Source organism: Myxocyprinus asiaticus, chromosome 30 (assembly GCF_019703515.2).
Source record: "Myxocyprinus asiaticus isolate MX2 ecotype Aquarium Trade chromosome 30, UBuf_Myxa_2, whole genome shotgun sequence".
Lineage (NCBI taxonomy): Eukaryota > Metazoa > Chordata > Actinopteri > Cypriniformes > Catostomidae > Myxocyprinus > Myxocyprinus asiaticus.
Genome location: NC_059373.1, coordinates 19,424,498 through 19,485,445, shown reverse-complemented (window position 1 = coordinate 19,485,445; position 60,948 = coordinate 19,424,498). Strand labels below are relative to the sequence as shown.

Below are 60,948 nucleotides of genomic sequence, written 5' to 3'. Positions count from 1 at the left end.
GTCCGACTGGAGATTAACGTTCAGTTGTAGAACTAATTGATGTTTTGCTAAATTTGGGGATTTTTATATGGATAGGAAAACATTTGAACAGAACATTAGAACATCGAAACAAGTTTTTTTCTTTTCTTTTCTATTGTTCGATATTTTTAAACTCGTTTCAAAGCCCAAAGAGGAATCAGTTTTCAATTTCTGAAAGGATTTACACAAGAAAATGAAGCCACGGATTCTAATGACCTTCTTGACGTTAATTGGTTCATGTGAGTATAAACTAGTAGTCTAACATTCTATATTGTCAGAAAAAACATGTTGTAGAAACATCAGTTGTTTTTATTTACCATTCACTTATTGTTGCGTTGCCAGCTGTGTGCACTTTTTGATTTTTTTGCAACTGTTTACTTTGCTATATTTTATCATATATATAATATGATGATAGTTTTCTTTTTTTTTTTTTTTTAAAGAGAGGCATAATTAATCAAAACCTTCCACTTTTATAAGAAAATCATTATTATCTAAAGCTAAAGGGATAAAATAGCCTACATACAGCCATAACAGTCTCAGCTATCCTGCAATTTAGATTAAATCAATCCATGCTTCACCAGATCAAACCCAATATCAAAAGTCAAGTTTACAGATTATATAGGCCTATTTAAATGCCCTATTTTTTTTGGTGTTAAACATTCAGCATGCTGTCTAATTGCACTTGCTGGAATAAATGATGTTCTCAGTAGTTCATTAAAATAAGAGGGTATAAGGGCAAAACTAATTCAAATATTAAATTTCATATAAATTTAAATATTAACCTTTTTTTGTCCTGAGTTACAACAGACACTGTTGTTGTAAAGTTTGTTATTCCAGATGCAGGACCAGTTTTTAGATGTTTGATCGTAGACGTTAAAAGTTTATGAAAGTGATCTAAGATGTTAAGCTGCCTTCTTCCAGCTTTTGAATTTTTTTTATTTCTTGCATGTGATTCATTAGTATTCACAAAGTATTGCCCATATAATAAGGAACTGATTAACTTTTAATTGGAACATTTTAATTGGAACATTTATGAACACACATGAAATGGGCATTATGGTGAACAGAATACAATTATGCAGCAGTTTAGTATATATTTTAAAGCAGTTAATTGCATTTACATTTTTAGGTTGTAAAATAGCCAACAATTGTAAGATTATTCAACTCTGGGGGCATTGTCTTAGTCCTTTTCTTGAAAGAAAGAAAAACAGAAATGTAGAATCAAATGAATCTTTATGATAATAGCATGGCTTTTCACCGAAGTAGATCTGTCTGATCTGAAAATTTTTGTGCATTCCTTCTTTACTTTATTGCCTCTAAAACCATGAAAGGCATTTCAAAGCATAACATACAGTAAAAGCAATACAAATCGATAGTGTATAACAATCATATATTATACAATAAAAATTCCCTGCACCAAATCCTTAGATCTTATTATTATAATAATACTGAATTATGGTATTATAAGAAGAGCTACATCACATCTGTGCTGCTCCTATAATAATATAAAGAGATTAAATTACTAGACTGGACATTGGATCAAAATAGTTTATTTTCAAACCAGAGGTTATGCCATGAGATTAGATCATGTGTATTATTCTCTACAAATCTCCTGTGGAATAATAAATAAACATGGTAGGAAAGTTGAACAGAAGGAGATGGTGACTCACAGGGAGGAGGGGGGACAGATGACCTTATAGACAGAGGGACTGTGGTGACCTTGGACGGTATTAACCTTTGGGGTCCCCCTCCTGGACAGCAGAGCAGTCCAAAGTGGGTGGAGCAAAAAGAGAGCCATGAAGACAAAAGTGGCCACCTCTCCCTACCCCCTTTGACCTGACCCTAACACCCTCATCTCCATAACACTGGTCCAGCCTTATTAGGAGGCAGGGGTAATTTTTTTTAAAAAGTCTTAAAGCGGTGCATGGCTTTGTGTGTGTGTGCATACCGGAATATGTTTATGCTAGGGTAATCCCTCCACAGCTGGCCATGACAGTGTCCACAAACTCCTTATCTCTGGCAAGTTCTCACTTGCATCTCCCATAGACATTTAGATCCGGTTAATTCTGACAAGAACCCCATCCAGCTAATTCACATAAGCATTAAATTGGTGAGTCAGGCCAGTACACTCTAAGGCTGCAGTGGGTGGGCGATGTCCCTATAGCTGCAGGACTGAGGGTAATACACCAGGCCTCTCCCCTGCTGAAGGTACAATTATGAAGTTGAGTCAAATCACAGCACAGATCTGTGGAACTAATCTACACAAACCTCCTTCCTGTTGAGAAACTTGTGGGAAATTTGACCCAAAAGAAATGGAAACTGAAGCAGATTTTGAATAGTTTGAAAACGAGCTACATTTATTTTCTCATTTGCTTGCTTGAAGTTCTTTAGGGGAGGTGACACTAAATCAAAAAGGTTGCTTGAAAATCCTATCCAGTTTGATGGCTAGGAAACCTCTCCCAATCTTTAATATGCAGGAGAACATGGAGAATGTTAAAGGCAAATGTTTGAGAAAACCCTATGATTTATAGATAGATAGATAGATAGATAGATAGATAGATAGATAGACAGATAGATAGATAGATTGATAGAATTAAAAACGTATATGCTGTAGCAAAGGGACATTTTAACCCTTGGTTACTCCATTAATGAGATTGCCTTAAAGGAAAGCCTGGTCCCCCTTCTGGTCCTTATCACAATAATTAAAGACCTGAGGCCATGTGATGGGGTGTTCTCCCTCTCCAACTGGAGCATATTGCTTATTGATTTTACCTAAAGGTTTCATGTTTGGCTAAGACTTTTCATGAAGAGGCTGTTGACCTACAGACATGATTTAATTAACAGAAACATACATAGTTTTGCAAAGCAATATATATATTATTATTATACATACAGTATATATAAAAGCATGCTTAAAGAAAAATCACATGATTTTTGATCCTGAAAAGAAGAGGATGAATTAAAAGCAGAACACAAAAAACAGCTAGTTGTCTAGTGGTACATACTAATTGGCATCCTGAACTGGGCTTATGATTTAATGAGGAGGGTGGAGTGAACTGCAGGGGGTTGTTTCCTCTCTTGACTGGAAATGTAAGTGTGTTTGCATGACTTTGAACTTGGCATATGCTACCTAATGGCAATCAATGTTTAAACAAAAGACAACTTTGCCTCAAACGATTGACACAATAGACTGTTTGTGCAGGCAGCTTGTGGTAGTTGTAGTCAGGAAGAGTTTAACTCCCATTATGGAGTCAAAAGAAGCCCACCGGAGCAGCATGATCCCCCCTTTCCTCCCAGCTCTTTACAATTCCTCCCTCAAGTTTGCATTCAGCTATTGTTTACATTAGATCTCCTGCTGTTACCATTGATATAATGGAAGAAAAAGAGAGTGAGAAGTATTTACAATTGCTCATATGCATTTGAAATTTCTTTAAAAAGGTTTATATCACATTTTCAAAATGGCAGCCCAGTTTCAGTCATGCTAAAATCATCTGCACAATAGGGACAGCCATATATAAATTATAATGAGCTTTCTTATAATAGAGATGAGCCTTTAATACAGGCTTATGATACACTGTGTTTTTCTTAAACTTAAGGCAGATATAGTTTCAATACAGGATGCTTTAGTTTGGATTGAATGTATTTTACTACTTTCCATTTCAGTATTAAATGAATAGTTCACCCAAATTTAAAAATTCTGTCATCTTTTACCCTCATGCGGTTCCAAACCTGTATACAATAAAGTAAATAGTTTGTTATTCCGCCTAACATAAGTGAGAAAAACAAACAGGTTTGGAATAACATGAGGGTGAATAAATTATTGATTTTTTTAAAAATATATTCAAATATTACTACCATGAACATACATTTATACATTCATACTCAGTTTGACTATGCCTTCTTATTGAAAGTACTGCAATGATGTTCATGGAATTGCCTACTTAGCATATTTAGAATGAAGTCTGGCCACAACAATAGTTTGTGAAGTTCAGGTCCAACCTTGGACTGGAGACAATGGACAGAATTGGGGGCAGGGACTGTGTGTGACTGGACACAGGCTCTCTGCCGTACGCCCCACCTTGCTCATCCACCCTTCACCAACTCTCTCATTACCCTTTAGGGACTGAGGTCACAGCCCAAGTGGTGGGGATGGGTGGCGGTCTCCTGCTGCTCACAACACCCTCCACAATCCCCCAAAACCCATTTCTGTCCCTCACTCATCTGAATGATCAGAATTATCCCCAGACTCGAGCTCTTAATCACACTTCTGTTGGGGTCTCAACAGAAGGTTGGAATTGGTTATTAGCATATTAAGACTAATCTCTGACTGTTATGGTGAATACATCTTGCCCATCAACAAAAGCCTTGTAATTAACAAACCCTTTGCACAATTACCACTATTGAGGTAACAATGGGGATCTTAGTCTCCTAATAACCTTGAAGTATAAGGATGAACCTTTCTAATGGGTCAAGATCACAGAACACATACTGTAGTTTGCCATTGTGAGGTAGGCAAAAATAGAATTTTTCATATTAATACATATCTAATTGCTTGCGGAGAATGTTTATGGTAGATCCTGACCATTTACATCCCACTAGCATACAGTATATACCTTTCTGCCTTTATGGGCTTTAGGAAGCCAACATTATTATATTTCTGTTGCCTAAGTTCAGGTTATATTGTCAGTATCTCTGAATCCAGCTTGTATGACATAACCCTCTTTCCCCTGAGACTTTTGAATTTCATTAACACTTTGGATGGAAGAGTAAGCAAGGGAAGGGTCAGATGTAAGCTAGCCCTCATAAAAATGGAAAAGGACGAGACAGACTCTTCACATCTACATCTGCTCAATGTGTACAATAGGAGAATCCCAGATACACCGATCAGACACAACATTTAAACCACATGCCTAAACCACCTGCCTAATCAAATTTTATTTTTGACTTGAATCAAACCCATCCATTTAGATGTAACCACATGAATCAGATTTTTTAGGTTAACACTTTTTCAGTGTCTTTAGAGAGCTCTTCGTTTTTCATCTACACCTTATTAATTGAAACTACAATTTAGAGCTAAACCAGTTGATGCTGTTTTAGGTCCCCCTCGTGCTGCCAAAACAGCGCCAACCCGCATCTCAGAATAGCATTCTGAAATTGTGGCAGTTATGTGGATGTAAATGCCTTGTTGATGAGAGAGGTCAACAGAGAATGGCCAGACTGGTTCGAATTGACAAAGTCTACAGTAACTCAGATAACTGCTCTGTACAATTGTGGTGAGAAGAATATCATCTCAGAATTCTATTCTGAGATGCGAGTTGGCGCTGTTTTGGCGGCACGATGGGGACCTAAAACAGCATCAACTGGTTTAGCTCTAAATTGTAGTTTCAATTAATAAGGTGTAGATGAAAAACGAAGAGCTCTCTAAAGACACTGAAAAAGTGTTAACCTAAAAAATCTGATTCATGTGGTTACATCTAAATGGATTGGTTTGATTCAAGTCAAAAATAAAATTTTATATCACATAATCAACCTGAATACGTTAGGTTGCACCAACTAAACTAAGTTTAAGGTTTAGCAGCAAGTAGGTAACCACTTTTAACAGTGCAGAAATTGTAGTATTTAAGACTAAGGCACCATTTGCCATGCTTTGCATTTGACTTAGCAAAAATAACTTATGACTATCATGCTATGGCTGTCGTTATCAAGTGCAAGGGGATGCAGAAGATCCCAGTGGTCAGAAATGAGCATGTTTAGCAAGCAGAGGAATAGAAGTGCATATTGAAATAGGAGTTACATTGCATCTACATAACAGATGCTATAGATACTTCGCATCTCATCTAGTGCAAGTTCAAGAGTAGACTTGTGCTTTTTAACATAACAGCTGCCAGAGACACTGGCCATCTCCAAAGGTCTCCAAAGTTCTGGGCTTCTCCATATGAAAAGCCCAGAAGATGTGTGGAATGGCCATGTAGCAAGAGTTGACAATGAGCGAGGACTGGGGTGAGCCAGTGGCATGGGAAAGTCACCCTGGAATCAGACTGAATGGAAAATGTGACCGGCTGGGTGTTTGGAATGGTGGGGGTTTGTATAAGTGGCGGGCAGATGGTCCAGACTGAGAGAGGTGCAGAAGGCTCCTGGTGGTTGCCGGGAGGTTTTTTTTGGTAAAGGGTGTCGTCACAGTGCTATTGTTATCAGGGTGGGTTTACTCAAAAGAGGGTCTTTCAACTTGACCCCATAACTCACCCTAATTCTCCATCCCTTCTACTCTGGCTTTGTCAGAGACCTCTATGGTTCAGTGGTTGCATTGCGTTTGTCTCTATTGTGATGGTCAGGTTTGGTTTGGTGGTAATGAGTAAATAGGCAGAAATGCTTAGATGGTAAAGCTCACAATGACATCAGTCCAGAAAATAACACAAATGCAGTTTGTTTGGGTTTTTTGGAAAGTTTGTCCTCAGGCCTGCTGTGTTGAGGTGTCAATTTCAATGGCTATATTCCTTTTATTTAACTTAACATTAACTCTGGATATGTTCCACAAATTTTAACAACCAACTAAATGTTGCATATAAAACCATAACTATTTTAAGAGAAGTAGCTAAAACAGTTAAGCATGTTAAGTTTAACTTTATCACTATTGTGTATGTAGTCTGTTTCAGTAGGTACTCATAGCCATTATCTTTATTCTGCATTGTAAACCATTTATATGTCTTTAAGTTTAGGGTCTGTCTTAGCTTTGTTCCAACCACTCTCTCTTTCACTTTTAGGTTTGTGTAGTGGCTCTGAGCTGGCTTTCCTTACAGAACCCAGTGATGTGATTGCAGTACGGGACAGACCTCTGATGTTGGACTGCAGGGTGGAAGGCGAAGGCCCCATCACAGTGACGTGGCATAGAAACGGAGCACCAGTTCTTCCAGGGATAGGCAGCCGGGCAAAGATCCTATCCAATGGCACACTACTGATTCGCAGCTTCCAAAAGAGACGGGATGGAGATGCTACTGATGCCGGAGAGTACTACTGCGCAGCACAGAATCACTATGGCATGCTGGTCAGCCGCAAGGCCCGTGTGCAGCTTGCATGTGAGTGACAGAGCAAAACATAGGCCAAACATGGCCAACTAATCAAATGAACAGACTCATTACTACACTTAAAGGGATAGTTCACCCAAAAAATGATACATTATTTACCTACCTTCCTTGATTCACTTTTAGTGATCACTCATTTATATATGCAAGAAATACAGCAACAATACAACAACATAGTGGAGATATTTCCACTTTGTTCCCCTGCTTTTGCTGTATCCTAGCCCATCTTCCTCTTCCTCTCCCTCTGGTCCTATAAAAGCAGTAGGGTGGGTGATAATCCAGTAGAATTATGGTTGTTGCTACATGCTTCCCAGAAGGTACTGAGTTACCATGGCAATGCACTCTCATTTAGAGCTACTTCTAACACCCCTTTATTGATTATAAGAATGACCAGGTTATTTAGACCATAATGTTCTTAGCAACTCATCTAACATCCCCAATGGTAATCAACATTTGAGTTGACAATATCACTCATATTAAAGTTTTACAAGGTTTTAGAGATATAGTAAAGGGATAGTTTATTTAGTAGATAATAGTGTATTAGCTTACAGCTATGGTGTTTTAAAATACACTTTGATCAGTATCATATCAACACTTGAAAAGAAAAAGAAAAAAAAAAATGTTGGACACTCTTGGATCATTTGTCATTAGCATTATTTTGAAATATGATGCCAAATGGCTTAGCTCCTCACATAATACCATTTGAAATAGATATCTGGCTGAGAAAATAATATTAATAATAACAACAGCTTAAACCAGTTTAAAATGATTTGCTGGTCTTTTCTGGGTTCAGCTGGTCTACCTGGTCTCCCATCTTGGCCAAGCTAGTTTTCTGTGGGTTTAGCTGGTTTTCCAGTGAGTCTCCCACCCTGACCAGCTGACAAGTCCTCCAAACACCTCTAAAACCAGCAAACCAGACCTGCTTGAACAGTTTTTTTTTTTTCAGCAGGGTTAGATCTTTACTAAACTATACAGATGAAAATTTTAAATTATAAATTAAGTTATAAATTAGCATTAACCAAGATTAATAACTGCTGTAAAATTATTTTTAATTGATTGTTCATGTTAACTAATGTAGCTAACTGATGTTAATAAAAACAACCTTATTGTAAAGTGTTACCGAATATTTACCAGTAATAATGAATGTTATACCACATGTAATTCAATTGATTATCAATGGATTCTCTTCTCAGATTTGAACAAAGCTTTGATTTGTGGCTGGACCCCTCCTTCAATTTATTTAAATACATTTAAATATATTTATTTACATGTACAATCAGAAGTTTACATACACTTAGGTTGAAGTCATTAAAACTTATTTTTTAACCACTCCACAGATTTAATATTAGCAAACTATAGTTTTGGCAAGTCGTTTAGGACATCTACTTTGTGCATGACACAAGTAATTTTTTCAACAATTGTTTACAGAAAGATTATTTCACTTTTAATTGACTATATCACAATTCCAGTGGGTCAGAAGTTTACATACACTAAGTTAACTATGCCTTTAAGCAGCTTGGAAAATTCCAGAAAATCATGTCAAACTTTTAGATAATTAACCAATTAGCTTCTGATAGGAGGTGTACTGAATTGGAGGTGTACCTGTGGATGTATTTTAAGGCCTACCTTCAAACTCAGTGCCTCTTTTTTTGACATCATGGGAAAATCAAAAGAAATAATAAATAATATAAAATTGTGGACCTCCCCAAGTCTGGTTCATCCTTGGGAGCAATTTCCAAATGCCTGAAGGTACAATGTTCATAATAGTATGCAAGTATTAACCCCATGGGACCACACAGCCATCTTACCGCTCAGGAAGGAGATGCCATCTGTCTCCTAGAGATGAATGTAGTTTGGTGAAAAAAGTGCAAATTAATCCCAGAACAACAACAATGGACCTTGTGAAGATGCTGGAGGAAACAGGTAGATAAGTATCTATATCCACAGTAAAACGGGTCCTACTGTATATCGACACAACCTGAAAGGCTGCTCAGCAAGGAAGAAGCCACTGCTCCAAAACCACCATAAAAAAGCCAGACTACAGTTTGCAAGTGCACATGGGTACAAAGATCTTACTTTTTGGAGAAATGTCCTCTGGTCTAATGAAACAAAAATGTAACTGTTTGGCCATAACGACCATTTTATGTTTGGAGGAAAAAGGGTGAGGCTTGCAAGCCGAAGAACACCATCCCAACCGTGAAGCATGGGGGTGGCAGCATCATGTTGTGGGGGTGCTTTGCTGCAGGAGGGACTGGTGCACTTCACAAAATAGATGGCATCATGAGGAAGGAAAATTATGTGGATATATTGAAGCAACATCTCAAGACATCAGCCAGCAAGTTAAAGCTTGGTCGCAAATGGGTCTCCCAAATGGACACTAAACCCAAACATACCTCCAAAGTTGTGGAAAAATAGCTTAAGGACAACAAAGTCAAGGTATTGGAGTGACCATCACAAAGCCCTGACTTCAATTTGATAGAAAATTTGTGGGCAGAACTGAAAAAGTGTGTGCGAGCAAGGAGGCCTACAAACCTGACACAGTTACACCAGTTCTGTGTGGAGGAATGGGCCAAAATTCAAGCATCTTATTGTGAGAAGCTTGTGGAAGGCTACACAAAGCATTTTACCCAAGTTAAACAATTTAAAGGAAATGCTAACAAATACTAACAAAGTGTATGTAAACTTCTGCCCCACTGGGAATGTGATGAAAGAAATAAAAGCTGAAATAAATCATTCTCTCTACTATTATTCTGACATTTCACATTCTTAAAATAAAGTAGTTATCCTAACTGACCTAAGACAGGGAATGTTTTCTACGATTAAATGTCAGGAATTGTAATAAACTGAGTATAAATGTACAGTATTTGGCTAAGGTGTATGTAAACTTCTGACTTCAACTGTACCTATTATACTTCACCTCCTGTCTATTTGTCCAACAGCGCTCCCTAAATTCCACACTCACCCAGAGTCAATGTCAGTAGATGAGGGAGGTGTTGCACGTTTCCAATGCCAGGTCAATGGTATTCCTGAGGCCAACATCACTTGGGAGAAGGACCGTCTTGTGCTTGGAACATTTGACGAAAGGTAATCCATTAAATCTCCTCTTAACTCAATTAATCTACTCCCTTATAATTTCACAAACTCTCCCTCTAAAATCATACACAATCATTTTACTCTTTCTCCCCAGGTACACACTCCTCCCAATGGGTATTCTGCAGATTACAGGAGTTAAGAAAACAGATGCTGGGGTTTATCGCTGTGTGGCCACCAACATAGCCAACAACCGCTATAGCCATGAAGCATATCTCAGCGTTATTGGTCAGTACCCCTCATTTTACCCTACATGCATTAAACAAACACACAAGACTGCATCAACACAACCTTACACCTTATATATCCAATACATTCATAACATACTAAATTATGTTTGTATTGATGGTATGGTTTGGTGGCGGACTCAACCAGCACATTGATTATCTGAAATGTCATGATGTCAGATGTCATCCTTATATTAGTGATCTGTAATTTAGCGCCAGACTTCTGATTTCTTTATTTGCCTTTCTCCTCTCAGGAGGTGCCCCTCGCACCTACAAGGAGCCAGTCATCCTGTCTGGCCCGCAGAACCTCACAATCACCGTTCATCAGACCGCCATCCTAGAGTGTATCGCCACAGGAAACCCTCGGCCAATTGTGTCTTGGAGTAGACTTGGTAAGAATCCTCATACTGACAGTTAAAATGATAGTTCACCCAAAAAAGAACATTCTGTCATTGTTTACTCACCCTCATCTTGTTCCAAACCCACATTATTTTTCTGTGGAACATAAAAGGCGATATTCTGCAGAATTGTAGCCTCAACCACCATATATTGTGCTTTCCTTGTATGGAACAAAGATGCAATGAAAGTCAAGGGTGATTGAGGCTAACATGGTCATTTTTTATTTTGAGGTAAACTATCCCTTTAAACTGTCACTCTAAGCCATTCTAGGCAACACTGAGTTTATAGCACAATAACTTTAAATGCAACTACAAACAGATGATGAAACAACATTTAGAATTGTTCTGAACCTCTCAAATTGTATTTCTTGTCCATTTGTATCAGATGGCAGATCTATTGGAGTGGAGGGCATTCAGGTGCTTGGCACAGGGAACCTGATGATCTCGGATGTCTCCCTTCATCACTCTGGAGTGTATGTGTGTGCTGCCAACCGGCCTGGTACCAGGATGAGGCGTACCGCACTGGGCAGGCTTGTAGTGCAAGGTAAGCTTCCTTGATTTCTTTTAAAATCCAGAGATACAAATATTTTTGATGAATTGTTTCTTACTGATCTGCAACTCATGTCTCTCAACTACCCTTATATTTTCTCATGGCTTCTCATCTTGGCATATATCTGTCCTGTTGTGTCAAGCGGTAGAAAAAGTTCGGTTTCTCTTGATATGTTGAATCAGAAAAAGGATATTTAGGCTTCAATAAATGGTCCAATCCCACTCTGAATAAGTGCTGACCTGCAGTTGTTATCCCAAGTTATCTATTTCAACTTGATCTAACACATAAGTTATTTTCATTGGGGTAGCTTAATTTATAGGTAACTGTAGTCACATTTCTGAATTAAATTAAATCATTTAATTAGATGTTCCCACATGAAGCAATTTTTTCTTTTTTTTTTATTGAATATGAGACAGTAGCTGACCCTACACTGATAAATCACTGTTTAATTGTTGTTACATAAGTTCACAAGGCACCACTATTAAAATTATTTTATTGTTTACAAACTTCACTAAGCGTAGCAGAGAAAAATGACTTTATGGAAAAAAATTACTTATATGTGCGTATACACTGATCAGCCACAACTTTAAAACTACCTGCCTAATATTGTGTAGGTCCCCCTCGTGTCGACAAAACAGCACCAACCAGCATCTATTCTTCTCACCACAATTGTAAAGAGCGGTTATCTGAGTTACCGTAGACTTTGTCATTTCGAACCAGTCTGGCCATTCTTCGTTGACCTCTCTCATCAGCAAGGCATATCTATCTGCAGAACTGGCACCAACGATCATGCCACGCTCCAAATCACTGAGATCAAAATTTTTCCCAATTTGATGGTTGATGTGAACATTAATTGAAGCTTCTGACCCGTATCTGCATGATTTTATGTACTGCACTATTGCCACACAACTGGCTGATTAGATAATTGCATGGATGATTGTTGGTGCCAGATGGGCTGGTTTGTGTATTTCTGTAACTGCTGATCTCCTGGGATTTTCACACACAACAGTCTCTAGTATTTACTCAGAATGGTGCCAAAAACAAAAAACATCCATCTGCGGATGGAAACGCCTTGTTGATGAGTGAGGTCAACAGAGAATGGCCAAACTGGTTTGAACTGACAAAGTCTACGGTAACTCAGATAACTGCTCTGTACAATTGTGGTGAGAAGAATAGCATCTCAGAATGCTATTCTGAGAAGTGGGTTGGTGCTGTTTTGGTGGCACAAGGGGGACCTACACAATATTAGGCAGGTGGTTTTAATGTTGTGGCTGATCGGTGTATATCTCTGTTTGTAAGTTTGTGTTTTTTATTTTTTATTTTTTTTTGTGTGTGCATACAGTTTATGTGTGTATGAAGGTAAGGAATGTTAGTCTTGGCATATATGATGACAATGACCAGACATCAACCTGAATTGGATATGAACATGGCCCCAGAAAGCTGACTGGTCAGCCCAGAAAGAGAAGTCAATATTCAAGCCCTCCCATCTCTCACCTTTGGCCCTTCCCTACAGAGGAGCTGGCTTTTTCTCACTCTGTACTGGGTCAGATGCTGTGACACCCTGACTGTCATTATAGTAATCAAGCCCTGCTGGTGCTGTCCAGCTGGGGCTGATGGTGCAGAGTAATAGCGAGGGTAATGGAGTCAGCTGTTAGGCGATATCCCCCTTTCAACACCCCAGTGACACAGCTCATCCATCACACTGCTACTGTCCATACATTCAGCCTGATCTTATATCCCTGATGTATACATAAATGCTCCTTTCATTGTCTGTCTTCAAAGTAGTGGCTCATTGGGAGTCTTTAAGAAGGAACAACATGAGCACAAATGGGTAAATTAGACATAAGCCCACTAGAACCAAAAAAACAATTTTAAATAAATAATTTAATAGTAACATTCAATTAAAAAGAAAGTAAAGCTTCTTCTTAATCAGAGCACTAAAACTAACTAAAACTAACATCATCACCAAGATATAAGCTTACCCAGTAAATGTGATGACTAGGAGTCTACAAAAATGACTAAAAAATAGCCATATAATTTAAACACACTGCTATATTAAATCCTCTTGGGAAAGTGTAAATTATCCTCATGTCTTTTTGCTTTATGCTGCTGTTCATTTGTTAAATTGTTGTCGGCTTTACACCCAGGTTTGGTTTCTCTATGTATGTCCCAAAAGCCCAGCTTCAGCCTGATCAATCAATATTCACCCTTATCAGTCTTTTACAACAGGATTGGCAGTGAAGCCATTTGGGGGAGGTAATCTTGAATGTATTGATTCATTTATTGATCTACTTTTTGTGTAAAATAGGAACAAAGGGATTAGTCTGGGTTATTTATCCAAAAGAGAAACTAGCTGGCCAAAAACATTCACAACAAACCCTGAAAAAGCCTGCCTAGATCATTAGGTAAGCATCATTAGGTAAATCAAGTGAAGCAAAGTAAAATTTAGCTTTAAAAACAGGTAGAATAATGTGACACAAAAATGTGCAAGTAAATGTTTCATTGCTGTTTTAGACATTTGAAATCACTATTCAAATGGTTTTGTTAGTAAATTCTACAGAAGAAGCTGGGATTTTGATATTTTAGTCTTGATTCATGAGAACATTGTAAACTTCTGTTCTATTGAATCACATTTATGTGATCTCCCTGTCACAAAAGTAAAAAGGCCTAAAAATATTCCTAGTCAAGTTCAAAGCTGAGAGGTGTGTTTACGGTCTTCCAAGCTGGACTGCTCTTTTTGAATGTGAGGTCTGTGCTTTCACACAGTCTTTGAGCCATGGCTTTGAGCTAAAAGGTTTGGTCTGGACAGATGCTGAGCCAGGAAGTGGACAATAGAGAACAAAAGCAAGACAGACAGGCAAAGGGCAGCAGAAAGACAGAATTTTTCCTATCCTGTGTGTATGTTTTGGGAGGGGTGAGGTCTCCCCTCTCACCTCTAACCTCTCATCTCTCACCTTTAACATTGGCCTAGGAAGCTCTTAGGCGAATGGTCGAAGAGAGGGAGCTGAGGGGACGGAGTCTCCACTGACAGACAGGTGATGAAGAGGTGAGGGAGGGGCAGGCAGAATGGATGGTCTTCAAATGAGGAAGGGTGACGGTCCTTTATAACCCCTCCCCTGCTGTTTCCATAGCATTATGAGGGCAGTTGTTCTCATCACAGCTGGTGGTCAGAGGCAGCGGGTGACATAGTTCAAAGGGGTGGGGGGACTATGAAGGGATAACAGTTGAGGGGACCCCTTTCCATGTTCACACCCTTTATTTTCATATGAAAAATAAAAGGATAGGGGAATCATTAAGAAAGCTTTAAGATGCAGATCTCATAGATACTGATGCAGCAGAAGTACCTTATGTTAAATAGAAAAGTATCTTTCACCGATCTTAAAGGGGGTTGGCTTACATAGCACAGCAGGGTGCAGAAATATCTCAGAAATATAATGTTTTCTTTAATATAAGTCATTATATGTGACTTGAAGTAGACATTTAGTAGTTGCTTTCTATAAAAATAGTGAATTGCAATAGAATACTTTATGTAACTCTTAAAAATTACTTTTGTTGGTGTAACCTAATGAAGTCAGATTGGTTCAGTTATATTCAATAATATTTGGACTTGAGGAGAACCCAATAATTTAGATGTTACCACATGAAGCAGGCTTTTTTCGGTTACCTCACAATTTTTTTTTTATTGGTATTTTTTTACTTTTTAAACTTTTTTGTGTAATGCAACAGTCTCATGACAACTTGTAATTATTTGTACGAGATGGTGACATAGCAAGATATTGTACAACTTGGTTTGGACAAAAAGGTCCTTTTTACACTTATTTCCTTAGACATCAATAAATCAACATCAAACTATTGAATTTCAAATCGATACAACACAGGCAGCAAAATTAAATAGCCTCATATCAACACTTTATTAAAAAAATGTCTGTGAACAAATTTGGTCACATTTTTATGCAATACAAATAACTGATTTATGGCAATAAACTGTAATGCACTTCCATTGTCCTGTTCCAAACCTGTATGTTTTACTTTCTTTTGTGGAACACAAGTTATTTTCCTATTAAAATCATGATTAGGTTTAGGGTTTGGGTAAAAAGTGACTTAATGGTTAGGTTTGGGTTAGGGGTTAAAATGAGGAAAAAATGCAATTACATTGTTCGTCCCATTTTTCTTTATGGAAGTAAAAGTCGTACGTTTTTGTAAAAGACAATACATACGATTTCTTATGATTTCACCATCTCGTACTATTATAACAACTTGTCATAAGACCAGGCTGAGTTACTTGACAAAAAATTTTTTTTTACATTGAGTAAAGACTGTAAGTCTCATTTTGTTATCCCCTTCAAAATGAATGAAGTGGTAAATATGAAAAGTAGCACAAATCAGGAGCCAAGCATTTTACTCAATATTAATTAATTGATTACTTAAGTCACACAACATAATTAAATGAATAAAGAATAGCCACCTGATCAAATCCAAGTTCAGATCTGAGACCCAACTAAAAGAATAACTGATCAATACATGTGATGGATTGGATAATATGTGGATGTTGAAGCTAACTGTAGTTAGATCACAGCTGGTGAGTAGAAAACAGCCCCCCAAAGATCTGCTGCTTTTTACTTAATTTTACTCTGAGATTGTGTTTCCTTCCTGTCTGCAGACAGGGGAAACTGTATGTGGTGAAATCCAATTAAGTTATTTGAAGATATGCACAATGTATGTGTGTTTATGTGTGTGTGTGTGTGTGTGTGTGTGTGTGTGTGTGTGTGTTCTATTCATAGCAGCCTTTTAACTGAGCTATATACCTTTAAGAATTCAGTACAACATGCAAAGCAAATTGTGCAACAGTTAAAAAGGAAACATTAATTAATATAACTAAGACATCACTACACTAAAAAAAAAATGTAACCCACAAAATGTGCTTCATGTTGTAACATCTTAATTACCTAAATTTACATCTAAATTATTATTTTATATACTGTAACTGAATCATCATGAATACATTCGGTTACACCAATAAAGCTAATTTTAATTGTTAGATAAGATGGAAATATATCAGTAAGGTGACAATTTAGCAGGTTATCACATATCATGCTAAAATGTGAAAATATATACAGGTGCATCTCAATAAATTAGAATGTCGTGGAAAAGTTCATTTATTTCAGTAATTCAACTCAAATTGTCAAACTCGTGTATTAAATAAATTCAGTGCACACAGACTGAAGTAGTTTAAGTCTTTGGTTCTTTTAATTGTGATGATTTTGGCTCACATTTAACAAAAACCCACCAATTCACTATCTCAAAAAATTAGAATACATCATAAGACCAATAAAAAAAACATTTTTAGTGAATTGTTGGCCTTCTGGAAAGTATGTTCATTTACTGTATATGTACTCAATACTTGGTAGGGGCTCCTTTTGCTTTAATTACTGCCTCAATTCGGCGTGGCATGGAGGTGATCAGTTTGTGGCACTGCTGAGGTGGTATGGAAGCCCAGGTTTCTTTGACAGTGGCCTTCAGCTCATCTGCATTTTTTGGTCTCTCGTTTCTCATTTTCCTCTTGACAATATCCCATAGATTCTCTATGGGGTTCCGGTCTGGTGAGTTTGCTGGCCAGTCAAGCACACCAACACCATGGTCATTTAACCAACTTTTGGTGCTTTTGGCAGTGTGGGCAGGTGCCAAATCCTGCTGGAAAATGAAATCAGCATCTTTAAAAAGCTAGTCAGCAGAAGGAAGCATGAAGTGCTCCAAGATTTCTTGGTAAATGGGTGCAGTGACTTTGGTTTTCAAAAAACATAATGGACCAACACCAGCAGAAGACATTGCACCCCAAATCATCACAGACTGTGGAAACTTAACACTGGACTTCAAGCAACTTGGGCTATGAGCTTCTCCACCCTTCCTCCAGACTCTAGGACCTTGGTTTCCAAATGAAATACAAAACTTGCTCTCATCTGAAAAGAGGACTTTGGACCACTGGGCAACAGTCCAGTTCTTCTTCTCCTTAGCCCAGGTAAGATGCCTCTGACGTTGTCTGTGGTTCAGGAGTGGCTTAACAAGAGGAATATACGACAACTGTAGCCAAATTCCTTGACATGTCTGTGTGTGGTGGCTCTTGATGCCTTGACCCCAGCCTCAGTCCATTCCTTGTGAAGTTCACCCAAATTCTTGAATCGATTTTGCTTGACAATCCTCATAAGGCTGCGGTTCTCTCGGTTGGTTGTGCATCTTTTTCTTCCACACTTTTTCCTTCCACTCAACTTTCTGTTAACATGCTTGGATACAGCACTCTGTGAACAGCCAGCTTCTTTGGCAATGAATGTTTGTGGCTAACCCTCCTTGTGAAGGGTGTCAATGATTGTCTTCTGGACAACTGTCAGATCAGCAGTCTTCCCCATGATTGTGTAGCCTAGTGAACCAAACTGAGAAACCATTTTGAAGGCTCAGGAAACCTTTGCAGGTGTTTTGAGTTGATTAGCTGATTGGCATGTCACCATATTCTAATTTTTTGAGATAGTGAATTGGTGGGTTTTTGTTAAATGTGAGCCAAAATCATCACAATTAAAAGAACCAAAGACTTAAACTACTTCAGTCTGTGTGCATTGAATTTATTTAATACACGAGTTTCACAATTTGAGTTGAATTACTGAAATAAATGAACTTTTCCACGACATTCTAATTTATTGAGATGCACCTGTATACTATTACTGTGAAAAGTTTCCAAAAGCTGCTTTCAAAAGCATGTGCATGACTTTCATGGTTATACATTAACCTTGCATATACACTGGTAAAAAGTGTAGTCAGGTTAATTCAGTACTATTTAGTTACTTCAAACCAGGTAATATAGAAGTTATGACATCAATCAAGCAAATATTTAGCTTTCCTGATAGTTTTTTCCCTTTTTTTTTTTTCTTTTTCTTTTATTGTGCAGTTACATGGTAAATCCCATACTTTTGGAGGCTAATGTTAAATAATGTCAAAACTAATGTTAAACATCAACTGAAGAAAGTTATTACAGTACAATGTAGTGGAACAGTGCTATATCAGCCAGAGAGATGCACCATGTTTTGGTTCCCTCTCAGAGGCAGCATTTATTTAGTTCCTCTCCTCAGTTTAAAGCATTTCAATTCAAGGATGTCTATGCATCTTTTATACACAAACAGTTCTACTCAGGTTCAAGTGTGAAGTGCATCTCGGGAGAGGAGAGAGCGACAATGATGTGGCTGATAAATGACACCCCCTCCTCACACACACAGGCACACACACTGTGTACCGTTTATTCAGGGTTACGTCTGGCATTCTGAAGTGACCTCTGTCCTATTGTGCCTTGCTATAGTTTCATTATACACATACCCTTCCAGCCACTCCCACTTTCACTCTGACCCTAATGACTGAGCTGCACAGTGTTTTTAAAGGCTGCATGTTTCATTTCAGGTCTATGAGCATCTATATGATTAATTTTGTGTTTTTATAGTGGTATTTGATGTTTTGTTATGGTATTATAACCTCACATCATGAGTCTTTTGGTTTCCTTTTAAATGGAACCTGTTTTGAAAATCCAATATTTAACATAAGTCGTGACAACCTGAAAATGAGGATAATAACTCAGATAAGTCAGGTTGATTTAGTCAAATTAAATAATAATTTTGGACTTGAATAAAACCAGTTAATTTAGAAGTAACCACATTTTAGATTATTTGACAAAATATTTTGTACAGTGCATCAATAAATGGGCCTAAGTTCAGAATAGCATACTACCATACTGTTTTTACTATTGCTGCAGTAGATATAAATAAGTGGTAGTATGCTATTCTGAATGTAGCCATAATTGTTTACTTATAATACCAAAAGTCTGTTGTATCTAATGTTTTAGCAATCTGATATAGCTCATGAAGTGGAATCTGGAGTTATAAATAATGATTTCTCATCTCTTTATTGACATTGTCAAGACACAATGATGAAAAGCACAACAATGAGCTGTGAAACACAATTAGTTTCTCCATGGCTCATATTGATCTTTCAAATCTATATTTTTGTGCAACGGTTCTAAAACTTTTAAGGGGGAAGCAGTGCTTTTTTAAAGATCCGTGCCTGCATTGATTAATAGCTCTCTATTGAAATAGGGCTCCCTTTGACCTATGACCTTCTACACCTCTTCAGACCACATCGGACCCTCTTCCCATAGAGAAGGGGCTCTTTTGGGGGTGTTTGGTTGTGGTGGGTGTCAATAGATCAATGAGATGCATAGTCCTGGGGTCTGGAGTGCTCTACATATATGCATGGCCATTGTGCAGACGTTGAAGGGGTGTAAAGTGGAACGGTGAACCGACATCTGTGCTGCTAAACCATGGAAGAGGCTACAGAGGTCATTTATAAAAAGTAGAGTTAAAAAAAGTAGAGTTTAAGTTCAAGATCTTATGTTTGGATTTTGTGTGCTATAGAATAGACCATAAACTGGCAAAATCTTGAGATAAGATATGGTATGATGATGCGTTGTGCCTTGCTGTTAAATCAGAGCATCTCTTGTGCTCATCTGAGACAGAATTTAGCTTCATTTTGGGGAAATAACGTCTATATTATTTCAGGATTGACTAAAATGTTCACAGTCATTATAGGAAAAACAACATATTTAAAAACCTAACAAATGAAACCGTTAAGCACATAGTATTTCATTGGTTGTGATAGTTGAGCTCTGCATGAAGTTTTTTTATTGCTTCAGTGGTAATTCCTCAATCATGGTGTTTGTTGTCATGCTAATTCCTTTTTTGTACATGTTGAAAACATCTCTCAGTGCTTCCCTCTATCGCAATTCAGCAATACTACATCAGTAATTAGCTCTTCAGAAGATTATTTAAAGGGATAGTTCACCTAAAAATGAAAATTCTCTCATCATTTACTCACCCTCATGCCATCACAGATGTGTATGACTTTCTTCTGCTGAACACAAATGAAGATTATTAGAAGAATATTTGAGCTCTGTAGGTCTGTAAGTGAATGATTGCAAGACATTTGAAGCTCCAAAAAGGACTTTAAGGTAGCATAACAGTAATTAATTAGTTTAATCCATGTCTTCTGAAGTAATATGATAGGTGTGGTTGAGAAACAGATCAAAATATATTTATAGTCCTTTTTTACTATAAATTGTCAGCCCAAAAGATTGCGATATGCACAAGAAAAGACACTAAAAACAAAAGAAGAATGTGAAAGTGGAGATTTATAATAATAATAAAAAAAGACTAAATATTTATTTGTTTCTCACCCACACCTATGATATCGCTTCAGAATACATGTATTTAACCACTGGAGTCATATGGATTACTTTTATGCTGCCTTTGTGTGCTTTTTGTAACTTCAAAGTTCTGGTCACCATTCACTTGCATTTAATGGACCTACAGAGCTGAAATGTTCTTCTAAAAATCTTCATTTGTGTTCTACAGAAGAAAGTAAGTCATGCATATCTGGGATGTCATGAGTGTGAGTAAATGATGAGAGAATTTTCATTTTTATCCCTTTAATATCAATAAAAACTATACATTTTCTCTAACTTTGTCAACAATACATTTTCTATAACTTTCCATATGCACTTTAAACTTCTGAAACAATATGCTCATATTGCCTTTTTCTTTATGCCTCACCGTTTTATTCCTTCACTTTCTTCAGCTCCTCCAGAGTTCATCCAGTGGCCGCAGTCTATCTCTAAGCCAGCAGGGGGCAGTGCTGTGTTCACATGTGTCGCTCAGGGAGTTCCCGAACCTCATATAATTTGGCTGAAAAATGGAAAGATACTCACACCCGGAGATAACGTGAAACTCACAAACAATAACAGGTACACACGTTATGTCAGACAGGAACACACAAACTTACTGCGGCAATACACACAGACGCTACAAACAACCTTACAGCAATGCATATTATGTTGTAATAACAGAAAAAGGAATATTTTATTTATTTATTTATTTATTTATTTTTGGCATTGTATTAAAATATGTGTTAAACATTTTAGCTGCACTGTAGGCTATATGACATTTGTGAACATACATTTTTACCTGCCTTAGTTATTTATTTATTTATTTATTTATTTAACTGTAAAGGGGAAATACCAACTATATCCACAAGATGTCAGTGTTCACTTGTTTGACATTTTCTGTCATGAAAAGTGTGCAACATTGATTACAGGATTACAGACATAATATACTACATTCAGATCAAGATTTTAAGCCTTTGTGATGTATTGACCCTTTAATGATTCTTGATTGCCTTATTTCTTCTTTGTAGCACCCTGGCAGTGACTCGTATCACATCAGAGGATGAGGCCATATACCAGTGCATAGCTGAAAACTCTGCTGGTACTAACCAGGCCAGTGCTCGTCTGGCTGTGTCTCTGGCCAAAGAGCTGCCTGATTTCCCTCAGGGTCTGAAAGCCACGGCTCTGTCTAAAACCACCCTGCAGCTCTCCTGGACCCAGCCGCCTGCTGAAATCACAGACGGTATCATCGGATATGTGCTGCACATCCGCAAGTATGGTGGTGGGTATCTATGGATTAATGGAGCTCTGATGTTCTTCTTCTTCAGAATTGAATGTGTTATTTTGTTCCCTACTATCATTGTTGAAGTAATACTATATAATGCAAGGATCTTCAACCTTTTTCAAGTCAAGGACCCCTTGTTAAATAAAACTGTTGTATTTTAAGCCTGACCTATAATAACATGCATATAGTACAATATCTATATGCAATTTTGTTATTAAGGGGCAATATGTACATTTTTTTGTTTTTGTTTTTTTGTTGTTGCTGAAATCATATTTTTTGTACTGTCCCTATACAAATAAATAAATAAAAATATTTAGCTATATGAGGTCTTTAAAAAAAAAAAACAAACAAAAAAAAACAAACAATATAAAAACACTGTGCCATCCTTTCATACAAAATACTTACATGTTATTAAATATGTTAAAATAAATTGTCAACTTTAGTAATTAAGTTGTTACCTATAAAATGTAATCATATTAAACTGATTTAATTTTAAAATGCAATTTTAATTGATTTAATTAAAAAAAGCATATTTAATATAAAATTAAATAATAATTAATTTTATAAATATAACTAGGCCTAGAAATATATTAAATATATTATAAATATAAAAATATAAATATATATATAAAAAAAATGCCTGATGCCTTTTTGTCCCATTTAATTTCTGACCCTGGTATAGAACCATATTAATGTATTTTTGTTCGTTATGATGTTTAAATTGCAAATCCATTGAAATAATCATTATTGATGTATAAAGTCATACACTTGTACCTTACATTTTAATTTAACTTAATACATTTGAATGTGGGATGACAATCAAAGATAGAGCAGAACTTTAGCTTCTTTAGCTTTGGTTGACGTTAACGTAATATATATTATTATTTAACACATATCTTAAGTTTCTTTTTTCACAAAAATTAGTCTGAGATCAAACTATAATTGGCGGACCACCTGTTGAAGCTCCCTGATATAATGAATGCACATTTTTGTCTTTCCAGAGCCTGATAGTAAAGAGCTGCAGGAGGCAGTAAGTAAGACAACATTCCAGCATGACCTCACTAACCTTGAACCAGCCACCACCTACTCCATCTACCTGAAGGCCTACTCTCCTCTGGGTGCCAGTGAAAAGTCCAGCACTGTCGTTGCTACAACACTAGGGGGCGGTATGTAGCTACATATAGATTTAAAATGGTGAAATGGCTTTGATAGACTGCTTTTTTATGGCTGCACAACACTTCGCAATTTGCATTTGTGTTTTGCTTAGGTCACAAATTCCTAACAGTTTCAAACTATCACAACTCCCCCACCTCTTTCCCTCCCTACTTTCTCCCAGATGTCTGAGCATCTGTTTCATTTATCATGTGGCCTGTATTTTGCCTACCCACCTTATGCTTGAGCAGAATGAACTTTGACAATATTCCATGCCCCTCCAGACTCATTACAGTCCCCTCTCTCTCTCTCTGTGCCCAATCTAGTGCCCAATCCACCTACATTCTTTACCAAAGCTGTGAATGCCACAGCAGTCCAGGTTCTATGGGAGCTACCCAATAAGCCTGGCAAAACAGAAGGTTTCCGATTGTCCTACCGCAGGGTCCCCCACGGAGACATCCAGGGGCCGATTCAGCTGCCATGCCATGTCAATGCTTACACCATCTCTCATCTTGGTGAGAAAGCCACTTGGTTTTATTTTTTAATCTAATGCAATGACATTTATACATTTTCAAGTATGCCTTAGTCTATAGACTTATTTTAAGGCCCATGCAGAATGTTCGCATGCAGAACTATTCAAACATCTCCACAGATTTGTGCAGAATTGGAACACCTTTCACACACTAATTTATAAGTATTCCTCGCCAATTGTTTATTGATTTATTTATAGAATATTTTGGATAATTTGATTATTCTTTCAGCTATCAATAGAATGTAGTTCTCTTATCTCTGTATAATACATTTGACCATATTTAAATCCATTAAATAGAACTGCACAGATTTCCCCCCTAAAATTGACAGAAAAAAGTCTGCAGATTGCATCTGGGCCTGCTTTTTTGTAAGTTTTATACTAAACATACAAGTGCTCACTCAGCTCAGTTTGGTTCTGTCTGCATGATCTTTTACAGCAACACTGAGGTCGCCATTGTGTTTGGACAATGATAATTGAAATGTCCGTTCGCTCAGCCTGACTGAAGTGCTGTGCATACACAACCTGAAGTGTGTCATGAGCACCAGAGAGCAAATGGAGTCTCTTTTAAGACTTGAAGATTTCCTAGTTCTGTTATATACAAAAAATGTGTCATAGCCTTTTCAGAGAAGTGCCATGACAGAAAACGATGTGAGAAGTGTGAGATAACAGAGATATTGAGAAAAACTGAGGTCTTAAAACAGCTACTGATTAAAGAAACTATGAAAGTGAGAGCAAAAAAAAAAAAAAAAAAAAACAAAGCCTAGAGGTTCAAACTCTGGACCTCAGTCACTATGATTCACATGATCAATAGTTCTATTGCAACAGCAAAACCAGCTCTATATAGATGTATTCAATTTTGTGTGTGTGTACTGAATGCAGGGTTAACTGTGATTGATGTGCAATGTGTGTGAAACTGACTGTGTCTGTTTGTTTCTAAGACCCTGGAGCTGTGTATGAAGTCAAACTGGTGGCCTTCAATGGCAACGGAGAGAGTGACTGTTCTAAGAAACTAGTGTCACTGGCTGAAGATGGAAAGAGTGCTAAAACCAGTGCAGGTAATTTAGGATCAAACATTAGAATTTACTGTTCGATCTGTGAGTTTGTGTTGGCAATATTTAACTAAGTATGTTTTAGGGCTACACATCAATTTCAATTTTAATCAAATGAATTACATGATGTGCTGATTAATTAATCAAAATATTTGCATACTTCAACGTACATGAATATTTGTTTCCTAATGAAAATAATTTAAGACATTGCTCTGGCAGACGAATAAATCATTGAGTTTGTTTTATGTCTGTATCATTAAACATAAGCCTATTACTGGCCTGAAGTCCACAGGAATCCGTTTTACAATCAATCTGTCCTGTGCCATTCACACAGGATGCGTTATTGTATTCTGTCTGGGATACTTTTTAATTGTTTGTCTGTGTATGCATGTGTCAGACAGATGTCTTTGGTTAACTGAATTTACGTGTTAAATTGACAGCCCTTGTATGTTATTAATTCTTAAATGCACTTTATAATGGATTCTGATGAATCTATCATGTTTGTTGGCTCAGGAGAGGAGACTCAGTGTAACTGCAGGGGTGTTGAGAGCTCGTTGAACAGCATTGTGGTTGGCATCCACATTGGCATGGCTTGCATCATTTTCTGCGTGCTTTTCCTCATGTTTGGATACCGGCGCAGGTAATGGATATTTCACTTTTGGTTAGTTGATGTAAGTTGACTGTGTGCACAAATCTCTTTATCTGACCGTTTATGTTTTTTTCAAAGATTTTTGCATTAATTCATGTACTCGTATACTATGCACTTATTATCTAGTTTTGAGTGTTTCGAATTTTGTCTCAGCTTCCTCTGCAGAAAGGGGACTCAGGAAAGCTGGTCTGTGCCACAGGGTGAAGATGGAGGGCAACACACTCAGAGCAACGGCATCCCAAAAGAGGGACTAACACACCCTGCTCAAGGCATTGAATTAGTGCCACAGGTAACTCCGTTAGTCTGGCTGATCTATGAAATTATGACTGAGAAGAAGTCTTCTTTAGAAGACATAGTGTGTTAGTTGTTATGCTGTGTCTATTTTTATACCCTGCCACTGCAGTGTCTTATCAGTTTCCTCTGCAGGAATGTTGTTTTTATTCATAGTAACACATTCATCTTTCCTCTAAGCATTTTTGTTGTTGGTCATCAGTGACGAGATTTAGCTTTAACATCTCACTGACTGAAATCTGGCATTGCAATGGAAAACCATCACTAAAAAGCCCTGCTGAAGATCCAGTTTAAGCTGATAGCTGTGTATTGGAACATGGTAGCTGGTTTAAACTGGTCAAAGCTGGTTATTAGTTGGTCCAAGCTAGTCATTAGCTGGTCAACCAGCTACCATGTTCCAAAAACCAGTTTGACCACCTTGAGCTGGTATGACCAGCTAGTAACTGGTTTGATGCAGGTTGAAGCTGTTTATTAGTTGGTCCAAGCTAGTCATTAGTTGGTCGACCAGCTACCATGTTCCAAAAACCAGCTTGACCACCTTGAGCTGGTATGACTAGCTAGTAGCTTGATTGTTACTGGCTGAAGCTGCTAATTAGTCAGTCCAAGCTGGTTATTAGCTGGTCAAACAGCTTCCATGTTTAAAAAAAACAGCTGGAGGTGGGATGACCAGCTAGTAACTTGTTTGTTGCTGGTCAAAGGTGGTTATTAGTTGGTCCAGGCTGGTTATTAGTTTGTCCAGGCTGGCCATTAGCTGGTCGACCAGCCATCATGTTCCAAAAACTAGCCTGACCACCTTGAGCTGGTATGACCAGCTGGCAAATGGTTTGTTGCTGTTCCAATATGGTCTAGCTGGTAATGACCAGCTTGGACCAGCAAAATACCTGCTTGGACCAGCTAGAAACCAGATTCCATGTTTCAAAACACTGCTACTATCTTAAGCTGGATTTTCCAGCTGGGAGTGTTACTCTTTGACGGCAAGGCTCTGTGAAGGGGAAACTTGACATACTGACTCCTGTTTTCTTTTTTTTATTCAGCGTAATAACACAGATCGTCAGACCCAATGCCAGGTTCTAATTGAGCAGCACTCGTCCAGTCTGCCAGGCACAGGCACCAGCTAGCATTAGTACTGTACCCTTTTCCCCAGGTATCTCCCTCCTTGTGGTTCCTCTGCCTGGCCTGCCCACCAAAGTCCCATTTAATCCCTTCCATATCCCTGTCTGTCACCCAAATTGCTGCTATTGTTGAAGGGTGCAGTAAATTATCCTGTCTTCACTGCAAAAAAAAATTCCGAGCATTTTGCTAGAGCGTCACTGATAGGCTGATTGAGCTGGTTTAAGTTTGCCTATCCTAGTAGCTTGACTCTCAAGATCAGTATGCTAATATGCGAAATACACACACAAACACACCAAATGGTAGCATTAGAAGATATTGTAGACCATTTTATTCTGACATGCTCAGTTACAGCATTTTAGTACATAGTGGAAGTTAAAGTACATGATAAAACAAAACAAATAATTATGCCAAAATTTATATTTTATTACCAAAGGGCCTTCTGCTTAAACCAAAACTTCCCTTTGCAACGCATCCTCTGGTAATAAAATTTTGCCTTACATTGTGTCCGTACTGATGCCAAATATATAAAGCCCAACCATCTAAACGATCTAAAAGTTTTTACACAGTTCAAACAAGCTCTTATGTAAGATTTAGTGAACTACATGATGTGCAAAATAAGCTAACCCAAACCATAGCTAACTTGCCATATTCGTTTCAGTTGAAATGATGATATGGAACAGAGGTATGTTCTATTTCTAAGCCTTAGCTCGGAAATACCAAGATTAATAATGTGGCCTTGCTCTTGCCTTGCTTGTGGTTGTGTGAGTTCAATTGATTGTTATATGTTTCACCATACATGCCTCGAGGCAGGCTGCCCCAGAGGAACCATAAAGGTGAAGGATGCTTCACACCTTTTCCCTTTCCTGTTCTTTATAATACCCACCAAAAGCTATATACCTCCAAAGATAGCTACCTCAGAATGTTATGTCATGGATAACATTAGCCTCCTGCCGATAAAGCACGCCTACCTCAGCCAAAAAAATTCCAGATACGTACTCTTCCCACTGCTAGTGCCTGTGCCAACTGCCTCCAGAACCTGCATTCAGGGTGCTCATCTGGTCGACTGCCATGGAGAGTGTGACCATGGCTCGGATTATTGCTGCCCATCCTCCAGCCCCAAATATTGCCTTAACAGACAAAAGCTGCCTGAGAATCCCCTCCCCACCACATCATCACCTCATCATTCTGTCTACAGAGCCATTTAAGATGTGGAATAATTCCAAAAAAACCTTTGATGTGATTCTTTCCAAGGCCTGTTTCATCCATTTCCCAAATGATGACTTGGATGCTGCCAAACTTTAAACCATTTTAAGGATTCCTCTCTGATGATTCTAAACTCCAAAGAAAAAGATGAAAAAGATGATAAAGATGAGAGGGATTCATTTTCTAAAGAAAGTGATGAAAATTTCACATGGAAAGTATGGACCTTCAAGAATACAGTATATCTATTACCGTGACTTGTAGGTAATGAGATATGTTCAGGCCTTTCCTTGGGATACAACAAAAAGCAGTGAAACCAAAATAGTTTAGGATTCATTTAAATTGCCTTCCCACCAAGGAATACTTGACGGCATCGTGAGGATGTTTATCCAAAGTTAAACAAGGGATGCTTTTCCAGCCAAACCAAACTGGTCTTTTCTCCAGATGCCAAATCGGTTGCCAATAGGAACTTGAAGGAGCTGCGAGATGATGGTTGATTTTGGGTTTACTGAGAAACCTTAAATGGGCATAGCAGGAGATTATCCAAAACATTTTTTTATATGAAAACCAAGCTTTATGATATCCAAAGATGTAAAAATGTTTAAGGTTTTCATTTGATTTTATATCCATAACCTCTTTAGATAAGCCTAAGCCACTGTGTTGAAGTTTTTGCAGTTCATGTTAAAAGGGAAGTCGCAATAAATCTTATTTTATGAGTCAATAATTACAAATACTATGATAATAAGCTGTGATTGTAAGCTGGTCAATTATCAGACTTGTCTGTCTTCCCTCTTTTGACATGAAACTGTCACATTTTTGTTTGAATATACCTTTAACATTTAAATTATAACCAAATGAAAATGGGATATATTTTCAAGGAGATTTTATACAAGAGAAGGAACATTTGTGTCCTCTTTATGATATTAGAGTTGAACTTGCCAAATAGTAGAATAATAATACCAAATACCTGTTTCATATTTAACATTCATAGTCTTTATCTATTGTAACACTTCATTACTAAAGCACAGGAACATACATGTATGTACGGTATATATGTATGATTGTATATATTTCAATGCCTGCATAAATGTGTTTTGTGATTGGCTTACAGTAGGTCAAACCTGGGGTCAGTAGAGGTCAGATACACTTTCAAAAAGAGTCAAGGGAACTATGTCTATACAGTAACAAATGAATGGAACCAAAGAACTTGACTTTTTTACTGATAAGTATTAAGAAAGCAAAGATACCCATTTTGTTTTGCTTTAGGTACCATTATCTAGACAAGATTTTTGAGCAAAGCTAAAAAAAATAAATAAAAAAAAAATAAATAAATAATAAAAAAAAAAACTTGCTTTTCTTAAGATGCACTATACTCCAGGTTGACCTTCCTACATAATGAGTGTTAAATGTTTACCCACAATCACTGCAGTTCAAACAGCCCCCACGTAGACTAAAACTCCCATCTGTGTATGTTGAATTTAAAAGAACTGGAGTGTTTCGTCAAAACAAAGAAAAATGGGAGGATTTTAGAGTTTTAGCTGTATAGCGTGATTCGTATAGCGGTGAACCTTAGATTACTCATATTTTAAACACAATGTTTGGTTCTTTTTGTAGAGTTTTTTTCTACTCTTTTTACAAAGCTGTCATGATACCTACGTTGGGTTTGAAAGATGGTAAAGCATTTTTAATGTTCATTTTTGTAATGTTATTATTATTAATATTTTAATTATTGCTATTGTTTTTTTTTTTCTACAACCATTTTTGATAAACACCTGTCTTCATTTTTCATTTCTCTGTAGCAGACAAAGGAGAATGTGAAAGTGTTTGTTAGGAAACTAAAAAACAGTGGGTCACATGCAGCAGGTAGACGAATATAAGATTTGGAATTCGCAGTGTTTCTTTGCTTTATTGATGTTCTATTCTAACTTAGTTTCAAACAACTTTATTGAACACAAAAATGAGTAAATCCCCATCTGTTTGCATTATGACTCACTGGTTAGGAAAAAAAAATAGGAAAAAAAATAAATAAAATAAAATAGTGGAGAACTAGAGTTTGAGGGCTAGAAATGATGACAAACAATGCTTTAATATGTACTCAACTTTCTTTTGAGTTATTTGAACCTGAAAACCCAAAAGCTTTAAACACTTTGAGACTGTGAGGTCTCTAACCAAAAATATAAAGACAGAGACTGGTGTTCAGTGATTGGACAATTACAGAGCTTCCATAAACAAAGGGACCAAGTGATGTATAAAGGGTCCATTTATTATTTTGTAGATCAGATTTCAGGTATACACATTGTAAATGGACCATGTTTGTGAAACTTGATATTTTTTTTATGAGACTGTAGCCTCAGGACTGATCCATCTGCAGAATGAAATGAATGGGTGCAAGAAGTGTATGGGATTCACGTCTATCAATATGCTATTTAAAGCAGTTCTCTAAATGGCATTCTGGTCTTTACCACTGTTGCAAAATAAAAATATGCATTGTGTCAATAGAAATGTCAAGAGATCAGACCCATGAATCTGGTCCTTTAACTTGTGATCCTTTCCTTTCTTTATTGCATTATTAATGTGTATAGCGATTGAATTCAGGAATGGGCTTTGGCATGTTTTGATGAATTCCTTTGCTATTCTGGGACATAATGATGTCTGCCATTACCTAGTAACCAATGGGAATGTCTTAGTGCTCTAAGATTTCCTTGCTAAGGTCTCTTTTGATTAAGGTGACTGTAATAGCAGTCTCTGCTCTTTGGTTTTCCTAATTTGTTCATATCCCAGGGCGCCTAAAACCAAATAAAAACAAACAAGAAAAGTATGTTTGTGTGATTCCTTTTTCATCTGGACATAGCAGTGTATATAGTAAAGAGTTGACTGTATAATATTGCTTTTATCGATCTATGAGTTAACCAGATGTGTACAAGCAAACCCAGTTTTTAGTTGAAGGTCGCACTGTTATTGTCTAATCGCAATCATTCAGCTGTGTTAAAATGCTTGGTGTCATCCTAGATGACCAGCTCTAAATTGTGAACCACATTATGATAATTGCCCAATCCTTCACAGCTTCATGCTTCATGAATTTAAAGAAAATATTGCCCTTCCTTAGCCACTTCTCCAGTAGCATCCTGCATTTAGTACACGCATGTAACACGTTCATTTTTCCAGCATTTTTGTGGGTTTGTCTTGGTTTTTGGACTGTAGCCACAGAAATGTTGCTTCCTATCACTTTGGTAAGAAAACATCTTGTAAGATTGTAAATGTAAAACTGATTTACAACAGATATTTTCTACTTTTAAAATGATGCTTCTTCCAAAAATGAAATTTCTGTCATCACTTACTCACCTTCATGTCGCTTCAAACCTATATGGCTTTCATTCTTCTCTGGAAAACAAAATGAGTTGCTCATAGGATAATGTCAAAGCTGCTCTTTTCCATACAATAAATGATGAACATGGCAGTCAAGCAAAATTTTCAAGGCAAGATTTTCAGTGAATGACGGCAATTTTTTTCACACACAAAGCTATTATATGGCTTCTGAAGACTAGGAATATAGTGCAAGCCATGTCAACTACTTTTGTGGTGTATTTGTGTTCTCTTTGGAGCTTGACAGTCTCTGATCCCCATCCACTGTCATTGTATGGAAGACAGCAGCTCAGACATACTGCCCAATTTCTCCATTGTTATTCCACCGAATACCAATATTCAATATACCAAAGCCATACGGGTTTGGAACGACATGAGGGTTAGTAAATAATGTTTTGCTTTAAAGGTCCGCCAGCAGCCAACCACTCTGCTGCCTTCAGGAGTCTACATGGTGTCTACGATGTCAAGCCAGCTTCGCTCCCAGATGAGCTATTATAGATTTAATCACTGCTCCTTACCTCTTATCCAGGATCCAGGATCAGCAGCTCCTTGCAGCAGTGCATGTCTGAAATTCCGGAGTCTCTGTGGGATCGCGGCCCTCTTGGAATAATAATAATAGATATGTGAATAAGGCATCTCCATCAACCCCGATCTCTCCAGACTACATGTGAACAAACTCACATAACATCTTAGGAAGCCGCCTTCCCTCCTCGACGATGCCGCCACTCTATTTCAACTTTCATCAAAACTATGGGACGATCAGCAAATCGGTATCTTCATCCAGATCTTAGTCATGTAGGAGACCTCCCTCGAGCCACTGCATCCGGAATGGATGACCCAGTGCTGGAAGACCGTCAAAAGCATCGCATCAAGGCAGCAGCTGATCCCCATCAGAAATGCGCTAAGTTATCTATCATATTCATAGGATGTTTAAAGGTCTTGGGTTTTCTGCTGCCAATGTTGTCTGTTCATCACAACCCCCATCTGTATCAATATCACATTCAAGCGACAATATTTCATTTCTATAGAGCATTCGGCTCTCTTAGTTCATGGTTGGCGATCACGTGTTTCACAGCGTGACGACCGTGCCATGGCGGATAACTGAGTTAATGTTCACAATGCTTGATTCAGTCACCGTGTTGCATGCCTAAGTGTACCCTTACCTAGATCTGTTATTAATGCATGTCGTGACGCACAAGTACATATCGTACGGGGTCTATTACTCCATTCGTATAAAGAGCCCATATTATGCAAATGTACAGGTTCATAATTTTATTTTGGGGGTCTATATTTTTCTAATACTGTACATTTCTTTTCCCCGCTCTTCGTACTCTGGCCAAAAAGCTCTGATTTACCTCCTGTCTCTTTAAAGCCCCCCTTTCCGAAAAGCCCAGTCTGCTCTGATTAGTCAGCTGGCCTAGTCTGTTGTGATCGGTCAACCGCATAAAGCGTGTGTCGGAAATGTAACGCCCCTTACTATAACCGAGTTTCAGCTCCCGAGTCTTCCTGAGCAGCTGTAAACACTATTGTAACTATGGTAACAGTGGTGTTGGTTTTCGCAGTACCAGCTCTAGCCTGAGTCCGATAATGAATGAAATAATGAAAGTTTGGAAGAACAAGCTGATCGACCCGAACCATATTCGCAAGCACGACTTGAGCAGGACATTTCACAGTGGTAAGTTTTAATTTTGTAGCTTTCTTACAAGTACATTGTTGATTATTGTGAACCTAACAAAGCTTCAAGTAAAAGACACATGTGCATCTAAGTTAGTCATCTTTTGTTGGAATGGGTGTGGCCGAACTTTTTTTGCCTGAGATATGAACAGAGAACAGAGGCTTACTCGTGGTTAGTGAGCAAGTTAGCCGTGGACTACTGTGGATAGCGGCCATAACATTACAGCTTGTAATTATATAATTATATAAGACTCTTGAGATCAACCATTTTGTTACACAGTTTTAGGTAAAAGCCGGCCCACAGCTGAAGAGTAAACCCTTACCAAAACAATAACATTACATAGCAGGTTAGCCCAGCACTACCGTGGATTGCATACGTAAAATTACCGTTTGTAAAAATAAATAAATCTCCACACTTGATCACTATTCATGATAGTAAGAATGACAAACAATCTGCATAATTCTACACAACTGTAGGTAAAAGTGGTCCCACAGCTGGTTAGCAAAACTATTTCAACACAATAACATTAGCTAGCAGGTTAGCAGAGGCCTACAGCTGTGCACTGCGTGTACACCGTAGCTACAGCACAAAACTCCGCATTTGAACTCTCAGTAGCAGATAAATCCACAAATAATCAAGCATACTCACAAGTTGTGATCCTGAAGCACCAGATTGTCCCAACAAAGTAGGAACTGCACCATCTTTCAGGAGTAACCGTCTTGAAAATCTGTCATTGGTTGTGGTTGTACTGCTGAGGAATATTGATAAAAATGCATTTTAACCACTGATTCTTCAATTCGTCTGCCTTTGGAAGTCCAAACAAAGAGGTTTCGAGTAGATCTTGAGCAGTGTTGTCTGTGGGAGAGAATAACTCCCTTTTGCGTGGACTTTGTGTTTTGTAACTTTGCAGACCTTTTACATGCACAAAGAGCTTTGTTACACACTAAAGGAAAGGTAAACTCCCAAAAAGCATAATAGGGCCTCTTTAAGATGATGCATTGTTTTGTTGGTCGCTCCTATTGCATGTAAATCACGAAGTGTTTTTTCATACGTCTACTTCTGCATTCTCCAAATAAGGAAGCACCACTGTTGTTGTGCGCCTCTGACACCAACCGGCAGGCTCCGCTCATTACATTTTCATTTTTCAACAGCTCATTTAATTACCAGCGCAATAATTATATAAGCTATAGTTGAATGGCACCAGAACTATTTTTCTTCCACTCATCTTATGCGCAGTATGCCAATATACACTAGAATTCACAGACAGCGCTCACCCTTTCAGTCATAGCACTCGTAAAAATAGGGAGCAGTGCTTTCCTGAGGTAATGACAGAAAAACAGTATCTGGAGTTATTTACACTAAGTAATGACAAACCTAGACGTGACATTTATTATAATGGGCTTGTGTGACCATTTTTACAAGTTATTTAAATTCAGAGTTGTTAAAACATTGATAACGATCTTTAATCCTCATTAATGATACCCTTATGAAAACGTACCATGGATTTATACTGTAGTAATATTGTATTGCCATAATAACCACGACTGTAGTAAACTTGTTTTTTCTTCTTTTTGGCAGTAACTAAGGTTTTGATACAATTAACCATGGTTTTACTACAGGCAGGGACGTAGCTAGTGGGGTCAACTACTAGCTATGAATGGTGGGAAAGATCCTAGAGGCCCAAATGTCCAGGGGGCCCCACAACAAATTCTAAACTGTATTTTTTTTTTTTTAATTTATTTTTTTTAACCCAATTTTGAATGCCCAATTCCCAGTGCACTTTTAAGTCCTCGTAGTCGCGTAGTGATTCGCATCAATCCGGGTGGCGGAGGACAAATCCCAGCTGCCTCCGCGTCTGAGACTGCCAACCCGTGCATCTTATCACGTGGTTTGTTGAGTGCGTTGCCACAGAGACTTAGCGCGTGTGGAGGCTTCACGCCATCCACCACGGCATCCACGCTCAACTCACCACGTGCCCCACCGAGAACTTACCACATTATAGCGACCACGAGGAGGTTACCCCATGTGACTCTACCCTCCCTAGCAACCGGGCCAATTTGGTTGCTCAGGAGACCTGGATGGAGACACTCAGCACACCCTGGGATTCGAACTAGCGAGCTAGCGAACTCCAAGGGTGGTAGCCAGCATCTTTTACCACTGAGCTACCCAGGCCCCCCAACTGTATTTTTTAACAGGAAAGGGGCCCAGAGCAATATATAGTCAGGGAGCCCAGATTAACTTGCTACGGCCCTGACTACAGGATTATTGCAGTATCCATGTGGTAACTTGGTTTTAGTAATAGTAACCATATAATAATATCTATGGTTAATTTTGAGGTTTTATATGTAGCAGGTAAGTAAGGTTTGTTTACTCATTGGATAAACCTGTGCCGGATTAGTTTTTCACAGGTTCGAAATTTCAAAAGCTCATTATTTCAGTTCTGCTACAGTTAATTTTCTGTATTGGATGGTAAGACAAATGTCCTCATAATGCTTTCTACATTATGTCTACAACTATGTTTGCCAAAAAGCATTTTTTTAATTTTTATTATAATGCATTTTGCTCTCCGATCCTTTCACTGTTAATATATTAGCAGTCAAGGCAGCTTCCATTTAGTAACAGGTAAGTAAGATTTGTTCTCTCTTGACAAACCATGCTGGATTAGCGTTTTACAGGCTTTATCAGAGCTTCGACTTCAAATGTCACATTTTTCGCTTCACATACTTTAATCCCATTCAAGGCAGGGCATGGCACCCTCCTCACCAAAGCAAACATCAAGATGCTCCACAGTTATACCCACTCACCCCGCTGACTGGCCCAATTCGGCATCATGTAAAAAAATATTATTCTCTGTCCGGCTCACAAGTGTAGAAGTAGTCTCTACATTTAATTCTCTGTCGGCAGGCTTATCTGGATCCTTCCAATATTTTAAGCTTCTGTCCATATGCACCCGCTCTGATTCTCTGCTCCTCTATTCCTGTCATCTCACAGCTCCACACTATATGTTTAAACCCTTTTGCCCCTGCTAGGTTCCGCTAAAGATTTATTAAGGCATGGTATTGCCCCGTCTACACTCAAAGTTTATGATTCTGCATGGTTTCCATATTCTTCAATTTGCAACTCTCACAAGACCCCATTATTCCCAGTGTTAGTGTCAACTGTCTGTGCTTTCATTGCTTTCTGTTTTAACATCCGATTATTGAAATATCTCCATTAATAAAATGGTGGCAGGCATTCAGTTTCACACTAGATGTCATTCACCCAAATTCCCCAGTCTTTTCTCCTTTCCATCCAGCTAATTCTAAGAGGTATCAGAAAAAAATTTCCCTACCATTGCCTATAAACGTCTTCTGATCACTTTAGACATTCTAAACCTCCTATTTCCACTCTCAGAGCAGGTTGTTTTTCTAAATTCGATGACATTCTTTTAGAAGCAGTTTTTTTCTCATGGCATTTTATGTTTTTTTGAGGAGTGGGGTTTTCCTGCCATCTCAATATTGAACCTTTTCTGATATTTAATTTTCTCCCCCCGAAAAAACAAAACAAAAACTATTTTATTTCTTAAACATTCAAAACCCTATAGTTTAGATCATGCAAAGCATCAAATGTACCATTTTCCTACAACTCTGGTGGTGGTAGAATCACACAAAAAAAGTATATGCAACCCCATCTCATACTCCTCCAAGCATTGTTATCCTTTTCAAGGGTATTGCACAACAATGCTCCCCTCCCTCATTTTTCCCCAGTATTGTTATCCTTCTCAAGGGTATTACAGAACAATGCTCCATTTCATACATTTCAAGTTTTGGTTGTTCTTTTCAAGAATACTGCACGACCAAACGCTCGCCCAATCAGGGCTCATGCAAGCATTGGTTACTCTTTTCAAGGGTATTGCACAACCAATGCCCCCTTCCCTTCATGTGTCATAAGTTTGGTTGTCCTTTCAAGGATATTGCACAATCAAATGCTTGCCCAATTCAGGGCTTATATAAAGCATCGGTTACTCTTTCAAGCAAGGGTGTAGTTTTGGCTGGAACATTGGGGGGGTTACAGTGTGAAGAATTTACATGTTTCTATTGATCATAGTATAACTATTGGGGGGTTGTCCTGCTTGTTTTTATATTGGGGTGGGTGTGGGTGTGGGTGTGTGGGGGGGGCAGTCACAGTCATTTATTATTACTGGATGAGGATTTTTATAATAGTTGTATTAATACTGCTGAGGCAGATTTCCATTCATAGGTATGAAAAATTTGCAATTATCAGTATTTATTAAAAAATAACTATCCAGTGTAAAATGTCTGTAATGAGATATAAAACGGTCTAAGTTTTAAATGCAGATGCATGGACGATTTGGTGTTCTGAGCGTCATGTGCCCCCTGCAGCAATGAAACTTTGTGTCTTATAAGACACAGTCAGTGGCTGACAACATGTACAATTTCGGACTGTAGGTCTGTTCCCCACACAAAACTACCATATGAATTTTGAAAACTGAAATATATCACATGAGTCATATGTGGAGTCAGATAGATATGTAGGTAGGTAGGTAGGTAGATAAAGGAAATAATTAGGAAATTAAGCAGTTACATTTTATATTTTACAAATGTATTTTTTTTAAATCACAGGGAAGCATGCCCCAGTACAAACTGAATAAACACAACCCTTCCTGCAAATTGATGAGTTTCTTTACTGAATAAATCGAAATCATCAGAAACAAAATTGGAATTATGCATCTGTCTGCCACAGCACCCCAGAAGACTAAAATTATTCCCTACGAGCAACTTCAATCCTTCGCTGTTATAGGTCAGGAAGAGCTAACAAAAATGATCAAAACATCAAAATCAATAACATGTATGTTAGATCCAATACTGACTATCAAACTGCTTCTCAAGAAACCACAGCTTGATCCACGAGAATTGGCTAGTTATAGACCGATTTAAAATCTCCCACTTATGTATAAAATACTAGAAAGTGTAGTGTCCTCCCAACTATGTTCGTTTTTACAGAGAAATGGTATATATGAAGAATTTCAGTCAGGATTTAGGCCCCATCGTAGTACAGAGAATGCACTTATCAGAGTTACAAATGATTTGCTCTTATCATCTGATTGTGGCTGCATTTCTCTTCTAGTGCTTAGATCTTAGTGCTGCCTTCGACACCATAGATTATGACATTCTCTTGGATAGGCTTGACAATTATGTTGTCATTTGTGGACAGGCAAGCTTGGTTTAGGTCCTGTCTCTCTGACCGCTACCACTTTGTCTGTGTAAATGAGGAACTGTCAGATAAAATTAAAGTTAAGTATGTAGTGCCACAGGGATCAGTTTTAGGGCCTCTGCTTTTCTCCCTATATATGCTCCCCCTGGGAGACATTATCAGGGACCATGGAATTAGTTTTCACTGTTATTCCGACAATACCCAACTTTATATTTCTTTGAAACCCGATGCAATTTCACAATTCTCCAAATTAAGAGAGTGTATAAATGAAATCAAATAGTGGATGGCTAGAAATTTCCTTCTACTCAATTCCGATAAATGAGAAGTACTAATTATTGGAACAAAAACCTAAAAAAATAAGACAATAAAATATAATCTAACTCTTGATGGATGTACTGTAACGTCAACTTCTACAGCAAAAAAATTAGGTGTTATATTTGATAACAATCTAATCTTTGAAAAACACATTTCCAATATTTGTAGAACTGCATTCTTCCACCTCAGAAATATTGCCAAGTTACAACACATGCTATCTGCTTCTGATGCTGAAAAACTAATTCATGTGTTCATGACCTCAAGATTAGATTATTGTAATGCAATACTAGGTGGATGTCTTGCATGTTTAATAAATAAACTTCAGTTGGTTCAAAATGCAGCAGCGAGAGTGCTAACTAGAACCAAGAAATATGATCATATCAGCCCCATTTTATTGGCGTTACATTGGCTACCTGTTAAGTTTTGTATTAATTTTAAAATTCTGTTAATTACTTACAAAATTTTAGTGGTCTAGCTCCAAAGTTCTTAAGTGACCTTCTATCACACTATAATCCATCACACTCACTATGATCGCAAAACGCTGGCCTGTTAACAATACCAAAAATATCAAAATCCACAAAAGGAGGGAGCTCATTTTCATATTTGGCTCCTAAACTATGGAACAGTCTTCCTAGCAGTGTTCCAAACTCAGACACACTCCTTCAGTTTAAGTCTAGACTAAATACTTATCTATTCAGCCAGGCATACACCTAATTTATCCCTCAATTCATAGTTATTCTGCTTTAGTTATGTCTGCCGGAACTGAAAAAACTATATTATTCTTTAACCCTGCTTTAAAGTGAATGGCATCTACGCTAATTTTATTCTATTTTTTCCTTGTCTAAACCTCTGGGTTTTAGCCTGCCAGATCCATCTCTGGTCCTGCCTGATGTCCGACTCCCACTGTGTTGCTGAGTGATGATGACCAACTGCAGCATGTGCCAGCCAGAATTCACTTCAGTCTACTAAAACGGACTTCACAGAGGATGAATTGACGCAAATTTAAATATATGGGATTCTTCACGAGCCACTATCTGAAGCATGGGCTCAGGATGGAGTTCACCAAAATTACCTGCCATAAGCTTCCAGTTGGACTGTGATGCTCCTCACTAAATGATACCTCTTTCAACTTTGTCAAAGGAAGGACAACACTCTCTTAAGAAAAAGAACTATATAGAAAAATGTATTAACCACTAACAAAAGCCTTCACTGCCCAAATCAAAGGACAATGCTTCTACGTGTATTTCCTCAGTTAATTTGGGATGACTTCAAGGAATTTAACACAAAAACGTATAGTTCATACAAAATAATTTTGTTTAACCATTGACACACAATGCTTAATTAGTTTACTCATTTTAACCACTAATAGTTCTAAACATAAATAACTAATACTGGAATTATATTCATTCATTTTCTGTTATAGCATAATTTCATGTACAGCTGCTTTGAATCAACGCCTGTTGTGAAAAGCGCAACACAAATACATTTGGCTTGACTTGAATTACAATGACACTGAATGGTGACTGAGGCTGTCATTCAAGAAAAATTTTGCCTCTTTTTGTGTTCCACAGAGGAAAGTAATTCGGGTTTATAACGACATGACAGTGAGTAAATTATGACAGAATTTTCTTATTCGTATGAACTCCCCCTTTTACTCACACTGAGCAAGGTGGCCCATGAGAGTCATAACGAGCACAGAGTATACATTATATATATATAAATATATATATATATATATATATATATATATATATATATATATATATATATATATATATATATATATATATATATATATATATATATATATATTGTTTTTATTTTATATTCTTTTCCTCAGCTCAGTCCTCTTCTGTTTTTGTCTCAGTTGCTCTTCATTACTGATTCGGAAACATGCTATAGTGTCATTCTTTACGTCACATGATTTTGAACACGCTCATTCACACACATGCACATACAAAGACTCTCAACACTTTTGCTGTTGCCATGGAAACCTCACCCTGCAAACCTTTCCTGTCTCCACCCCAGAGATGTCCCTTGATGTGACACCACATGTTTTAGTCCCACCAAAGACCTACTGGTTGAAGATTTACTCCACATGTATACTATTCTTAGGTATGTCATGTTATAAAGGGCAACAGCACGATTTAAGTTGTACTTTGTTTGCTCTGTGAGTCATACAATCATAACACATTTGTGTCTGCTATACTGCCATTACATTCTTTTTTTAATTTTTTTTTAGTACTTGCGCCAACCAATGTATTTCAGTCTCCTTTCTGCCAGGTCAGCATGGTCAATCGCTGTTTTCTTTAACCCTATCCAGTTACATAGGAGAAAAGACCCTGTTGCCCCAGTGCTCGAATAGCAATGTTTTTATTGAATTATGTGCACACTGTTCCTGCAGCAGCGAGGGATTTGAGGGACGCAGATGCAACATCAAGCTACTGAGAACATTTAAGCAAACATAACCCTGTGTTTAATTTAATCAGAAACACGGCACATTTAGGTACATGTAATGAGGGCTTCTACATTGCCCTGATCACACATACATAAATGGGATGTGTTATGTCTCACTATGATTGGCTGTTGTGCCTTTTGTTTGGCTCAGAAATGCACTGATTGGCTGTTTGATGGACATACCCCCTTAAACCACTATGGGGCTTGTGATGTTTATTAATTTATTCTGAGCAATAGAACATCTACAGACGATTAGGTTAATGGGGATTTAACCAAGACCCAATTAACAACCTAACAGCTAATTGTAAAAGACAAGGTTTTAAAAGTTTGAGCTAAATGCATCTGTATCTCTGTATATGTCAGTACAACTACATCACTTGAAAGTTTTATTCCATAATCATGGATAATACCAGGAATACCTTTCCTCAGACCACTTTCTGGTCATATTTTTTGACATTGTTCTGTCCAGAAAGGTGGATATGTTTCAGGTATGTGTCGGACTGGTTTGAAAGTTTATGAAAGTGTCTGTGGGAACATGGAACGCAGAGACAATTTCACACTTCATTCTCTTCTGCCCTTTCAATATGTTACTAGCGGTTTCATATGTGGCAGATACAGTATACTGTATAGTGTAAGCTCAACTTATTTAAGTATGGCGTCTTGCTTTATTACAAACGTTGAAGTATTTTTATCTATGATCGTGGGGTAAAGCAAAAGAATAGATTAGATGTCTCAGGCTTGACAGGTCTTCGGTTATTTGCCTGAGTAAGCTTCCAACGGAAATCAAGTAGCTTTTTTAAAAATCCAATTTTATCTCAAGGGTCCCATTTTCTTTATGAGCATCTGCCTGAGAGAGTGAATGAGAAATTGTTGTTTTGGATTTTATGAGACTGCATTTGTATTTATTAAGGTTTGAATTTTATGCTATTGTCTGATGTCTGATGTATTTTGACAAGAAAGTTCAAAGGGTTGAAAATTATGAATGTGGCTTTTGTATTGAAATTTAATACATGAGTACACTTGAATTGCAGTCTGTGTGGGTGTATTGGAAACAAAGAGAAGTTATTGATTAGTTGTTTCTACTCAATGAGAAAAAGCCTTTTAGAACAGGGCATCTAATCTTTAATAATATTTTCACTGGTTTAAAAACGGCACAAGATACATCTCCATCATTATTTATTTGTGCATGCCCAGGTAACATTTTCAAACAAAATCTGAACAATTTTCACCAACATACTGCACCACTCCTTTGATATTTTGAGAGAAAGCAATACAAAATGAATATGTTGTGGCTAAATGTGACTAAATTTTCATTGCATAGCATCTGTGGCATTAAATGTCACGTGATGCCATGCAAGGAGCTGATGTGTGAGCGACGAGCTCTGCGCACTTTGCTAAATTTTTAATTATTTTCATGTTATAATCTGGTGAAATTTGATACACCCAGTTACACATTTGCTCTTTGATGCAAAACATGGCAAAGAACTCAAAATCCTCGTGCTCTGGAGACATTAAAAGACACATACATGTTCAGGATGAAAGCCCCAACAGGCTTGTGGACCGGGGACTCGATTTGGATGGCGCGGCGGGAGAAGGAATCCAGTGTCAGTTGTCCAACATGTCGGTGATGTTGACGAAGATTCTTGCTGACTTGGAGGATCTCACTGTAATATGTCGATCGATTACGGCGATGGAAATAAAATTCTCTGAGATAGTTACAAGAGTGACTGATGTTGAAAAACGAATCGATTTTCTGGAATCTTCAGAGAGGGAATTAACTGTTAATCCGCCTGTGACCAAAGTTGATTTGGAATATCTCCTTGAAAAGCTTGAAGATCTTGAGAATAGAAGCCGCAGGAATAACGTTCGAATTGTTGGAATTCCTGAGCATGAGGAGGGCAGAGATATGGTGAAATTCCTAGACAAGTTTTTCCCGAGTCTGCTCGACATAACAGGCCACAAGCTGGAAATCGAGTGAGCTCACAGAGTCCCAGCTCACAGATTTGCTGAGGGAGATAGGCCCCGATCAATCCTGGCCAGATTTCTGAGATCATCCGATAAAGATCTTGTGTTGCGCCAGGCGAGGAGCAAAGGGAAGCTTTCTTGGAAGAACCATAATATTTTCTTTTTCCCGGACTTTGCGAGTTCGACAAGAGAGAAACGCGATCGGTTCAAGGAATGTAAGAAACTCTTTCATCGGCGAAAGATCTCGTTTGCTCTGATGTTTCCAGCCAAACTGAGAATAGAAACAAAGGTCGGTCGCAAAGTATTTATATGTCCCAATAAGGCAATGTCTTTTATAGAATCGATGGCTGAGTAAACCATTGGATGTTTCTCATTTGAGTAGGTTGACTCGCTGTACTTACTCTTGAGGAAGCTGGGCGACATTTTGTTTTTTTTTGCGTTGACTCCGCCATGCGACTGGAGCTTGTTTTGTGAATAACACTTTTCCTTAAAGAAACTTTTGGATTGACGGAAGATTACTTTTGCATTGAAGTTCCCGGACAGATTGAGAGTGGACACTACGGATGACCGCAAAATATCTACATGTTCACACAAAGGATGTCTTTTATAAAGTTGACGGATTGTGTAAGTTATGGTATATACATTTATGCAGCCTCCGAGTGAATTGACTCGATCACCCGGGGAACCGGGATGCCGGTTTTTTTCTTTTTGTGTTGATTCCGCCTAGCGGCTTGAGCTTGTTCTATTGAATAACACTCATTTGGAACAGCTGTGGATTAATCTGTTCATTCTTCGTGCTTATTCCTCCTGCTGGCTGTAGTTTGATTTGAGTTTTTTTTCCGGGACATTGAATGATTACGTCATCCGCTGAACTCATAACAGCTGGCTCACTGAACATTCGTTTGTCTGTCCGAGGAATCTGAACAGTTTTATATCAGCTGGAATTTGTTTTGTGGAAGATCACACCTTTGAGACAGTTCTGTGAATGAATCTACACATTCTTTGTGTTCATTCTTCCTATTGGCTTGGTTTATTTTACAAAGTATTTTCTGTTATGTAATTTTGCCTCACAAATTTGTGAGACAAAATTGAGCAAACCAATGGCAAAGTTGTCATGGGTGCTCGTGGGCGTTCATGGACCTTTGGAATTTAGATGGACTGTCGCTGGTTGGCGCTTTCGTGTGTGGGGTTAATGCACACGTTTTTCACAGGATGTGTAAAAATCTTGTTGTTATGGATATTTGGAGACTTTTGAACCCATCTGGTAGGGACTATACATTTTTTTCATCAGTCCATAAGATTTATTCTAGAATAGATTTTTTTATTTATATCCAGATCCCTCATTTCATCTGTTGTTGATTGCTCAATTGGAAATATCTTAGTCTCAGATCACGCCCTAGTGAGTTTAGAGGTGTTGCCATATACAGAGAAAAAGAAATCATATAGTTGGCACTTTAATGTGTCCCTTTTGCAAAATCCTGATTTCCAACAAATGTTAAAGACTGAAATCAATGTTTATATGGAGACCAACTGGTCCTCAGTATCCTCCGTGGGCGTGGCTTGGGAGGCACTTAAGGCAGTTCTTAGGGGTGGGATCATATAGTATGCCTCATTCACCAAAAAATACAAAGCACAAGAACTTGTGGAGTTGGAAGGAAATATTAAAAGTGCCGAGGCAGAGCTGAAGCACCGTATGTCATCTGATGGCCTCAGAGAATTGACCCGATTGAAATATAGATATAATACTATTTTGTCGCAGAAAGTGGAGTTTTGGTTATTCAAGGCAAGACAGTCATACTTTGAGTTGGGTGACAAAGCAGGGAAGCTTTTGGCTAGATATATAAAGCAGACAGAGTCTCTTTCTATCATTCCTTCAGTGAAATCTGCTGGTGGTGAAATTTTTACCGCCATTGATATTAATAATGCTTTTAAAGTATTCTGTCTTGATCTCTATAGTTCCACATCTTCGTTTACTGATGAAGATATTAGAAACTTTGTGGAACCATTAGATCTTCCTAAATTGACAACTGAGCAAAAAAACTCTCTTGATTCTGAGATAACCTTGGAGAAGCTTGACGAGGTAATTAAGTCCCTACCTACTGGCAAGGCTCTGGGGCCAGATGGTTTTGCCGCAGAATTTTTTAGATCCTATGCTGCAGAACTGGCTCCACTTTTGTTAGAAGTTTATACTGAATCATTAAAGAATGGAAAGCTTCCTCCAACCATGACACAAGCCCGGATCAGTTTGATTCTTAAAAAGGACAAAGATCCAAGCGAGTGTAAAAGTTACCGTCCAATTTCCCTGATCCAGCTAGATGTAAAAATATTGTCAAAAATTTTGGCTAACCGATTAAGTAAGGTTATGACATCTCTTATACATATAGATCAGGTGGGGTTTATTCGGGGCCGCAGCTCTTCTGATAACATCAGGCGTCTCATCAATATCATGTGGTCAGTAGCAAATGATCAATCTCCAGTCGCTGCCATCTCACTTGACGCCGAAAAGGCATTTGATATGGTAGAATGGGATTATCTTTTTAAGATTTTGGAAATGTATAGGTTCGGGAGTACATTTATTGGTTGGATTAAGTTACTTTATAGACACCCTGTAGCAGCGGTACAAACAAATGGATTAATTTCAGATTATTTTACTCTGGATAGGGGCACTCGGAAGGACTGCCCTCTTTCCCCTTTATTGTTCTGTCTTGCCCTGGAACCATTAGCAGCCGCGATAAGAAAGGAGGATGATTTTCCAGGGGTGGAGGCGGGAGGTGTGGCACATAAGCTTCTGCTTTATGCAGATGATATTTTATTATTTGTCTCTGAACCTACTAGATCTATGCCTTGCCGCCACATAATTATTAATTCCTTTTCCAAGTTCTCAGGATACAAAGTCAATTGGTCTAAATCCGAAGCTTTGGCTCTGACAGCGTACTGTCCAGTAATGGATTTTCAGCCGGGCGCCTTCCAATGGCCCAAACAGGGCATTAAATATGGGGAGGAGGGGTGGTAGTGTGTGTTAAAAGTTGATTTTGTGTATTTATAATTATGTTTTGTTTTCCTGTGTTTTAACAAATAAAAATGTTAATCATAAAAAAGAAGCATTTGGCACACACCTCCAGTCCTGCTGTTTTCAGACTGTCTTACCTAGGCACTATGAATCCTTCCTGACTCTTTTTCTTTACAGCACCATCCTTGTCGTTGTCTCCTTTACCCTTTCCCATTCTCTGCAGTCTGTTCTGTCCTGCAGTGATTCTTATCATCATCCTCTGTCTCACTTCTGTTCACTGAGACAAAACTTCTTGCTTCATAATGAGCCCCTGTGCTGTAATTACACCCATGTTTATACAAGGATCAACCATGGCAAAGCAACCTGCTCTGTTAAGCTGTCTTAAAGTGTCAAGTGCCTCTCCATTGTAGTCTTTCAGTTTTCTTTTCTTTACGTCTTATCGGCTCTCCTTTGCCATATTATTATGCTCACATCACACTGTCTTTCATTCACAACCCACATTTTCCTTCCCCTCCCTCAGTTCTGTTCCTGGTCATATAGATTTGTTATTTCTGGAAAGTTTCACAATTTGCATTTTTACCTAGCACCTGTCACTTCAAGCCTGCTTCTTTCTTTGCCACCTTAAATATAATTGTCTGCTATAACACCTTGCAAGCAAACATCAAGTGTTATTTCTTCTTGTCTCTGTGTGCTGTTTTTATAGAGATTCTGCATGTAGACTCTTAAGAATAAATATGCTTCAGTGTTTTTTTGCAGCACGTTAGGTTCTGCAATGAACCCTCTTCTTTCTAAGAACGATTTTTCAATTAATAGGGTTCTTGAATTGGCTATAAAATTCTTGATGTTACATTAAGGTGCCAATATACACTACCGGTCAAAAGTTTTTAAACACTTGACTGAAATGTTTCTCATGATCTTAAAAACGTTTTGATCTGAAGGCGTATGCTTAAATGTTTTAAATATAATTGTGCCACCATATTAATTTATTTCATTATAAAACTAGCATTTAATTAAAAATAAATAAATTAAAAAAAAGTTTTTGAAATTGATGACTTGGACCAAATAATAAAGAAAAGCAGCCAATAAGTGCCCAACATAGATGGGAACTCCTTCAATACTGTTTAAAAAGCATCCCAAAAGCATCACAACATAATTCCCATAGTTCCATTTATGTTATTCCATAGTTTTGATGACTTTACTATTATTCTAAAATGTGAAGAAAAAAATATTATAATAAAGATGTTTCAAAACTTTTGACCGGTAGTGTACTTCTAGCGAAATCGAGAAAAGAACGGGTAAGACGTCATTATCTCACATATTAGAACAAAATCTGGACAAAAAGATGTTTCTGGGTTTGTTGGAGTGTGAGGCAACTGGCGTGGTCGAGCGTCCCTCGAGGGAGAGAGAGAGCGGCAGAGGTGGGAGCAAGTCACACATGTTCAAGTCACAAGCAAGTCTCAAGTCTTAACCATCAAGTCTGGAGACAAGTCTCAAGTGCAGTGCAGACAAATCAAGTCAAGTCAGTGACTCACCTCAAGCAAGTCAAGTCGATTCCTGATGAGTTTCAAGTCGAGTCAAGCCGCAGTGCTAAAATTAATAAGGTTAATTTTTGAAATAAATATTTATTTTTGCTCTGAAAAGATGAACTTATATACATATCTTTACATTCATTTTTTTATATGAATTGTATATAGTAAATTGCATTAATGAACATGCACAGTATTTTTATCGTGGGCACTTAAAAATACTGTGAATACTTCTAGATACCTTATTATCCGAATTGTTTTGATTTTTTGAATTAACCTGTTAAAATGTATAACACTGCGTGTATGCTGTGTAAAAATACGGTCAGATTTTCACATTGATCTAACAAAAACCGCCGACGGGCTGAATGAAAATGCAAATTCGCTCTCTGACAGTAGGTGGCGCTTATGGAACAGCAGAAATATAGCTGTTACCCTGGTAACGCCTGAAAACAAAGCAGCCCTGCGCTTATAAACAATACTTTATTAGGCATTATACGGACGAAAGATGAAAATAAAATGCCATCGAAACTTTTCTGAAGACAGTCAGTTCCCTTCAGAGATACAGTTATATAAAATAGTCATAAAGATATTGCATTCAAGGGCTTTATTTAAAGTCTTCAGAAGTCATAATCACTATGAGAGCACTTGGATTTCGTCACGAGACATTCTGTATATTTTATACTACTTGTCGTGTTTTAAATAAAGCGTTGTGACTGCAAATCTGCCTTTTATGTTTTTATATTGCCAACAAATGGTTATGGTGTGTTGTTGACTGTTGAGAATGTTTAGAAAAGGCACACACATTTAGAGGCAATGTCGGGTAATTTAAACTTGTTGCGCTACAAAACATGATATTAATCGTGAATCATTTTAATTAACTGACAACCCTCAAACATTTGAACTGTAATTTTACATATTAATCTTTCTGGATAATGAAATGATTTACTTACCTTTCCTTGTGGTTTTTGAAATGTCTGATGAAATTCGAGGTTATGGTGGTTGTGGATATTTTTGCGTTACATATTGTGCATCTGGCAAATCTTTTGTTCACACGGTCCAATTCGTAATCTTTATATCCAAAGGGGATTATTTTGGGAACGCGACAATCATCTGTCATTTTGGCACGTTGTGAGCGCAGCGTTAACTGCGCAGATGCAGATCAGTGGTGCTGGCAGACTTACAATTTTGCATATGAATTAATTGATGTCGCAATATTTTTTAAACACATTTCATTACTGTTTGTAATAAGTTATTGAAAATAATAATAATAAAAAACATTCAAGTCAAGTCTCGTGTCTCTGGTTCTCAAGTCAAATTCAAGTCATTTTCTTCATTTAGTCAAGCAAGTCACAAGTCCTTAAATTTGCGACTCGAGTCAAGTCATGTAACTTGAGTCCCTCACCTCTGGAGAGCGGTTAGGGTGCATACACCTGAGCCAAATTATGACTAACACCTGTCTCTAATTGTAGTGAGATTGGGGAGAACGGCATAAAAGGACCATGCCAGCGCCAGATCGAGAGAGAGAGCCAGAGATCTAGAGTCCCGCTGAGTAGCTGATGTGTTAATATGAAGTTAAAGAGTTAAAGTAAAGCTAATGAAATACTGTGAAGCTATTGAGTTATTGTGATGCTGTAAGCTCAGAAAGTTGACAATTAAAAAGCCTTACCTGAGACTGAAGAAACCCGGTTCCCTGTGTCCTCCTTCCCTCCCTGTGTGAAGCTTTGTTACAGAGCGGTTGTGACCTGGTGCTCCACCTACTCTGATGCCAACAGCTTTTTCTGGTTGAATTCTTCACTCAGTCAAGATTAGTCAACATGAACTGAACTACATCTGTACTAATTGAACTATACCTGTATGATTATTTGTGTAGAGACATTCTCCAAAACCATGTCATGTGATTTAAAGTCTGAAAGTACAAAAGTCTATAAAATATCATAATGGAATGAATGCAGAATGTAAACCTTACAAATTACACATTATCTACTGCATATACAGGTATTTTACTTTAAATAATCATTTAGTTGTTAAAACAATATGTTTTACTGATCTTGTGGATTCTATTCGTAGAATGAAGCATGTAGCCATTGATAATTTGAATGTCACTTTGGTTAATGTTTCATATGTAGTCTGTAGACAGGACAGCGTGCAGCTCATCTTTAAATGCTCCACTAAACATTGCACCCAGCGCTGTGGGTGGTGTTTGAATGTTCACAGACAGTATATCATTGCTCAGCAGCTTCGACATTCTTTCTAGCTCTAAGTAAAGAATGAAGAAGAACTTCGCCGTGAGTGTATAGGACCTTTACGTTCGTCAAAGTATTGTATCATCCATTAACAGAGTAAAAGTGAAGCCCTTGGGGTTATTTGAACACCAGTATATAGATGGTTTTCTAAAAATAGAAGAACTTGTAAAGTTTCTCATATTGCATTCAGCTTTACATGCTGATTTTATGGTTTATGCTGCTTTCATGCTGGTTTTATGGTTAATGCTGGATAGGATTGATTTGGTGCAGTTCTAGCTATAGTGGAAAAGCATTGCCATGTTGTTCACATATGGTGGAGATGGTCGTTTTACTGATCTGTGTAATGTTTTGGATGTTATTTTTATTTAGGATGCTTTTTTTTTTCTTTTAGCAGGGAGTGCCAAGTGTTTGTGATTGTTTTTTCTTTTTTTTTTTTTTTCATGTGATTGCATTTGCCTCTATGTGACACATGCTCTGTTTTTACATCAATCAACCTGCAATATCTGTCATATCTGCAATGTCACCTCAAAGTCATCAGCACAGCATGCTGTATTGTAAAGAATCTTTCCAAACAATGTGATGCTAAGGCAAGCCCATGTCTCAGCTATATCATCATGTCTCTTTCATTGGCCCACACAGCTCTTAGCTTGTGTGATTTTAGTGCACATTTACCCCTGCTCATTGTTACACATACGTCCAAAATGGCTTGGTCCTGAAGCATCCATAGACGACACATTTTATTTAGCACAGGAAGGCAGATCTCACGTTATAAATGAGAACTTCCTCTGCTTTTGAAAAACTGGCATCAGCAGAAGAGGACACAGGGTTATATGTGAGATGAGACTTTTCAAGAGGCACAGACGACAAAATATACTGCTACTTGCCTTCATTTGTAGATACAGAATTCTCTAGTGTCCTCTCCTACTCTCTTAAATACATGATCTGACACTCATTGTGATGCAGTCTGTAGGCTCAAATTAATGCAGCACAGCTGTGTTACATATGTAGAGGAAGTATAGTTACACACACTCAAGAGATTGATAAGTTTTTACTTTATATTCACTTGTGAAATGTAAGTTTAGCTTTGAAACTCATTGCACAAACAAATGACCAATGCTAAGAAGTATTTATTTAAATTTACAGCATGAAATGTAAGGTGATAATATAAATTGAGCAATAACCCTTCTGAAAAACAGTGAAAACCAGTTTTAGAGGAGCTTTGGGCATTTTTTAGCTTGTCAGGCTGGGAGACCAGCTGGCCGACCAGTTAACCAGCTGAACACCGGCTTGACCAGGCTGGAAGACCAGCCTAAACCAGCTAAGACCAGCAAATCAGCTTAGGCTGGTTTAAAAAACAATCAGCAGGGAAACAGTCTCAAAGTTTCATGGTTTTCTCAGCTGCAGTCTTCCCACATAAAAAAGAATCACTACTATGACCCGTTGGCAGTTAATTTAAAGTGTCACCCAGGCTGTATTAGGAGCTATTTATGGATCCAATTATTTGTAGATGTGTTTAGTGGCCTTTCAAAGCCAGTGTAGCCAGATTAATTTTTTGTTTGGCATTTCTTCTAAACTTTGAGCTCAGCAGAAATGGCAGATGATATTTCCCTACAGCTCATTAAAAATCGTGGTACTGTGTCATCAGTGTTGATGACACATTTCTGCAGTGGACATATGAGAATCAGTCAAGATAGCTAGAAGTTTTACTCTGCTGAAATTTGTGCTTTAAACACTGTGATTCAGAATTTTTGAGTGTGTGAATGGAAAGGTTTCTGGAACAAGTCTGTTTATTTTGGGTAAATAGTTGAATTCATAACTGAGAATGGATGCATTTGGCCAACAAAAACACCACTGGATTGACATTGTACAGCTTTCACTAAAATGGGTAAGTGCTCTCTTTTTAATTTAACTTCACTTATTTTTTTAAAACAAATTCATATTTTATTTTTAATTTATTTAAAATCTCTAATGATTTATGAGGTTGATACATTTAGGGGGATTTATTTTTTTTTTTTAATCCTGAGGGGCTTTAAAGACAGATGACTTTTGCAATACTCCTATACACTGTAAAGAAGAAGAAGAAGAAAAAAAAAACATGTTTTCTCCAGTGACCATAAAATGTGCTTCATGTAGTAACATCTAAATTAATTTGTTTTGGCTATTTCATATGATTTCGTATGAGTTTGTTCATATAAATTTGTAAGATTTCATCACGTGCAAATGCCCAGATCTCTAATGCGAAAGTAAGCGCTAGTTTTGTGCATGAGGTGTTAAGGACATGCTTATTAATATTATGCCCTTACCCAAACCCCTTATCTAAACCTAAATGATCAGCAGAGTGTGTAAACATGATAGGAAGCTGTTGAATGTGACAGAAGCAAGTAATTGTCACGTATTAGATGGAAATGATGTCCAGCGACATCATTGGCTGTAGTGAAAGTCGTATGAATTCATATGAGTGCAGTCACACGATATCATACGAATTAGCCAAATTTAGAAAAGTCGTATGAATCCTGACGTTTTCACAGTGAGAGTGTGTAGTGTATTGTGACATAAATCATGAATTAAGTTTGAATACGAGCAAGTCCATTTTATTCATGTTGTTATGACTGTATATCAATGATTTATAATGCATTTATTAAAAAACCCTTTATAAATCCTTAACAAAAGGAACAAGAATGTATAAGTGTTACTGTAATTTTTAAGGGTCAGTATAAATAACTCCTTATGATAACAAAGTTTTCAGTATTTACAGTGTGAAGAAAACTGCACTAACGGTATAAAACTACATTCACTGGTTCTGGATTTTACCAATAAGTGTTACATTTTTCATTCAACTTGAGCTTAGGGTTTTTAGTCTTAAACCATACAGTAATCAGTGCTTGAAGTGGGGCGATACGCAGCGATACCTCCACTTCTCTAATTTTGTCTACAGAGTACTGCCAGTTTTTCTTGCGTACCACCACTTCTCAGAGTCTCCCAGTACGATGTCATGTTTTATTTAATGTAAGTCAGTGATGCAATGAGGCCAGCCAATCACTTTTATCTGACCTTCCAAATGATTTTGATAAAATCGTGGCGGTTAACATCCAAGCCCTCTCTGCGCAAAACTCAGCGGTGAGTTTAACAACACTCAACACGTGCAACAGCATTGGTGGCCGTCAAGCGATCTGTGGTCCAGTTCCGAAGGAGTGCTCAAGTTTAAGCTTGTCTGGCCAAAGCTCAGTTTCACTCTTCTCCAAAACATGAACCAGCAACTTTTAGGTGAGCGCATTTTATCGAGTCTTATTCAATCAAAATGTATTTATGCAAATTGTTTAGCCGCTGGGTGCAGTTAAAACTACAGACTTAAAAAAAGTCAAAGCTGTTACAGAAGTGATGTCAGCTCATATGCACAACCTTTTTTCACAAAAGATAAATTGTATTTTCAAAGAAAATACACAGAAAAATTTGCATTTTCTTCTCAAATCTTTTCTGTAGTGCTTGTAAAAAGATTGTGTGAAGTGTCACTGAACTTGCCAATGCATAAATCTTGACAGTGTTTAGTTCTATATACAGATGTGTGTCAGCGTTCACAAACCAGAACATCATCAAATCAGTTTGTTCAATGTTTCTTATGATTATTTATTATCTGCACAAATATCTGGCTCCTGTGTGCAAATTCATGTGTGCAGGACAAGAAAAGGCTAACTGTCCCCTCATTGAATGGGAGGATAATAAAGAAAAAGGAAAAACAGACATAATGTTCTTTTTCAGTTTTAGGCTACATTAATTTTGTGTAAAAAGACAGTTCAACATTAGAATGCCATTGTTCTCTTATGTGTGTTGATATTGTCAAAGATACAGACTTAAGCAGATCTAAATGCTCTTCCTCAGTTTTCATAAACTATAACCCTACATTGAAAATAAAAACATACAAAGTAAAGTTAATCAAAACCTATTTGTTATTTGAGGGTGTGAGGTCATGTTTGTTCTTTATTTACAGCCAGACCATAACATTTACAGCCAGACCTTAAAAATGTTAATTAAATACCTTTTTAATGTAATTACATAGTATTTTAATGTAAATAAATGCATATTATTAATAGTATTGATAATTGTTACAACATTAATACAATGTGCACTTTATTCTTCCACTTCAAGCACTGACAGTACTTGCTCCAAACACTGACAAGTGTCTCATCGAGTGAATAATGCCAGAAAACATGCTTCTTCATGTAAGATACATTATTCAAGCAATGCAAACTAATGTGCACTCTGTAGGCATTGTAGTCTCCAGGATGCCTATTCCTATAAGGAACACTCATTGTTACACATACGTCCAAAATGGCTTGGTCCTGAAGCATCCATAGACGACACATTTTATCTAAAGATTGAACTGTTAAACAGATTGCTTAAAATGCTGCCTAATGTCTCCATATTATGTTTAATATCCTTAGAGAACAGAATTATATCATCATACAATCAACTTTTGTTGAGTGTATCTATTTATTATGTGCATCTAAACACATTTTTGAGATGCATTGTCCAGTTAAACTAATGTAATCACTTTGAAATAACTGCAGAGCTCTGTGCATGATTTATGCATGAGGAACTCCATCACACAAGTTATGTGATTTGTGCAGCTGCAACACACTCAAGAGAACATTTAAATTAATTCGGCATGAGACAATGAACAACTTATGTTGCTAATGTTGCTAAAATGTATTTTAAGTGGCCCCAGAGTATTTGGACAGTTCAGTCACAATTAGAAATGTATAAATGTCATTGCATTAGATCACTGATTCTTGAGATAAGGGACAAAACATGTCTTACATACAAAAGTCATCTTTATTTTAAAAATCTAATAATTCAGAACAATAAAAATACTGTAAAAGTTAAATCTAAAGTAAATGTGTATACTACTCATGGCATTTTTTTCTTATATTTTTAAATAATTTAATTAGATTTTTTTTTTTAAATGCATGCTCTATACTTGGAAGCACATGTAACTTAACCTGTCCTCAGCAAGAGGTCACACTGTTAAACTGCCAAAAAAAAAAAAGTGTTTAAAAATGCTCAGCTACAACTCTGAGGCTGCATTCCACTTCAGATTTTTATGCACTTCCCTCACTAACGTCCCTCCGTCTCATGGACTCGGATGCAGAGGTGGGTAGTAACGGGCTACATTTACTCCGCTACATTTACTTGAGTATCTTTTTTGGAAAAAATTTACTTTTATTAGTTTGTTTTATGGTGGGTACTTTTCCCTCTTACTCAAGTAAATTTCTGATGAAAGAAATGTACTTTTACTTCGTTACAATGGGTTGCGTTCCTGTCATTACATTACTGGTTTTAATTTAATAAGCAGGCACATGCACACATAGACATCAAAGGGGGCTTGAGCACCTACCCTTTTTCTTCCTCGAGAGAAAGTGCCCTTTCTTCTGGGGTTTACAGCTAATTAGCCAAAAGACAAAAATAGTTAACTTGTGTCTTGCTAACATGCATGACTCATGAGCTACTAGCTAATGTAATAAGTTAGCTAAAGTTTAGCTAAGGCAATATATCATGGCCATACAGGCTAATGTACTGTACTTAATGGAGACACTACAGATGAATACAGTAAAATTTGTGTCTAATAACGTCATCACAATTGCCACATTGATATGCAAATTAGGCGTTAACTAATTTTAATGCGCTAATTTGCATACATTTGACAAGGCACTGCAGGTGAATAGGATAAACAAAATAAATAAAGCATATCACCACAGAACTTCCCCAGTTAATGACTTACATCAAGAGTCTTTTCCCCTAAAATGTTATGTTTACATATGCAGATTAGCTTGTTTTGGTTAATTTAGAAGAAATCTACAGATGCAAACAGACGGAGGGTAGTAGGATTAAAACAAACACCATCTAAATGTGTATTTTGGAAGTTTTCTTTCCATTACAGTAAAAGAAGACATGGAAGCAAAATAGACCAAAATCTCAAAATTGACCACTACATGAAGGAAGTGTCCTGCCTTAAACAATAACTTCATAATTTTGATCGTATGCTCCTCATCTAATAACTATCCATTCTATTAGTTTGTTGTATGCTGATAGATCTTTACATGATACAGACAGCCCTCCCTCAAATGTGAAACTAAGTCCTTGTCACCATCAGTTATTTTGTGTGTGTGTGTGCGCACGCGTGGTAAGTGTAATTATAATAGCAATAATAATGTATTCGATCAATACATTAATGTAAATATAAACTTGAAACTAGTAGCATAGAAAACATGCACATTGTGGCATAGTTTCCTTTGCTGTTGCCTGCTTTTGTGATAAACCTAGTGAATACTAAAGAAGACCATGGTCTCTGTGTGAACTGATTATTTTGTAGAAATATGTTGAGTATGAAACAATTGCATGAGTGTGAGGAAATTAAAATAAATTGGTAAGGAAGCCAGAGTTGTGTTAATATATTTAACGTTTTGTTTAAAAAATATATTTTTTTAAATAATTATGAGAAGTGTCCTTTTTTTCCACTTGAGCCCCTGCCCCCCATAATGTCTGTGCATGTCCCTGTTAATAAGTGTCTAACTCTTCTAATTCTATCACAGCTGCACGCTGTCACTCGAGTCACATTCAACACTACAGCAGGAAGCGCACAAAACAAATATTTCTTCACTCCACACAATGCCTTTATTTTACACCAAGATATATTTCAAGATTAAAATTGCAACTCCAATTTAAGAAAACACAGTGAGGTAAATTTTAGAGATTGTGACAATGTGGGCTTGTCTGTGTCATGGTGATACTCATTCATTTTCATCGTGAATCTGTAACTTTGGGCTCTTATGACCTCAGTTTCTAAGTTTGCATTTTTATATCAGCGCTGCAACATATCAGTGCCTAATGTATAAATCCTTGTAAACATCTGCATTAAGTGCAAATGTTTTGCCCTGCCTATCACGATTGTGAGCATTACTGCACATGCAAAGTTGCCGCGTGCACAGCGTTTGACAGATACGGGCGGCTTTGTCTTATGGAAAACAAGCTTCCAAACACAGAGAAAAGTTGCAATTTGCCCTTAGTGTACAGAACTAATTATCTAAGTTCTTTTGACACTGATAATGCTGGACCTACACTGAACTAAATTCACGCAGGATGTCAAAAGCTGTGAAATAATGACAGAAGGCATGAATAAAGCATGATCTTGCTTCAGTGTATAATTAAACATTATAAATAACTTGGGACTGTGTGACATTGTTCACGTTTTTCACCGTAATAATTACTAGAAAAAGGTTTCCAAACTTCTCTTCTAATTGACAGATTCATCCAAATCTGAGAAGCATCCTTAAAGTGATAGTTCAGCCTTTAATTAATATTATATAATCATTTCCCCGTCCTCATGTTCTTTCAACCCCATGAAACTTTCTGTATTCTGTGGAGCCCAAAAGATGTTAGACAGAATATTATAGACTGACAGACTCCATCACCATTCCCATTCAAAATATGGAGGGGGGGGGGGGGGAGAGAACATGCAGTGAAAGTAAATTATGATTAAGGTTAGTATTCTGTCAAACATCTCCTTATAGGAATAATTTTTCCAAAATTGAAAATTCTTGCATCATTTACTCACCCTCATGCCATTCCAGATGTGTGGTTTTTTTTTTCTTCTGCTGAACACAAAGATATTTAGAAGAATATCTCAGCTCTGTTAGTTAGCTCAGCTCTGAATGGATACCAAATCTTTGAAGCTCAGAAAGCACATAAAGGCAGCATTAAAGGAATTCAAATGAAACTGGTTCAATCTATGTCTTCAGAAGGGATATGCTAAGTGTGGGTGAGAAACAGATCAATATTTAAATCCTTTTTTACTAATAAATCTCCACTTTCACATTCTTGTGCTTGTGTTTTTGGTGATTCAATTCTTTGTGCATATCGCCACCTACTGGGCAGGGAGGAGATCTAATATTAAAAAAAGGACTTTATATTATAAAATTATAGATATTTATCTGTTTCTCACCCACACCTATTATATTGCTTCTGAAAATCACTGGAGTCTTATGAATTACTTTTATGTTGCCTCAATGTGCTTTTAGGAGCTTCAAAGTTCTGGTCACCATTCACTTGCATTGTATGGACCAACACAGCTAACATATTCTTCTAAAAATCTTCATTTGTGTTCTGCAGAAGAAAGAAAATCATACACATCTGGGATGGCACGAGGGTGAAAAAATTAGTGCATTTAAGTTTTTTGGTGAACTATCCCTTTAATCTGATGTATGGAAGAAAGGAGTCATATGGGTTTGGAACAACATGGTGGTGAATGATGACAATTTCCATTATTTACAATAATATTAATATTATTATTATTATTATTAATCATTCTGTAATGCAGTTAAATGTGTCTCTTGTACTGGAATATAGGAGAGTAAACATCCATTATGTTATATGTGAAAGTAACTAGTTACTCACTACTTGAGTATTCTTTGTATCGGATACTTTCTTACTCTTACTCGAGTCATTTTTAACATTATTAATTTCACTGGTAACATTACTATACTGGTGCATTAATATGCATTAATTCATGCTTAACTAATGCACAGATAATATTGAGTTAATGTATGACTCATGATTAACTAAGCCATTCATTAATGATTGCCACATCAGCAACTAATAAAGAGTCTGTCTGATTAATATATTAAGTCAGATATGAATTGCTATTAATTAAATGTGTCATCGTGGATTAATTCCATAACAACTTATTATATGAACTAATAGTGTTAATTAATGTGTTAATTACCACAATGAGCTGAAGCCATGTATTTGATCTTCCACCCAATATGGATGCACTAATAAGCATTAATACATGCTTAATTACTGCATTATTACTGCAAATTAATGTGTTAATTACAACAATTACTTAATGATGAGTTAATAGTCATGTGCTTCAACAAGTAAAGTCATAACATAATGATATCTTTGCAAACCATTAGTTAATGATTCATTAAAACAAATGCTGATACAGCCAAAGTACTGCCTAAAAAGTAATGACTTGAGAACTAATTTATCATTAATGACCATCACTGGATGTTCAAGCTGTTTATTTAACATCAGTTTCCAAAAACATTGCCTCACTAAAGAAAAAAAACAAAACAAAAAACAGGGATGCAGAGATAAAAAAAGAGATATACAAAATATTCACATTCTAAAATGTGAAAAAAAAGTAAGTGACCTTAAACTTTTGAAGGGTAGTGTATACACTACCCTTCAAAAGTTTAAGGTCACTTACTTTTTTTCACATTTTAGAATAATAGTAAAGTCATCACAACTATGGAATAATAGAAATGGAAATATGGGAATTATGTTGTGACTAAAAAAAATAAAATAAAAATAACTAAAAAACTATGTTATATTTTAGCATCTTCAAAGTGGCCACACTTTGCCCAGATTTTGCAGAAATGTACTCTTGCCATTTTCTCAACCAACTTCTTGAGGTATCACCCTGGGATGCTTTTTAAACAGTACTGAAGGAGTTCCCATCTATGTTGGGCACTTATTGGCTGCTTTTCTTTATTATTCGGCCCAAGTCATCAATTTCAAAAACTTTTTTTTTTAAATAAAATTTTAGTTTTGTAATTAAATAAATTAATATCTTGGCACAATTATATTTTTGTCTACAAAACTAATTTCAAACATTTAAGCATACACCTTCAGATCAAAAGATTTTTAAGAAAAATCATCATGATCATGAGAAACATTTCAGGCAAGTGACCCCAAACTTTTGAACGGTAGTCTATATATATATATATATATATATATATATATATATATATATATATATATATATATATATATATATATATATATATATTGCCATGACAAACTGTTAACAGGGCTGATGTAACACCTTTATTTTTTTCAGTGTCTTGCAGGTCATTGGCTTGTTTCATGGCAATTATGTTAAAGCTGTTTAACATTCGTTTAGCTCAAAAGTTTCCAAAAAACATTACATTAAAACAAAACATTAAAACATATACAAAATATAAAATAATTAAATAAATATATATCCCCCTCACTATGACCACTCAAAAGTTAATGTCATAGTGACATATATATCTCTTTTTTATCTCTGCATCCCTCTGTTTTTTAATTTGTTTTGTGAGGAAATATTTTTGGAAACTGATGTTAAATAAACAGCTTTTATAAAGTCCAATGATGGTGATTAATGATAAATTAGTTCTCAAGTCATGACTTTTTAGGCAGTACTTTGGCTGTATCAGCATTTGTTTTAATGAATCATTAACTAATGGTTTGCAAAGATATTATTATGTTATGACTTTACTTGTTGAGGCACATGACTATTAACTCATCATTGTTACACCTGCTGCACCTGCTACTTCTCCAGTACGCCACCAGAGGTCACCATCCCCTGAGTATTAACATCTCATGATCCTCCGCTCAGACTGATTACTCTCACACTTGTTTCACATTAACTCTGGTTATTTAAGTTCCCTGTATTCTTGCATTCAATGCAAAATCTTGTTTGCCTTGTCAACATTTCTGAGTGTTATTTACCCACCCTGTTTTCCCTGTGTTTTGACTCCTGCCTATTTCTTGTATTTCCCAGCCTGCTTGTGAGTTTTGTGGATTTATTGCCTGTTTACTGGATTACCCTTCTGCCTATCGGATTTACTTGGTTTTCCTTTCTGGACTGTTTACCTGTGTGGACCACTGCCTGCCTTTTGTTCTCTCTGTTGTTTTGTTGATTTGTTTTACTATATATACTGTTATTAAAACTGCATATGGATCTTAACTCTCCTGCCTCGGCGTCCTCGCTACAGAAGACTTCGCCAGACTTAGATCCAGCAGCTTTCCAACAGTTACACAAGCTTGTTTCAGCACAAGCAGCCATGCTTAACAATCACCATCATCAGCTGTGCAAGCTCACCTCAATCACGGAAGAACTCTTTAAATCCGTGCAGCTAAACTCACAAGTATCTCCGAAGGGGGTTTCCACTAACAACTCTGCCTGCAGCATAACGCACTCTGCAACTGTTGTTTATCCTCGACTCTCGCTTCCTGAGAAGTTTGACGGATCACCCAGTAAGTGAGTATTTCTCTTACAATGTGAGCTTTTTCTGTCTCAACTACCTCTAATGTATCCCAATGATGAATCTTGTGTTTCCATCATTGTATCATTGCTGTCAGGAAAAGCTCTAGACTGGGCTACGGCAGTTTGGAGTTATGAAAACATTTTAAAGGGTTCCTTGTCTCACTTCCTAGCTCGTTTACGGTTGTTTTTTGAACATTCTGAGGGTGGGAAG

General features: G+C 37.2%; 1 protein-coding gene across 1 annotated transcript; it reads left to right on the top strand.

Annotated features, from left to right (window-relative positions):
- Positions 1–211: 211 nt before the first annotated feature.
- si:ch211-57n23.4 (immunoglobulin superfamily DCC subclass member 3) lies at positions 212–26,717 on the top strand. The gene is made up of 14 exons (XM_051664301.1): positions 212–257; positions 6,780–7,091; positions 10,037–10,181; positions 10,285–10,415; positions 10,669–10,806; positions 11,198–11,356; positions 21,026–21,191; positions 21,641–21,891; positions 22,896–23,060; positions 23,373–23,561; positions 24,517–24,633; positions 25,141–25,267; positions 25,430–25,565; positions 26,602–26,717. The coding sequence occupies exons 1-14, from the start codon at positions 212–214 to the stop codon at positions 26,683–26,685; spliced, it is 2,166 nt and encodes a 721-aa protein (XP_051520261.1). The 3' UTR covers positions 26,686–26,717.
- Positions 26,718–60,948: the final 34,231 nt, after the last annotated feature.

Excerpts from the sequence above, each read along its gene's own strand:
- si:ch211-57n23.4 (XM_051664301.1), top strand. The coding sequence starts at position 212 with ATGAAGCCACGGATTCTAATGACCTTCTTGACGTTAATTGGTTCAT. Across the intron at positions 10,182-10,284 it reads CTTGGAACATTTGACGAAAG|GTACACACTCCTCCCAATGG; the intron begins GTAATCCATTAA and ends CTTTCTCCCCAG. Across the intron at positions 11,357-21,025 it reads GGGCAGGCTTGTAGTGCAAG|CTCCTCCAGAGTTCATCCAG; the intron begins GTAAGCTTCCTT and ends CACTTTCTTCAG.